The 60,948-nt window shown below is 39.5% G+C and overlaps 12 protein-coding genes across 15 annotated transcripts in view; 5 read left to right on the plus strand and 7 right to left on the minus strand.

The window, feature by feature from the left end:
• The window catches only part of LOC140319266 (uncharacterized), a 5,504-nt gene extending 2,590 nt beyond the window's left edge, over positions 1-2,914 (plus strand). Inside the window, exons 3-4 of the mRNA XM_072396856.1 lie at positions 427-714; positions 2,378-2,914. Of these exons, the coding sequence (XP_072252957.1) occupies positions 427-714; positions 2,378-2,650 (561 nt within the window). The 3' untranslated portion in view covers positions 2,651-2,914. The remainder of the gene's footprint in view (positions 1-426; positions 715-2,377) is intronic.
• A 2,304-nt stretch (positions 2,915-5,218) lies between these two features.
• On the plus strand, positions 5,219-7,238 carry LOC140319749 (gamma-crystallin S-1-like). 2 transcript variants are annotated; one of them, XM_072397518.1, is made up of 3 exons: positions 5,219-5,227; positions 5,317-5,559; positions 6,966-7,238. In XM_072397518.1, the coding sequence occupies exons 1-3, from the start codon at positions 5,219-5,221 to the stop codon at positions 7,236-7,238; spliced, it is 525 nt and encodes a 174-aa protein (XP_072253619.1). The 2 variants fall into 2 exon arrangements, with proteins under 2 accessions (XP_072253619.1, XP_072253620.1); XM_072397519.1 differs by having other exon boundaries at positions 6,969-7,238.
• A 1,388-nt stretch (positions 7,239-8,626) lies between these two features.
• LOC140319748 (gamma-crystallin M2-like) lies at positions 8,627-9,413 on the plus strand. The gene is made up of 3 exons (XM_072397517.1): positions 8,627-8,685; positions 8,783-9,025; positions 9,138-9,413. Exons 1-3 carry the CDS (start codon positions 8,677-8,679, stop codon positions 9,411-9,413), a joined length of 528 nt encoding a protein of 175 aa, XP_072253618.1. The 5' UTR covers positions 8,627-8,676.
• A 1,603-nt stretch (positions 9,414-11,016) lies between these two features.
• Positions 11,017-11,757, plus strand: LOC140319751 (gamma-crystallin M2-like). Of its 3 annotated transcripts, none has more exons than XM_072397523.1 (3): positions 11,017-11,037; positions 11,149-11,391; positions 11,485-11,757. In XM_072397523.1, exons 1-3 carry the CDS (start codon positions 11,029-11,031, stop codon positions 11,755-11,757), a joined length of 525 nt encoding a protein of 174 aa, XP_072253624.1. In that variant the 5' UTR covers positions 11,017-11,028. The 3 variants fall into 3 exon arrangements, with proteins under 3 accessions (XP_072253624.1, XP_072253622.1, XP_072253623.1); XM_072397521.1 differs by having other exon boundaries at positions 11,029-11,046; XM_072397522.1 differs by having other exon boundaries at positions 11,029-11,037; positions 11,149-11,388.
• A 7,709-nt stretch (positions 11,758-19,466) lies between these two features.
• Positions 19,467-20,191, plus strand: crygm1 (crystallin, gamma M1). The gene is made up of 3 exons (XM_072397520.1): positions 19,467-19,475; positions 19,566-19,817; positions 19,916-20,191. The coding sequence occupies exons 1-3, from the start codon at positions 19,467-19,469 to the stop codon at positions 20,189-20,191; spliced, it is 537 nt and encodes a 178-aa protein (XP_072253621.1).
• Positions 20,192-24,711: 4,520 nt separating this feature from the next.
• LOC140319787 (gamma-crystallin M3-like) lies at positions 24,712-25,438 on the minus strand. The gene is made up of 3 exons (XM_072397572.1): positions 25,424-25,438; positions 25,076-25,315; positions 24,712-24,987 (listed from the first exon to the last, which is right to left on the minus strand). Exons 1-3 carry the CDS (start codon positions 25,436-25,438, stop codon positions 24,712-24,714), a joined length of 531 nt encoding a protein of 176 aa, XP_072253673.1.
• A 2,439-nt stretch (positions 25,439-27,877) lies between these two features.
• LOC140319754 (gamma-crystallin M3-like) lies at positions 27,878-28,644 on the minus strand. Its single transcript, XM_072397525.1, has 3 exons — positions 28,633-28,644; positions 28,243-28,485; positions 27,878-28,153 (listed from the first exon to the last, which is right to left on the minus strand). The coding sequence occupies exons 1-3, from the start codon at positions 28,642-28,644 to the stop codon at positions 27,878-27,880; spliced, it is 531 nt and encodes a 176-aa protein (XP_072253626.1).
• Positions 28,645-32,003: 3,359 nt separating this feature from the next.
• On the minus strand, positions 32,004-32,752 carry LOC140319752 (gamma-crystallin M3-like). Its single transcript, XM_072397524.1, has 3 exons — positions 32,723-32,752; positions 32,370-32,612; positions 32,004-32,279 (listed from the first exon to the last, which is right to left on the minus strand). The coding sequence occupies exons 1-3, from the start codon at positions 32,750-32,752 to the stop codon at positions 32,004-32,006; spliced, it is 549 nt and encodes a 182-aa protein (XP_072253625.1).
• Positions 32,753-35,252: 2,500 nt separating this feature from the next.
• On the minus strand, positions 35,253-35,979 carry LOC140319755 (gamma-crystallin M3-like). Its single transcript, XM_072397526.1, has 3 exons — positions 35,947-35,979; positions 35,616-35,858; positions 35,253-35,531 (listed from the first exon to the last, which is right to left on the minus strand). Exons 1-3 carry the CDS (start codon positions 35,977-35,979, stop codon positions 35,253-35,255), a joined length of 555 nt encoding a protein of 184 aa, XP_072253627.1.
• Positions 35,980-40,093: 4,114 nt separating this feature from the next.
• LOC140319756 (gamma-crystallin M3-like) lies at positions 40,094-40,826 on the minus strand. The gene is made up of 3 exons (XM_072397527.1): positions 40,778-40,826; positions 40,450-40,689; positions 40,094-40,366 (listed from the first exon to the last, which is right to left on the minus strand). The coding sequence occupies exons 1-3, from the start codon at positions 40,790-40,792 to the stop codon at positions 40,094-40,096; spliced, it is 528 nt and encodes a 175-aa protein (XP_072253628.1). The 5' UTR covers positions 40,793-40,826.
• A 7,423-nt stretch (positions 40,827-48,249) lies between these two features.
• On the minus strand, positions 48,250-48,957 carry LOC140319757 (gamma-crystallin M3-like). Its single transcript, XM_072397528.1, has 3 exons — positions 48,949-48,957; positions 48,609-48,848; positions 48,250-48,525 (listed from the first exon to the last, which is right to left on the minus strand). The coding sequence occupies exons 1-3, from the start codon at positions 48,955-48,957 to the stop codon at positions 48,250-48,252; spliced, it is 525 nt and encodes a 174-aa protein (XP_072253629.1).
• Positions 48,958-52,225: 3,268 nt separating this feature from the next.
• On the minus strand, positions 52,226-52,933 carry LOC140319758 (gamma-crystallin M3-like). Its single transcript, XM_072397529.1, has 3 exons — positions 52,925-52,933; positions 52,589-52,831; positions 52,226-52,504 (listed from the first exon to the last, which is right to left on the minus strand). Exons 1-3 carry the CDS (start codon positions 52,931-52,933, stop codon positions 52,226-52,228), a joined length of 531 nt encoding a protein of 176 aa, XP_072253630.1.
• Between the last annotated feature and the right edge of the window lie 8,015 nt (positions 52,934-60,948).

Raw genomic sequence — 60,948 nt, forward strand, 5'->3', positions numbered from 1 at the left:
GTTTGGGGGGGTTAAGAGGAGATAAACTAGATAAACACGCTCGTCTCTTTCTGATATTTCACTTAATCGTCTCCAAACCAAACGCCATCAGCCAAACACACAGAACTTGCTTGTCTGGTCGGTGTTTGCTGTGGAACCAGCTGAAGTGGAACCAGCTGAAGATGGGTGAATGGGCTCAGTAGTAGTGACTGTTCCAGCGCCCCAAATGCTGTGGCTCTTGCTGGAAGCTGCTCAGTGTGACTCCTGTAGAGTCTCTGCTGACAGCGGGACTCATTTGACTAACAACACACAGCAGCACCGACTCCCACAGGGTTAAAGTATATAAGCTCGGACTCCACCTTCAGAGGAAAAGGTGCTTTGGCCATCAGCGGCAGCCAAAATGGGAAAGGTTTGTGCTCAGATTACGCCGCAGCTTCTCTGTGATGAAACTCACGCTGCGGGCTGACGGGTTTCTTCATTCTTCTCCATCAGATCATCTTCTACGAGGACAGAAACTTTGGAGGTCAGTACTATGAGTGCATCAGCGACTGCGCTGACCTGCACTCCATGTTTGACCACTGCCGCTCCATCAGGGTGGAAAGCGGCGCGTTCGTGGTCTACGACCGGCCGGGCTACGTGGGAAACCAGCACCTCATGAGGAGGGGCGATTACTCGGACTACATGGGCATGACGGGCATGAATGACTGCGTCAGATCCTGCCGGGTGATCCCCGCGGTGAGTCTTTGGGTAAAATAACCCACACCTCATATATCAAACCCGACCGGCTCTTCAGTTGATAATTAAAGAATATTCAAGCGAAGAAGACTCAAAGAAGCTCGTTGGCTCTTCATAAAACCAGGAACACGAGATGCTAAAGATGTAAAAGCCTTTAAAAACTTTACTTTTTACTGTAATTTATTGCTTTTTGCCCTTATGTGATCAAATCTTTTGTCATTTGTCTTGAAAGCAGTGACTTAATCTGAAGGAGGAAGAGAAAAGGAGGCACGTGCACACAAACATGCACTGTACCTGGTGTCTATGGGTTTAGTTCATAATATTTCTGTAAAACAAAGAAATTTCAGTATTAATGTGACGGTACACCAGAATAAGGCCCAATAGTGAAAATAACAAAGATTTGTAGATTTTAAAAGACTTTAAATCGTGCCCCAAACCCAGATCTTAGCTTTAGCACTTGGCCTTATCTCTCTGTTTTAACATGGATAAGGTCCCTTTTCTTTTGGGGATCACGACGTAGATCATCTTGGCCTTCATTTGGGGCACCGGGGGCCAGAAAAGGTCATTTTATCCCTGCGAAACGAAGGGGAGGAAGTGGGATTGGGCTGATGTGAAGCGATAGGAGGAGCCTGATCAGGCCACTGGAGCGGGCCAATCAGAGCAGTCTGGGCTTTTCACAGCAAATTCACGAATATATCGCGACGGCTGCTGATTCACAGGAACTTCCAATGACAAATAATCAGATTCTTTTTGTACACTTTTATTTAGTTATTCTTATTATCTTTGCAAATATAGGGATTAAACTGAGGCGCCACATTGTTTTATTACTCCTACAACAACCAATAAGCTTATAGTTTTTTCACTAAAACTTAACTAATAGATGGATTTATAACGACCTCTTTTATCTCTTTCAAGTCTGCAGCTTCTGAAAACTGTATTTCATGTATTTATTGTGACATTTTGTGTATATTATACACACATATTCGGTTATTTATGACTTCTCATCTCATTTCAACCACCCAAACTCCAGCGGATGCTTAAAAGTAGAGACCCTCTGTTTATCTCCATTTTGAAGCTGCACATTTCAAACATTTTACGCTAATTTGAGTTTGTTTTTGCCATTTTTGGAATATAGTTTATTGAACTCAGACGCATGAAAACGGCTTTTATCGATAAGTTTTTACTCAGTGAACATGTTACTCTGATAACTGATCACATGATCATCAGCTGTTAAAAAAGCTGGTTTTGTTTTGTCTTCTTCTTCCAAATTTTGCGACTCTGTTTATGACAGCCATGTGAAGCGTGGCCTACAGCGCCCCCTGCTGGCCACACCACTTTATTCACTCTAAACCAGGTCATGAAGCAGCAATATTTGAAAAAATTGTTCATTCTAAGACAACAAAACCCCAACAAGTGTTATTTTCATTCATAATGATGACAATATTAATATCGCGTTGTATTTCTGCCTAAAATCACAATAACTGCGTTGAGTTTTCAGAGAAATGTGAAGATTTCCTGCTTTTGGACACAGGCAGGGCAGCTGTAGCCATCTTGTTCCCAGACTTTATGTGAAGCTTCAACAGATGTGTGACTCTGCCCATCAGAAATACTAATCTACGGCATTAAAGAGCGCATCACGAGGTCCTCTTTTGTGCTCTTCCAGCACAGCGGCAGCTTCAGGATGAGGCTGTTCCAGCACTTCGACATGGGAGGTGAGATGGTGGAGCTGATGGAGGACTGCCCCAACCTCATGGACCGCTTCCGCCTCTCCAACTTCAACTCCTGCAACGTTATGGATGGCCACTGGCTGCTGTATGAGCACCCCAACTACAGGGGGCGCCACTACTACCTGAGGCCCGGCCAGTACCGCAGCTTCAGCCAGTGGAACGCCATGAGCTCCAGGATCGGCTCCATCAGGCGTCTCACGCATCTCTAAAGACAGCAGGACGGTTCTTGTAAAATTTCTGCTTTTTGCGTTGTCTCATACGCTGAATAAAATGGCGTCAGTGCTTGAGTATCTTCAGTTTTGTTCTTGCTCTCTGCATCTGGAGGGCATGTTCTCCCAGCAGGACGTGACGTGGTCTGACACCCCGAGTCTCATCAGAGGACTGAATAAAATACTCAAAGCGCTGACACTCATCACACCTGGACTCAAGCGTTGTCTGTTGTACAGCTGCAGCTTTTTACCGACACACTGATGATTTAAAGGTGGCAAATTCTGCCCTCTGAACAGTCTGATCCAAATTCAGTTGGTTTAAACACACCTGGGGTTGGTAAAGGTGACTCTGTCTGACAGAACCGAGCAACTAAATCAGTCAGAACCGGAGTCAAGAAGCTAATTTAATGTAGTAACACAGACATAATGAATCTGTTCCTCCAGTCAGAAACACTCCAGCTCTATAGATACAGATAGTTACTGTATTGATCCCAGAGGGAAACAGGTCAGCAGTTAGCTGTAAGTTAGCAATTAGCTGTAAGTTAGCAGTTAGTTGTAAGTGAGCAGTTAGCTGTAAATGAGCAGTTAGCTGTAAGTTGGAAGTTAGCTGTAAGTTAGCAGTTAGCTGTAAATGAGCAGTTAGCTGTAAATTAGCAGTTAGCTGTAAATTGGCAGTTAGCTGTAAGTTGGCAGTTAGCTGTAAGTTGGCAGTTAGCTGTAAGTTGGAAGTTAGCTGTAAGTTAGCAGTTAGCTGTAAATGAGCAGTTAGCTGTAAGTTGGAAGTTAGCTGTAAGTTATCAGTTAGCTGTAAGTTAGCAGTTAGCTGTAAATGAGCAGTTAGCTATAAGTTGGCAGTTAGCTGTAAGTTGGCAGTTAGCTGTAAGTTAGCAGCAGATGCTAGCAAACGATGCTTTCTCATCAGCAGTAATGGACCAAGCCGGAGATGTACACAGCGTAACTCGTAGTAATGCATGTGTTCCGTTAATTACTGCGTTTAAACATTTTGGATATATTAACCTCATTAAACAGTTGTACCTGGAGACCTCCATCTTTATCAGAAACATGCCGATAATGTAACGTTAACACCGAGAGTGAGGAGAGGACCGGTGTTGTGTTGGAAACACACCTTAAACACAGCTGCAGGTTGTCTGAGTTACAGAACGGAACCGTTCAGCTAGAAAGCTTCAGCTAACAAAGTAATGTGGGAACAATAATGTTCATCTTTCAGAAAGGAGCAGCAGTAACTCCTTAGAAGTTGGTGTACGTCATCTTCATTAGCTAAACTGTTAGCGTTAGCTGCTGCTAAAGGAAGAAATAAATCAGTAAATAAACCATGAGGAATTATTTCTTAGATTTTTCCCAGAAGCTGGCTTCATCCGTCCAGCAGGGTGGATGTGAGTGGGCGGGGCTTACCAGAGGAGGCGGAGCCAACTTAAAGAGTGACGTACTTTAGAAATGAAAATCAGAACGACTCGTTAAATGAGGAACTTTCAGACAAAGGGGAACTAAATAAATACCAGGGTTGTGTTTTTGGGGAGTTTTACACCTGCTGGTGACTTCAGACGCCCTGATATATGCTCCCAGGAGCAGGAAGAAGGGATTTCTACACAATATGTCACCTTCATAGAATAAAACAAATTCAAAAGCTTATCTTTACTCTTTTTCTTAAAGACTGTCAATTTTTTTTACCAAAAGTCCATCTTTCCATCACACCGTATGATCTTCATCAGCAGATAGAGAGAATAAGGCAAGTATAAAGTAATATAAACTCCATATAAGGTGCCAACTGGGATCTGCTGAGGAAGATCATGTTCATATTTATCACTTAAACCTCTGGAACAATCACTGGCTGAATCTTAAGACTGTTTTCTATATCTTTAAATTTGTTTTAGACAAATTACCTCTAGTAATATGCTCCATCCATCCATTTCCTATACCTGCTTATTCCAATTTAGGGTTGCAGGGGGGGGGCTGGGGACTATCCCAGCTGTCATTGGGTGAGAGGCAGGGTACACCTGGACAGGTTGAGGGCATTTAATTAGCAGTTTAATCAGTTTCTTTACACCACGTGTTTGTTTGGAGGTTCTCCACCAGAGGGCAGTGTTCTCACTGAAATTAGTGACATGACATGACAGACAAACATGTTTTTAGAATAAAAATGGCAAATATTCTTTTAAACATCTCCATTCTGTGCAGTAAAATCAAATAAGTTGTATTTATATCGATGATAATTATACAAAACAACACAAAAACAATAAGAATGAGCTCCATGGATGCTACAAATGACTCCGAGTGTCTTTTATAAGAGTAAAAACTCGAGAATAAAGCCCAGAGGTCACTTTTAGGAGTAAAATATCAAACATCACACCTGTCAGCTCCCTCATACACAAACACCCACAACTCCAAAACGCCTCTTCAGGACAGCACAGCAGCACAAACACCAAAGATTCCTGACAATTACAATATGAATGACACATGCAGAGTCTGCATTTCACATTCACTATATATGTGACAGGTGTGAGTCTTCAAAGAGCTGGATGGATCCAGGCGGCAGGTGAAGCCGCCAACATGGGGAAGGTAAACATCATGCTCACACGCTGCAGGCCTGCTTTCTTTCTCCAGTTTTAGAATATATTAAAAGAAAAACTAAACGTCTCTATGTTCAGATCATCTTCTACGAGGATAAGAATTTCTCTGGGCGCCATTTTGAATGTTACGAGGACTGTGGGGACCTGCTGAGCCGCCTCAGCTGCTGCAACTCCATCAGGGTGGAGAGCGGCTGCTTCATGATCTACGAGAAACCGAACTACACCGGGAACCAGTTCTACCTGAGGAGAGGCGACTATCCTGACTTCCATCAATGGACAGGTGTCGATGGTTCGATCAGCTCCTGCCGCCACATCCACACGGTGAGCTCCTGTTCGTGGGCAAAGTCATTCTGAGCTTACACCAGAGCATTCATGCTAACGTGTGCTCACCATCAAATACTCTTTTAACCTCACGGATGGAAAGACATCCCAACAAATTAACCATTCAGTCCAGTTCAGTTCATTCAAACAGCACCAAATAACAACAAAAATCAGCTCAGGTCACTTTAATCCAAACGAAAAGTTAAACTGATTTGTTTCTCACCTGAAAGATCGCTTTAAAAAGCATTTTAGGATGAAAACATTTCCTTTGGAAAAACAATACTGTCAAGAAATCAAGAAATACTTCTATGATCTGGGTGAGAACTGGGACAAAAAGTCACTGTAAAATAGTTTATTCAAGCTATTATTCTCCATTTAGTGCAAAATATTCCAGGTTAATTCTGACCACTCAAAGCCACATTCGCCCACTCATACAGCTTCTCTTTGTCAGTACGAATACTTTTCCTCCTGAGCTACAGCCTCCCCTAATCTTTTATCACAGCATTTAATCTGAAAGTGTTCAAATCAAATCAAATCTGATTTTTAACCGAGTTAAAAAGCTGCTCGTGATCACTTGAAATCCAACTTCTGCCCCAAAAATTACAAAAAATGTCTTTGCAGGCATTCTTAATGGTATTTTAGTCCCTTTCTGCATCCAGGAGCCTGTATTACATTTTATTAAGATTAAAAACTCGATGAGTCGTCTAAATTTAATCAGAGCTGATATCGTAGGCAGAGCCTGATCAGGCCTCTGAAGCTGACCAATCAGAGCTTAGTGGGCTTTTAAGGCGGGAAACCTGACCTTTAAGGAAGTGCTAAGTGTTTGAATTTAATGAAAACAAAGCTACTTCCATCCCAACTCTTTACTGAAATGATTCAATCAACTTTTTCCAATGTGCAGCCATTTCATGATGTTTAAGGGACTTTTAAGGGACCTAATCCCTGAAGCTACGCTGGTAGCTAAAACTAAAACTAAAACTAGCTAAAACTAAGGCTCTCGAGCTCCAGATATAGTGCAAAAAGTGATTTTGATATAATTTAAGTGGTATTCAAATACTAAATTAAATCATTAGTCAACATCTAATCATGGTTTAGTCTCTTTCTAAGGTCATGAATATTAAAGGAACACCAGGGAAGTTTGTGAACCTTAAACCTTCTGACTCTTTTTGAAGTAAACTGACCTATTTTATGCTCATTCTTGGATCTGAAACTGCACCGTTTAGCTTTATGGTCACTTGATGTTTTTGTGGGCTTTTGATGGTGTCTTTGTGGCCTCTTTAAACAGGGCAGAAAAATGAATGTGTGTGGTTTACACTCCACACCTGCAGGGGGAGCCAAAGAGCTAAACTATCTGCCAAATTCTCTGGTGTTACTTTAACTGACCCCGCTGTCCGATTCAAATCCAGGAGGCCGGGTCATTCAACATGCGCCTGTACCAGCGGATCGAGTTTGGCGGCCAGATGATGGACCTGATCGATGACTGTCCTTGCGTCATGGACCGCTTCCACGTAAACGACATCTTCTCCTGCAACGTTGCCAATGGCAACTGGGTGTTCTACGAGCATCCGAACTACCGCGGCAGGATGTACCTGATCAGGCCGGGAGAGTACAAACGGTTCAGCGAGTGGGGCGGCCGCAGCGCCACGGTCGGCTCCATCAGACGCATCATGGACTACTGACCTGCTGCAGGATCAATAATAGGCTCAAAACACTGAAAATACCCACCTGTTTTTTGGTAATATTTAGAAAGATGATCATTTTTAAGTGTGAGAGGTTTAGATGCATTAAACCGGTTCTGATTTGATCTGAAGCAGATCGTTTGCAGAGATTCAAACCTTTGGGTGTACAGCAGACTCCGACCCCCAGAGCAGGTGGGTCTCCCGCTGCTTCAAAATAAACTGCTGCGGTTCAGTTGAGACGTAAATGCAGCGCATTGCATTTTTGTGAGTTTGATGGCATCTTTGTGGCCTCTACTCATGTGTATGGCTGCACATGTGCAGGGCTCACACAGAAATGGGTTTTTATGCCGGTGGTCGTACATCCCGCAACTGTAGGGGGCGCCAACGAGCAGAATATTAGCCAATTAGCCAAATTTCGTTAACTTCCCGTTTGGTTTGGACCAGAGAGCCAAACTGCAGGTGTGAACTCATCTTAAGTGTCCTGAAAAGGGAAACAAATATTCCCTGATGTTCAGATGGACTCGTAATTGATTTATTTAGCAGCCATAAAGATAATTATATCCATCAAATCCAACATACAATGTAGATTAAGATCAAAAACAGCCTATTTACTTAAATTCCCCTAAATAATTAGAATAAAAGTGCTTCGGATCCACAAATAAGTACATGTAAAAGAGCAAAAAACAGTCGAAAATATCGATAAAGATTTCAAATAACCTCTTGAATTGAACCAGAATAGGACCAATTTATGGACTTAAATCAAAGAAAAGATGTAAATAGCTTCAGCTTGTTCAATTCAGTGATATAGCAGCAGGAGGAAAGCAGTTCTGTCGCATTTTGTCCTACATTTTGGGACTTAAAAAGCTCCATCCAGAGGGAAGAACCTGAGATAAAACATGAAGTCCTGGCCTCTAAAGATGAATGATACCATTAAAGCTTGATAAAACATGGTCATTATGGTGTCCTTTGACAACACAAACGGTCTCGTTGTTAAACACTCATAATTCTAACAGAAATATAGCGGAATGGGTCTTGGTTTAGAACAGCATGAGTCTTGAATGCGGTTGAAAGAGATTGGATGAATTTACAGTGGTGCCCTGATCTGAGTGAGAAAGCAGCAGCTGGATTACACAGATTGTCTCGTCATCTCAATTAAACGATGCCGCTCTTTATCTGTTTATTGTTCGGAAGCATTTTCGGGAGGAAATTGTGATGAACGTGGTGGAAAAAACAATGACACCAAACACCAGAGTAGAGTCATCTGTACATAAACAGATTTCTGCCCCACTCGGATCCATCATCGCTCTGTGGGAAGCATTTGAATGACAATGCTTTATGCTGTGCAATCACACAGCTGCCCTTTCTTTCTTTTTTTTTATAAAGCCCAGTGGCTTGGCTCGGGAACAGAGTTGATCGGTGATACAGTCAGACCTTAACCATGGGAAAGGTAAAGAAAACCATCTCTTCGGGTGTTTTTTATTCGCTCTTTTTCTGCCACAATCTCGCAGCGCTGTGTGAAAAATCTTCATGTGTTGCTTTCGTAGATCATTTTCTACGAAGACAGAAACTTCCAAGGACACTCTCACGAGTGCAGCAGCGACTGTGCCGACCTGCATGCCTTCTTCAACAGATGCAACTCCATCAGGGTGGAGAGCGGCTGCTTTATGGTCTATGAGAGGCCCAACTACATGGGAAACCAGTTCTACCTGAAGCGGGGGGAGTACTCCGACAACCAGGGTGTGATCGGCATGAATGACTGCGTCAGCTCTTGCCGCATGATCCCGCAGGTAGGAAAGCTCAGAAAGCTGTTTTTTAAAACCACACAGTGGCATATTTACAGCTTGTTTTCTGTAAAGTCAGTTGAGAAGTACCTGAAAAAGTATTTCCCCCCGGTGTCAGTATCAAGGCTCCTACAGGATGAGGCTCTACGAGCGCTTCGACATGTCCGGCAAGGCGCACGAGCTCCTGGAGGACTGTCCAAACCTCCAGGAACACATCAGCATGTCCGACTTCAACTCCTGCAGCGTGACAGACGGCCACTGGCTGCTGTACGACCAGCCCAACTACCAAGGCCGGGTGTACTACCTGAGGCCCGGCGAGTACCGCAGATACAGCGAATGGGGAGGCGTCAGTCCCACGATCGGCTCCATTAGAAGAATCACAGATTTCAACTGAAATCCATGCATATTTCCCTCATTTTAACTGTCTGTCTTTCAAATAAACTCTAAAACTCACCTTCGGCTCTGTGTCTTTGCTACTTCGGCTGTTGTTTGTTCACCAAAACACTCCTCAAACGTGATCTTCCTCCAGTTAAAGTTACAGAAAGGAAAATACAAACTCCCTACAGTAGCTTCTGGCCAGCTTGCTCAGTGCGACTGAATCGCCTCTTTGCTCAGACGAGCCATCCCAAACAATGCCAGAGCTACCCTCTCCTGGCTTGTGCCCCCGGTGGGATTAGCGGGCCTTATCCACACTGTCAGTGGCAGCAGGCGCCGTGCAAAGAGTCCGAGAGGTAATAATTACAACTATAAATCAGAAACGTTGACCCCAAACGAGCCACCGGGCAGCCTCAGATCCTCGGGAGGGGCTCAAATCTAAAGGTGAGCTGCCCGAGGAAATAAGGCTCACAGAATCGGACACTTCCTTTAAATCACTCCTTACAACCCATTTAAATGTCCTTAAATGAGGCTTTAAACTTTTATTCCCTGTTGTTTCTTGCCTTCTCATTAACTTGCAGTTGTTTGGCTCCCCTGTCTGCTCTGTAAACTATATTAATAAAATTATAATAACACTAATTATCATTAATATTATAGCAGAATATGACAGGTGAAGAAGCAGCAGTCATGTGGGTCTGTAATGAACTGATGAGTCGCATATGAACCTATAAACCATTACAGATGAGAGTGTTTCCCACAACATGATGCTTTCCACCAGTTTATGATTAAAAACATGCAAAAGTCGGTCATAGCTGCCTTTACATTATTGAAGAGCAAATATATAAGAATATTTTTGACAAAAATAACAAAAAGGCTTCAGGGAAACATTGACATTAAACAATTAAATCAAACATAAGTGACAATATGAATATCAAAGATTATATTTGAATATTTTCTTGTTACAGAGTATATAAAAGGGTGGATGTTCACACAGGAGAGTTTGCTGTGGCTCCCGTAGACTCTGAATCAAACTGGTCTTTATAATCCTTACTGCGACTCCCTGAGATAGTTTCCAGGATGTATCAATAATTATAAGTGAGGCCATGAAATGAAAGAATAAGTCAGTTTATGACAGATCAAAGGAGACAAAACAGGTGAACAAAAAAGACAGAATGTTGGAGGTAAATGTTAATAAAGAGAAGAGTTTGTAAAAAACTGATAGATTATAATAATCCTGACCGGCAGGACATATACACTTACTTATCTGCATGCATAGGGGTTGCTCAGGTGGAGCAGCAGGGACAGTGAATGGCTTCCTGCCCCGTTACGCAACATCTTTAATGCTAAAGAGCTGTTCCATATTGTTCTGCAGCCATTGTCCACTGGATGTGTGGATACCATACTAGTCCTTTCCTTTGTCCATGCATGTCAAAACACCAAACCAGTTAATTATTTATCCTTTTTTTCAAATACAAATCCATATTTTTGACCCAATGTTGTGCTCTAACAAAAAGGTAAACATGTGCCAGTAGCCTTCAGTTATAACTAAGAGAGAATTTGAATGACAATGCTTTGTTTGTGGAGAGCTGGTATAAAAAGCCCTGAAAACATGGGGAATCTCTCCAACGGAGACCATGGGTAAGGTGAGTGCTGTTTCTCCTCTCTGCTCACAGAAAGTTGTTGGGTTTTTTTAGTTTTGACGGGGCTTTCAGCTCGCTTTTTTGCTGAGAAAAACTCTGACATTTTTCCGCCAGATTATCTTTTACGAGGACAAGAACTTCCTGGGTCGGAGCTATGAGTGCAGCAACGACTGCACGGACCTTCACTCGTACTTCAGCCGCTGTAACTCCATCCGGGTGGAGAGCGGCTGCTTCATGATCTATGAGCGACCCAACTTCATGGGCCACCAGTACTTCATGAGGAGGGGGGAGTATCCCGACTACCAGAGGTGGATGGGCTTCAGCAGCTGCATCCGCTCCTGCCGGATGATTCCAGCGGTGAGACAAACAACACGCTGACAGATGAGTATCGGCGCCCCTCTTCAGCATATAAATGTGTAATCCCCTCTTGGTCCTGCTTTGGTCCCACAGTATCGAGGCTCCTACAGATTGCGCATCTATGAGAAGCCCGACTTCGGCGGGCACATGATGGAGTTCATGGATGACTGTCCCTGTGTGTCTGATCGTTTCCATCACCGCCATATCTACTCCTGTAATGTCATGAACGGCAACTGGATCTTCTACGAATACCCGAACTACAGAGGCAGACAGTACTTCCTGAGATCTGGGGAGTACAGGAGGTACCGCGACTGGTGCGCCACCTGCGCCATCATCGGATCTTTCAGGAGGGTCACCGACTTTTAGCCATCAACAGAAACCTTGCTGTAAATATCAAACACTTTGTTTATTAAAGATTTTGAATTTTTACCTCCTTTGTGAAGGTGTTTTTATTGATTCGTTCACATTGATAGATTTGCTTTGAATAGCATCAGGAGGTATGATGGAGGTAAAAGGAGCCATGTAGCTGTTATGGATATCTTGTATTTACTCTGTAAATAATGTGAATAGCAGGTAAATAAGCACTTTTTATGAAATATATACTCATCTGGATGGGAGAGGATCCTGCTTAAATTGTGCTCTAACAAAGCAAATAAAGCATCCCTCTTCTCCAATTGTTCTGCTGGTGTGTTTGTATTTTACCTTGTGGACATCTGTACATTGTAAATTGTAAGTATTGCACTTTCCTGTAGCTTCTTTTGCTTTTTCATTTGGCAATCAAAACCGTTTAAAACCAAATTAACTCTGGTTGGTTTTCTTTCATTTTAAAGTAGAAAATGGTCCTTTAAAGACACACAAACACGCTAAACTCTTCTTTATTGAAGTTCCAAACCAGGACAAAAACAGTTCCACGTCACACCTGTACGTCTTTAGAAACAGTCCCACCCTCACACCTGTACGTCTTTAAAAACAGTCCCACCCTCACACCTGTACGTCTTTAAAAACAGTCCCACCTTCACACCTGTACGTCTTTAAAAACAGTCCCACCTTCACACCTGTACGTCTTTAAAAACAGTCCCACCTTCACACCTGTACGTCTTTAAAAACAGTCCCACCCTCACACCTGTACGTCTTTAGAAACAGTCCCACCCTCACACCTGTACGTCTTTAAAAACAGTCCCACCTTCACACCTGTACGTCTTTAAAAACAGTCCCACCCTCACACCTGTACGTCTTTAAAAACAGTCCCACCCTCACACCTGTACGTCTTTAAAAACAGTCCCACCCTCACACCTGTACGTCTTTAGAAACAGTCCCACCCTCACACCTGTACGTCTTTAAAAACAGTCCCACCTTCACACCTGTACGTCTTTATAAACAGTCCCACCCTCACACCTGTACGTCTTTAGAAACAGTCCCACCCTCACACCTGTACGTCTTTAGAAACAGTCCCACCCTCACACCTGTACGTCTTTAGAAACAGTCCCACCCTCACACCTGTACGTCTTTAGAAACAGTCCCACCCTCACACCTGTACGTCTTTAGAAACAGTCCCACCGTCACACCTGTACGTCTTTAGAAACAGTCCCACCGTCACACCTGTACGTCTTTAGAAACAGTCCCACCGTCACACCTGTACGTCTTTAGAAACAGTCCCACCGTCACACCTGTACGTCTTTAGAAACAGTCCCACCCTCACACCTGTACGTCTTTAGAAACAGTCCCACCCTCACACCTGTACGTCTTTAGAAACAGTCCCACCCTCACACCTGTACGTCTTTAGAAACAGTCCCACCGTCACACCTGTACGTCTTTAGAAACAGTCCCACCTTCACACCTGTACGTCTTTAGAAACAGTCCCACCCTCACACCTGTACGTCTTTAGAAACAGTCCCACCCTCACACCTGTACGTCTTTAGAAACAGTCCCACCTTCACACCTGTACGTCTTTAGAAACAGTCCCACCCTCACACCTGTACGTCTTTAAAAACAGTCCCACCTTCACACCTGTACGTCTTTATAAACAGTCCCACCCTCACACCTGTACGTCTTTAAAAACAGTCCCACCTTCACACCTGTACGTCTTTAGAAACAGTCCCACCGTCACACCTGTACGTCTTTAGAAACAGTCCCACCCTCACACCTGTACGTCTTTAAAAACAGTCCCACCTTCACACCTGTACGTCTTTAAAAACAGTCCCACCTTCACACCTGTACGTCTTTAAAAACAGTCCCACCCTCACACCTGTACGTCTTTAAAAACAGTCCCACCCTCACACCTGTACGTCTTTAAAAACAGTCCCACCCTCACACCTGTACGTCTTTAAAAACAGTCCCACCTTCACACCTGTACGTCTTTAGAAACAGTCCCACCGTCACACCTGTACGTCTTTAAAAACAGTCCCACCTTCACACCTGTACGTCTTTAAAAACAGTCCCACCTTCACACCTGTACGTCTTTAAAAACAGTCCCACCCTCACACCTGTACGTCTTTAAAAACAGTCCCACCTTCACACCTGTACGTCTTTAGAAACAGTCCCACCGTCACACCTGTACGTCTTTAGAAACAGTCCCACCGTCACACCTGTACGTCTTTAAAAACAGTTCCACCCTCACACCTGTACGTCTTTAGAAACAGTCCCACCTTCACACCTGTACGTCTTTAGAAACAGTCCCACCCTCACACCTGTACGTCTTTAAAAACAGTCCCACCTTCACACCTGTACGTCTTTATAAACAGTCCCACCCTCACACCTGTACGTCTTTAGAAACAGTCCCACCCTCACACCTGTACGTCTTTAAAAACAGTCCCACCCTCACACCTGTACGTCTTTAGAAACAGTCCCACTCTCACACCTGTACGTCTTTAGAAGCAGTCCCACCGTCACACCTGTACGTCTTTAGAAACAGTCCCACCCTCACACCTGTACGTCTTTAGAAACAGTCCCACTCTCACACCTGTACGTCTTTAAAAACAGTTCCACCTTCACACCTGTACGTCTTTAGAAACAGTCCCACCGTCACACCTGTACGTCTTTAGAAGCAGTCCCACCGTCACACCTGTACGTCTTTAAAAACAGTCCCACCCTCACACCTGTACGTCTTTAAAAACAGTCCCACCCTCACACCTGTACGTCTTTAGAAACAGTCCCACCCTCACACCTGTACGTCTTTAGAAACAGTCCCACCCTCACACCTGTACGTCTTTAAAAACAGTCCCACCTTCACACCTGTACGTCTTTAGAAACAGTCCCACCGTCACACCTGTACGTCTTTAAAAACAGTCCCACCCTCACACCTGTACGTCTTTAGAAACAGTCCCACCGTCACACCTGTACGTCTTTAGAAACAGTCCCACGTCACACCTGTACGTCTTTAGAAACAGTCCCATCCTCACACCTGTACGTCTTTAAAAACAGTCCCACTCTCACACCTGTACGTCTTTAGAAACAGTCCCACCCTCACACCTGTACGTCTTTAGAAACAGTCCCACCGTCACACCTGTACGTCTTTAGAAACAGTCCCACCCTCACACCTGTACGTCTTTAAAAACAGTCCCACCCTCACACCTGTACGTCTTTAGAAACAGTCCCACCCTCACACCTGTACGTCTTTAAAAACAGTCCCACTCTCACACCTGTACGTCTTTAGAAGCAGTCCCACCATTGTGGGGGGGGGCCTGGGTGATGGTGGGTCTCAGGCCCGGGCTGCTGCGACTGGTGTGACTGCGTGGTTTGTTTGTTTGTTTGGGGTTTTTATTGTTGTTTGTTTATTTTGTGTAGAGGTCCTCTGGGGCGAGTGGTTGCCTTCTGGTGGCACACTAGCTCCCCAAATACGGTCGCTGCAGGCCCCAAGCCTGGTGGACATCAGGCCCTCCTGTCCTGTGGCAGATCAAAGGAAACAGGGGTGCCTATTGCAGCCAGTCTCTAGCTGCCCTCTCCGGGGGAGAGTAGCTGCCTGGTTGCTGCCTGGGGCGGGAGGGGCCAAGAGGATGAGTTATTCTGCTGGTTTGGGGTCTGTGGTGGCTGGGGGGGTCTGCTGCGCCACACCCCAGTGGAGTTGAGGGAGGGGGGACATGTGCGGAAGTATGGGATGTATGGGATGTGCAAGTGTGTGTGGTGATGACTGGGCCTTGCTGTCCTCTGGCCTGCTTGGGCAGTTCCCGATGAGGGGGGGGGGGGGGGGTTGCCTCTCCCCGCTGCTTCACCCTGTCACAGTCTGTTCTATCAGTTTGTCATGTCACAGTTTATGTTTAACCATGTGTTGTTCTGGTCACGTTCAGTTCACTCACGTCACCTGGCTCATTGTTCTCAGCTGCACCTCATGTCACTGATCACTCCCTCCACAGTATTTAGCTTCCTGGTTTCCTTTCAGTCACTGCAGAATCCTCACTATCCCTCCATGCTTTGCACAAAGATGAGGCTGGTTGTCCTGCCGCATAGCTTTGTTAAGATAATCATAGCCATAGTGTTTATTCATAGCCTTGTTTTGTTTGTCATAGTCCTTTTTTCATAGTTAAGTCATTTTGATGATCCGGCTCTGTCTTGTTTGAGGAATAAACCTTGTTTTGTGAACCAAGAGAGCTGCATCTGGGTCCGACCTTTCCACCAGTTCCTGACACACCCACCTGTGGACATGTCTTGACTCCCGGGGCACTTGGCCAGGGGCGCTGGGGCAGGCGCTGGCCCACTGTGTGGCTGTCTGGGGCGCTTGGCCCTCTCGGGTATTGGGTGGGGCCTCTGCCAGGGGGTTTGGGGGCGCTCGGCCTCCTGGGACCCGGGTCCAGGGCACAAATCATGTCTGAGCGGTTGGGGCCTGGCGGGGTCGGTGGGCTGTTGCCCCTGGTTCCCAGAGGGCCTCTGCCCTATGCTTATGGGGGCTCTTTCCGGGGGCTTCCTCTGCAGTCCTCTGGGTGGATGCATGGTTGTCCCTGCGGTGGACTTCCTGGGTTCTGTGCTCTGTGGGGGCTGCTGGTGGCCTGGGTCTTGTGGCCCTCTCTGCCTGCTTCTGATTGGTTGGGGGGTGGGTTATCATGTAGGTCCTGTGCATGTTCTCACACACACACACACACATTCATTAGCCCATTAGCATGCTCGCTAAGCAGTTGATGTATTATCCTGTGGTTTCAGGTCATCTATATCCACAGTTGTGTTGTATGTGATGCTTTCAGGTGCTCCTGGTGGCTCTAAGGCTGGATTCCCCACAGAGGCCGTGGATTGTCGTCTGTTTTGTTTTTACAGGTGTAGCAGCTGGTTGTCTGGTTTTTCTTTCTATTTCTGTTCTGTTTCCTCTTCTTTGCTCTTCTTCTTCCGGTTCGGCTCTATTACATGTGAAATATTGTAAACAAAAATAAATAAATGGGCAGTCGATGGGCATCAAGGGGAGCTTTACATCTATAAAGCTTCCCTTGGCAAAGCAAATCTGTTTGGCATAAAAGGTATTCACACTATAATTCTGCTGCCATAATGCTGGACAGGACAAGGGGAAGAAAAGAAACAGTCCCACCATCACACCTGTACGTCTTTAAACAGTCCTGAGGGAGTATGGAATCCCCTCAAAGACTAACTCCCTCATTTTCCTGGCCTCGCACTACCACAAAGAGGACGGATAGATGGACCATTGGATACGAACCCGACTCTTGAAGGGATGGTTTCCAGGATCTATGTGAATATCCAGAAGGTGGCTTCCCCATCCCTTGATTACAGAAAAAGGAAATTGAAGGAAGAGTTAGAGTTGGACCTACCACAGGTTGAGTGAGGATGGGCAGTAGAACTGATACACTCTGCCTCAGTATGTTAGACACGGATTGGTACAGTTTAAGGTGTTACACCTTATTTATCAGGGGGCTGAGCAGACTTGCCCTGGATGTAAACAGGTGCCAGCCATCATGTTCTGGTCTCCTCCCAGGCGGAAAGACTTTTGGACCAAAATTTTTAAAACCTTCTCATTCATTTATAACAAAAATATAGAGTCCAGCCCTTTGGCAGCCATCTTTGGTGTGGCACCAGGGGAAGCTCAATTAACAACTGCTCAAAGGAAAGCAATAGCATTCTCCTCATTGTTGGCCAGGAGATGTAACTGGATAAAGGCAACTCTGCCGTCTGGAGGTGATGGCCCACCTTAAATTAGAGCACCTTAGAGTTATGTTGCAGGGTCTCTATGGTCTGGCAGCCTTTTATTCCTCATCTTGAACAGGAGCTTTCATCTGCTCCAACATAACAGCTCCTGACAGGTTTTTCTTCACTTAGTCTCAGCCCCCTTCCTTCAGGTGCTGGATCACGATTCCTCTCTGGATGTTCAGTTGAAAAGATTTGCCACTGAACTTTGCTCTCACAAAGGCTTCTGTCCCAACTGGGTCCCTCCGTTGGTCCCAGGATTGTCGTCTAGCAGCTCCTACACCACGCCTAAGACAATCCAAACTCTGTTCATGTGTCGTCCCACGATGGTGGAATGACCTACCGAGCGCTACCAGAACAGGGGCGTCCCTGTCTATCTTCAAGAAGCTCCTGAAAACCCAGCTCTTCAGAGAGCATCTCCTATCCCAGCACTTACCTTGTACTTCCCTACCCCCTCTATCTCTGCTCTTTATCTTTCTGCACTTCCTTCTATGCCTGCACCCTATCTCTACTCTGTCCCCTCTGACAGAGTCGGACTCCTGGGTTCCTTCTATGTAGCTTATTGTTAGCTTTTTGTAAAGCTGTTATATCTTCATTTGTAAGTCGCTTTGGATAAAAGCGTCTGATAAATACAGAAACAGAAACATAACTTGCTACTGTTGGTGATTTCAGTTTGATAACGAAGCTTTTCCCCTAAACCTTCCTGTCAACGCTGCTGAACGTCCTCTTTATCTTCTCTGTTTGTGAAAGCTGTACGAGTTTTCAACTAACGCTACGCTGCAACATGTCGGTGACCAATAGGAGGTGTGTAAGGCTTGTTTTTGATGTTTTTCATCATTAATTTCTGTCATTGGCAGAACGAGCGAGACATACAGGCCACTGTTGTGGCGTGACATGGTTCAGGGGCCTCACCTTCTCCCTGGTTTAATCCTGCGGTAACAAACGTACAGCAGTGAGCAGCTGTGAACGGAGACGGTTGCCACAGCAACTGTATTTCCAGCTTTAACCAAGTCTCATTTTACAGTAAACTTTGAGCAAATTTCTTGTAAATGAACATTTTATTTGACTTTATTTCTGTATTTACGGAAACCAGACGGACGTGGAAAAGATGGTTAAAAGTTTCACCATTTCTATGTTGTTTTTATGTAAAGAGGAACAGCAAAGAAAATAAAGCCTGACAGACAACAAATGGTCATCGGTCTGACTGAATCCCTGGCAGCTGCAGCAGGACTTTAGCCTTCTGTATGTGGGGTCCATGCTTTATTCATAGCACTATGGAGGCCCCCCCCCCCTCCCCGACCTGATTTTTGAACAGTTAACAGGTTGCATTAGTGGCCATTGATGTGTTTACTGTATGTTTTCCTCACATACTGACCGTTTTTTACATGTTTATCAAAGAAGACCAAATGTTTTCCTCTCATTTCTCTTTTCACTTGTTAGATATATTTGTGTCACCTTAGTTAGAATAAAACTCAAACTAAATTAGGAACCTTTAAAGAATGAATTTATCTCTAATCATGGCTCATTGAATTTTATAACAGCTTTTAAAATTAAACCAGTTGAAATGAAACATGTTTTAATTCATGAAACAGGATTTGTTAACAGCAGGGGAAGGGGTTTCTACAGGTTCTGGGTTTGTCTGAGATGATGTCACGTTCTTTCCATCGCTGATGATCTGACCATATGTGGAGAACCTTCTCACTGGGAATGAAATACACACAAAGCTTATGCTTATAATGGACAATGCTGATATCTGCTGCCAGAAATGTATGGACAGACAGCCATTGTTACACATTTATAGACCCCGTTCAGCAAAAGTCATACTGCTAATTCATCAGCTTTGCACATTTGAATAACAACACATCATGGCACCTGGGATTTTGTATAAAAAGGCTGTGGAATCATGGAGTTGGCAGAGCAAGTTTAACCATCCACAGGGAGCAATCTAAACAACCATCATGGGCAAGGTAATTCACGAACATATTCAGCACGTTTTCCAAAGGAAAATAGATTTAAACTTATTCTCAAACTGTGTTCTTTCCTCTGCTGTGTTTCAGATCGTCTTCTACGAGGAAAGGAACTTCCAGGGTCGCTCCTATGAGAGCATGACCGACTGCTCTGACCTGACCTCCTTCCTGAGCAGGTGCCAGTCCTGCAGGGTGGAGAGCGGCTGCTTCATGATCTACGAGCGTCCCAACTACATGGGAAACCAGTTCTTCTTGAGGAGGGGCGAGTACCACGACATGCAGCGCATGATGAGCTCTGAAATGATGCTCGACTCCATCAGATCCTGCAGAATGATCCCACATGTAAGCATCCCTGCACGGAGCTTTAATTGAATCCTCACTTCAGTTCGAGTTTCAGCTTGTTAAAATGTTCTGCTCTCCATATTTTCCATGCCTCACAGCACAGGGGCCAGTTCAGGATGAGGATCTACGAGAGGGAGAACTTCGGTGGTCAGATGCATGAGATGATGGAGGACTGCGACAACATGATGGAGCGTTACCGCATGAACGACTGCCAGTCTGCCAACGTGATGGACGGCCACTGGCTGATGTACGAACAGCCCCACTTCAGAGGCAGGATGATGTACATGAGGCCCGGCGAGTACAGGAGCTTCAGGGACATGGGCTTCGGCGGCCAGAGGTTCATGAGCATGAGGCGCATCATGGACACATGCTAGACTTCTATATTTGACTTGAGTAAATAAAAATAATCTGTCATTCATAACCACATTTGTCAAATCTTTGTTTTTAATGTGGTCTGTTCTTAATTACAACATTGGATATTCAAATATAGTAAATTTGTTGGGGGTTGCCAGTTATGGATGATTGTGGAGGACCCAAACACAGAGACTTATAGAGGTTAGAATTTAAGTTTTTATTTGGAAGAAGTCGCAGCCGAGCCAGGAAAACATAAACTAAATAACAGACCAAACCAGGCAGGGAAGAACCAGACAAAGGGGAACAGAACAACAGAAAATGAATAATGCGAGTAACGGTGAGGATCTAACTAATTGCATTATGGGTCATAGATATTTTACAATCCTTTAAGAATACATTTGTCACCAAACTGAGGTCTTATCTTTGTATCTTAAGCCATAATTTAACCTCAACTCAATTATTCACCACTGGAAACAGTTGCAGACTTATCAGTATATTTCTTTCCTTGATTCAACATAAGTAAAGTAAAGGTAGACCGCTTGTTAGCATATATTAGCTAGTTAGCTTTAGCTAACCACATTTGTCAAGTTAGCTTTAGCTAACTAGCTAACATGAGCTGGTTAAAAGCAAACTATAGTCACTTTTTCTTTGAAGTTTAAAGAAGTTTTCAATTAAATTTTTAATTAGATAATGACATTGTGAAAGGGCTTAAGATCAGGCTGTTTATACGGAGGCATCAGGCTGTTTTTGCCCTTCTTTACTTGAGCTAATTCAGTCACTAACACAAAAAATGACTATTGGCCATGTTTATTTCCACCATCAACAAAAGGCTGCCTTGTATCGGTCACATAATGTGGCTTTGGGACTATTTTTAGGTGAACTTCTTAAAACTCAACATATGTGGTCAGTTTAAGGCTGAGCCTACATAAAAATTTGAGTTTCGATGCCCAACCTGCTGTTCGGTCAGCTGATAGCTTCCCAGGCATCAGCGATAATTTTACCCACTAAAAACCAGCTTTACTTCTGCAAGTTGTTTTCTAAATTCATGCTAGTTTTTATGTGCTTGAAAGGCTGAACGTAGATGTTTGCACCTTCTCTGTTTTAGCCTCACAAACACATCTACAAGTCGTAGCCTCCTGTTGCCACATGGGGGCAGTCTCATATAATGTGGAACAATCTGAGCTGTGGGCTGCTCTTTGTTGTGTTTGTGCTGCTGTTGGTCCTTTTGTTTTTTTCTGCTGTAAAGAAGACAAAGGTCAAAATGAACAAAGATCTTGCACCTAGTTGGTAAACACTTCTTTTTAGAGTTATTATTTTAGAGTTAAATTAAGTTAAATTAACAGTTTTTCTGACAGTTTGCTGTATGTGCATTTATATTTATTTATTTATATATATATATATGTGTGTATACACTTGAAACTTCTACACACCAAGTCCTTATTTGATGTTATTTCTCCTTCTAAAGGAAATATACACCGTGTTGCATTATATCTGTCATTTTTACACATCAATTTCAGTTTTTCCTTCAACTGGTTGGATTTTTTTTAATATAATTTTTTTATTTTACAGAAAAAAAATGCCTTTTGATACTTCTACACCCAATCTGACAAACTTTGCTTCCAGTACCTGAACTTTCTGCCACTGCTAATAAAACAGTTTTAATTAATTCTCTTTGATGAACCCAAACACATTCTTTGTGGTGTCGAAAATGTTTAAGCAAGTTGCTTAAACTCAAATGTTCATCTGGTGTTTGTGAAATAAAGAAATAACAACAACAACAAAAACTATGATTAATAAATCATGAAACTTATGACAAACAAATCCATAACTAACACTAGATCCTTGGCTGTGGGACTCCATAGACAAATTAACTAAATCATTATTTATACACAAAACATTCACATAAATTCATCAATAATGTTGATATATGCTGAAATGTTCCTATTTCCTACATGTAAGGGCCCTCTGAAAACATCCCCCGACTGACCCATGGTTCATCCTGTGACTGTTCAGGTAACAGACTGATCAATAAATACCTTTAAGTTAAACTGTCATTGTTGCTGTTTCTGGAAATCAGCAGCAACTTCCACCACATTGTGTGGCAGAATCTGTCACGATTTACGTTCCGTTTCATGTCATTTCCTGTTTTATTTTGAAATCACTGACTTTCCCTTCTCGTTTCAGGTATCTTGCCCTCGTCTGATTGTCTTCCCTGATTCCCAAAGTGTTTCCACCTGTTCCCTTGGTCCCTCATGTGTTTAAATACTCTGCATTTCCCTTTATCTTATGCCAGTTTGTTGCCTCTCCACCATAGTATCCACGGCCATAGTTTCCTCGAGCCTGAAGTCGAGCGATCCTCCTTCAGAGCTGTCTTTGTTCTAAGTTTTCCATAGTCATAGTTTATGTATTTATTAAAACGGTAAGTTTCTCAGCTTTGTTTTGTTCCTCTGTTTTTTTTGGAGTGTTTTCTGCAACCTTTCATATCTCCGTTAGCGGAGCTTTTGCGTTCGTTTAGGTTAATGTTCATAGTTCCTCCGCCGGCGGAGTGATTTTGTGTTTTGGTTCTTGAAAGACATTTGTGCCTCACTTAAAGATGTGCTTTAAGTTTATTAAGTTTCATAGCGCCTCTGTTTTCCTGCTGAGATGGAGAGATTTGTTTTATAACTTTTATAGCTCGTCCATAGCTGCTGAGGAGAAGGATTAAGACTTTCACAGCCTGTTCCTCCTCTGAGAGGAGATCCTCATCCTGCTTTGCTGTCTTCACCCATAAACCCTCTTTATGTTCTGTGTCCTGAGGCCCTGAGGCCCCTGACAGATTCAGATTAAATGGATCTCTTAAAATGATTGTTAAATTCATCCATCTGAATCAGGTGTGTTGGCGAAGGGAAACATCTAAAACCTGCAGGGCAGCGGCCCTCGGGGGCCAGAGTTTGAGATCCCTGCTTTAAAGGACTCTTTAAACTCTTTAAAACTGTTTATTTTTATTGGTTTCTTCCAGGTTGTTTTCTGTGGCATCAAGCTTTCAACCCTCCTGCTGTGCATGTTAATGTTTTTATGTGATTAATGGTTCCAAGATAAAATCATACAAAGATGACTCAGCAGTGGCTTCATTACTGAGTTAAACAGCAACTTAATTATTCCCCCCCCCATCCTCTGTAAAAGAATAAATGCACAAGGAGGAGCATCGAGATATTTTCTGCCGTATGTTTGAGGCTGTGTGTTCCAGACTGCTGCCTCTAACCTCCCAGCCCATGTAATCCAGCTGAATTCACTGCTCAGACGCTGTCTTTCAGCTACTTTAACGCTGATTCTGTGGTTATAAAATCAGGATTTTATTAGAGCAGAGCGACAGCCTGGAAATGCTTTCAGTGAGTCTTAATGGGCTGATTTCAGTCCCAGTTTCTGACAAAAGAATCTAGAAAATATGTGAATGAGAGCAGCTTTATGGGGATTCAGCTGGATTAATAAACTGTTACTGAAAGAAGCAGAAAGATGGAAGTTTGGAGCCTGAACTGAGCAGCTGGGTGTTCAGACCCAACTGTATTATCTGCTTGTTTGTCTTGTTTTATACGATTTTCGAACAAAATAACATGTTTACATGCATTTCAGAGGAAGAAGAAATTTCTACTGCGGCTCATTCAACTGAAAAGAAGAATATGGAAAAGTGTTGTTGCTGTTTTTACTGAACTCTGCGGGAACAAAAGACGAGAAGCCACACAAAACGCTGTCCTCCTCCCATTGTAGCACACAATGCCCTATTATATACGATCAGAACAGACACCGTAACATCAATCGTTTTTGACTGTCAGCTTTTTCCGATGGAAGATGCTGGTGTGGCCTCCAGATCACAAAATATTGATGTGCATTTTGCTGTGATGGAGCACGTGTTTGTGGTGATAAAGCTGGAGAATAATTAAAGTATATACATGGAAAGGTTGTTACTCTACCCTTCTGCTGCTTTTTATTCACATATTTATGTGTTGATGCAGTAACTTATTTGTTCTGTGTTTTGCAGATTTTAAGCTGACTAATATTATAGAATAAACCATATAATATACTTTAAAACGTACTTAATAAATCAACACGTAAATGGGTGATATATTATTAACATAAGGCTTTTTATGTCAAGCATTCATGGACATTTATGTGAGATATTTCTTAGAAAGGACACTGATCAGTGGTAAAGTTTGCTGTAATATGATTTGGTTTTTTCTTTAGTATTGATATTTTTTTTTAGTTTGTATTTTCTGCTTTGATGGTACAGATTAACTCTTATTTTAAAGTGGTGAAATGCTGCCATCTAGAGGTGTGTAGCGTCATTACACTAAAACTGATTAGTTGTGTTTGATATGCTTCAATTAATTATCTTAAACATGGAATTAATGTTTTCTCTCATGTTTGCCGCTTCAGAACATGGCTTTACAGTTGGTTTATACTAATATATCTAATAAACTAATATATCACACTATTAACAGAGCAAAAGAGGAATTCACTTGAAAGGGATTTTATTTAATAGCTTGATTTTAAACACTGATGCTCTTTAGCATGTGTCCATGATGCGCCTCATGCTCATGAACCTCTGGCCGCTGAAGCCCATGTCCCTGAAGCTCCTGTACTCGCCGGGCCTCATGTACATCATCCTGCCTCTGAAGTGGGGCTGTTCGTACATCAGCCAGTGGCCGTCCATCACGTGGCAGGACTGGCAGTCGCTCATGCGGTAACGCTCCATCATGTTGTCGCAGTCCTCCATCAGCTCATGCATCTGACCTCCGAAGTTCTCCCTCTCGTAGATCCTCATCCTGAACTGGCCCCTGTGCTGCAGAATGAAAAGAGTAAAAGTTAATCACAGAGATCTCTCTTTCAGGGTTAAGTTGTTTTGATCAGGTTCTCTGGAGACTCCTCACCATGGGGATCATACGGGAAGACCTGATGCAGTCGCTCATGCCCATGCGCTGGTAGTCAGAGTACTCTCCCCTCCTGACGAAGAACTGGTTCCCCATGAAGTTGGGCCGGTCGTAGACCATGAAGCAGCCGCTCTCCACCCTGCAGGAGTAGCACCTGTTCAGGTAGGAGGACATGTCGGAACAGTCGCTGCTGGTCTCATAGGAGCGACCCTGGAAGTTCCTTTCCTCGTAGAAGATGATCTGCGAAAACAAAACCAAAGCAAAGAACCTTTAAGACGCCACACAGAACCGTTTAAGCTCGTATTTCCCTCGCTGTTCGAGGAGAGGAACGTGTTCGCGGACACACACCTTGCCCATGGTCATGGTTACAGATTGGTTCAACTGTTTGGCTCAAATTGACTGCACACTTTTCTCCATGTCCTCCGGTTTTTATACCTGACCTCGCACCCAAAGAATACATGACCCCATTGTTGAAATTCCTGACAGAGCAACATGAAGCAGAGGCCCCCACGTACAGTTCAATTCAAAGGGACCTTTAATGGATCCAGATCTGCGGTGGTTGCATTTGTTAGACGAGGCCCCGCTTCGCATTGTCTTTGCTGCTGAATAATATTGTGTTTTCCACAGATGTCAATCAAATGTATAAAGGAAAACCAATAAAACTGACTTATGTTTCCTTTTTTACATCAAAAGAAGTGCACGTGATCAAGCTGCTGGCTGGAACCGAACTCTGGTATCAACGCTGGACCGAGCAAATAAATACAGAATAATCAGTAAAAGAAATACTGATTTTAGCTTAAAACTGTGATTTATAATGATTTATAATAAAGAAATGGATTTAATTTCCACATTTATTGGAAAATATATTGCTTTTTGATCATGTTTCGGATTAAATATTACGTTAGATTTTATTTTAAACTTTCTTAGTGAGACTCCTTCCATGGGACCAATATTCCTAATTATGGAAAACTTCTGTCTGAATAACTTTTTTCTTAGTTTATGGCTGGAACCGAACGCTGGACTGAGCAAATAAATACAGAATAATCAGTGAAAGAAATACTGATTTTAGCTTAAAACTGTTGCTGCATCAGAGAATGTTTTATAATACAAAAATGGATTTAATTTCCACATTTATTGGAAAATATATTGCTTTTTGATAATGTTTTGGATTAAATATTACGTTAGATTTTAGTTTAAACTTTCTTAGACTGCTTCCATGGGACCAATATTCCTAATTATTGAAAACTTCTGTATGAATAACTTTTTTCTTAGTTTATTAACCTCAAAATGTTGTAATTTCAATAATTATTTCTCGTCTAAAAGCTTCTTAATCTCTGATTTTTGTAAATTACGTGTTTGTGTACATACATACACTTATATATTCTCTGTCTTTTATATTCTAAGAGCTCTTTTTACACATATTCACTCTTTTGCTGCCCTGTTCTGCCATTAAATTTCCCCGTCGTGGGATAAATAAAATGTTTCTCAGCTTTCAGACGAGTCTGTAAAGTTCTTGTTCATATATCTTCCTCTCAGTGTCGGACCCCTGCAGGCTGATGATTTATTTAGTATATATCGTTATATATATATATATCGTTTAGATTAATTGATTTATTTCACGTCTGGTTCTGTGAAAGGTTTCAGCCTGTAGATAAAAGATGGACGTTTCTGTTTTAGTTTCTTCAGCGTTTTGCTGAGTCATGTTATTGGTTTTAATATTCTCGTTTATTCTTTGCTCTTTTTCTGTCTTTATTTGCACATCTTCCACTTTTTCTCTCATAGTCTGGCACTTTTATGATTTGCCTTACTTGTTGTTCTTGCTTTTGTTTCATATGGACCTGATACAGCCTCGGTTCTGATGCTCATCTTTTAGTTCAGGTCTCAGTTTTTCACATCCCAGCAGGAGTTGTCCCCGGTTCCCTTGGTTTGGGTTTCAGCTCTCCTGCACACCTGTCTCCAGTTTATCAGCCTCAGCTGCTGTCACTTGTCTCATCAGTAACTTCAGTTTATAAGCACCAGGTTTCCCTCAGTCTTTGTCAAGTTCTCGCTCTTACTGCTGCTTTTGTTCCTGGTTTCAAACTAACCAAAAGTTCTCTTATGCAGCCTGGCTGCACCTTTGGTTTCTGTCTTAAATAAAACCTACTGTAACCTGCTTGGCTCCTCAACAATCCACCAATTCTCAACAGCAGCCATAAGTAAATCTGTGGCGCAGCCTCCAAAAGATCTCCGTTTGCAACAGACTTCCCTTTATTCAGCCTCAGGTGGAGAGTGTGTAAAATGTCCCAGAATAAAGAAAAAGGCAAGTAAGAACGTGGACTGTAGGGCCTGATAACTGCTTTAAAACATGTAAAAGTCCACTGACCCCCTGATGTTTGAAGATCATGACAACCCGCATGTTTTAATCTATAATGTAGTGACCTGCAAACTGTTCAAAGTAACATGAGACTGGACTGATGCTGCACGCTAAATACGCCAACAGAGGTCTGCAGCCCGTGGGATATTAGGAGTTATAGGTGAAATATGAACCATTTTTAAAAGGATTTTCTAACTTTTTCGGTTTATTTTGTTCTAATTGCTTGTCATGGGTTCACTGGAGATGATTCCATAGCTAAAGGTGCAGGTGTTCAAAGTAAAACCTGCTGTTCTCAACCACAAACTGTAACATCAGTGATGTGTTTTTACTGTGAAAATAACACAAGATAAAATCAAATCACATTGGTAAAAACTGCATGTGCCTTGTTGAATTTGGAAATTGCTTTATTTGCAGGGATAGAACAAATAGAAGCAGCTGAGCCGGTGAAGTTAACAGGCGTCAGTGATGCGTCTGAGGGAGCTGAATCTCATCCGGTCGAAGCCCATGTCCCTGAAGCTCCTGTACTCGCCGGGCCTCAGGTACATCATCCTGCCCCTGAAGAGCGGCTGCTCGTACATCAGCCAGTGGCCGTCCATCACGTTGCAGGACTGGCAGTCGCTCATTTGGTAACGGTCCTGGATGTTGTCGCAGTCCTCCATCAGCTCGTTCATCTGACCTCCGAAGTTCTCCATCTCGTAGATCCGTATTCTGTAGGATCCTTTGTGCTGTTAGGAAACAACGAACAGATTAGCTGCTCTGAGGAGAATGCTGTGCTTTGCTTTTCTTTACTTGGGAATGTTTTGCTGTCTCATACCATGGGGATCATACGGGAAGACCTGATGCAGTCACTGAAACCCATCATGCGCTGGTAGTCGGAGTAATCGCCCCTCCTCATGAAGAACTGGTTCCCCATGTAGTTGGGCCGGTCGTAGACCATGAACATGCCGCTCTCCACCCTGCAGGACTGGCACCTGCTCAGGTGGGAGGACATGTCGGCGCAGTCGCTGCTGGTCTCATAGGAGCGACCCTGGAAGTTCCTGTCCTCGTAGAAGATGATCTGAGATCCCAGCAGAGCAGACGCAGGACAGAACAAACTCACTGTAATTATTCCTCATCACATAGTTTTAGTAATCATCAGAGTGTCAAATTAATAAAACAGTGAGAAGAAGTGAATGTGGGTGATGTCCTGTTGCAGAAAACCTACCTTGCCGTGCATGGTGGCTGATAGACTGAGTGATGATATGGCAATCCTATCCTGGATTTAAGCCTTTTTTATACCGAACGTGACATCCAAACAAGCAATGGCACTATTGTATGGTATCCATGAGTCAGCAGCATGCAATGCTGGTCCCTCTGCATGTGAATGCTGATGAGATGGGGTTATTATGCATTCACTCTATGGCTCTATCATTCCAGATCAAAAAGACCCCGTCATCGAGTTTTGTGATTACGTCTGATGTGGTTTAACTTACTGACTTTATGTTCACATACTGGACAGATGAGAAAGAAATGTGAATCCTCTTCAAGTTCATTTAATTTCTGCTGTTCTGACAAATGTTGCTGGAGTGACTTTAGAACAAACATGTAGTTTAAGAAGCTGCATTTTCTAAAAGCACAAGGTTGTTGAACCACAGATGAAAGCGTGATGTAGTTCGTATAATTACAGGAGCAAATGTTTATTAGTGCAATGCTTCAGGATCAGTTTCCTTCTTTTCTGCAGTTACATAACAATGTGGAATAAGTTCAGTGTGACGACTGAATGATTCTGTGTTGATAGCACAGCAATAAAGTGTGTGAAGCCTAAAACTATGTGCTTGTGACTTTGTTGTGCTCATTCCTGGACCTGGTGTGTTGTCTTTAATAAAACCAAGTCTGTGTTTCATAGGATTGAGACGGGGATTCCTCCGGGACTGCCTTCGTTTTTTCAGTTTATAAATCAATGACCTCCCAGAAACTCGCTTCAGATGCTGAGGTCACAGTTGTTCGTGTAGCTGGTAAAACCTGTGATGCTGCTGCTGAAATTCTAACCCAAAACTTATCAGGTTGGCATGACAACTGCTGTCTGCTGCTCCCAGACCAACAGTCGACAACGAGATCAACTGAGTGTCTTTAAATGTAAAGGGTCAAAGGTCACAAATTAGCATTCGCCACAAACACTATACTTGCATGAGGTTGGTGTTTTCATCTTATTCAGTTAGATTAAATTCTAATTTAATTATTATTAAAGATCAGCTGCTGTTACAGATAGATAACTAAATAAGATAAAAACCAGTTGAGAAACATGTAGAAAGCTGAAGTGCAGCAGAGAGGAAGGTGTGGTAGGAACCTTCAGAGGTCTCCATCAGTGGGTTGGGCTGCTGTTTCTGTAGCTTAGCAACAACTCAGCTGATGATGTCACACACAGCGTCAGCAGGTAACTCAGGTGAACTCTCTCAGTATCGTCTAGTACAGTCTCAAAGCTGAGCAGAGAGCTGTTAGAGCTGTTCCTGCAGCCAGGTCCAGGATTCCACCATCTGTTGCTAACCAGCTCTGTGATCCTCCTCCTTTACTGTTAGCGCTCTGTCTGCAGTCTCTGTCTGCCCGGATAGTCTTAAAGCTGAGCAGAGAGCTGTTAGAGTTGTTCCTGCAGCCAGGTCCCTGCCTGATATTCCTGCTGTGTCCTCATCAGGGCTCCGAGCTCGTCCATTTTATCCACCAGAGATCTCACATTTCCCCTGATGATTAAAGGAAGAAATACTTTAAACTTCCTCCTTTCTCTCCATTTTGTTCCTGCTCTGCATCGCAGACGTCGCCTCTTCAACTCACCTGGATTTGGGGTCTTTTGAAAGCTCAGTTAGCTGCTCCAGGAGGTTAGCAAATGTCCCGTTGCCATGGTTACAGATCATAACAGATGTAAGTGTAAAATGTAAAGTGGATAAAACAAACTGTATTACAGATTAACTGTACATTTTATTTGATGTCTGTGTTGTTGTTATCATTTCTTATTCGTGTCAGGTCCTATAACATCACCGTACATTGTCTTTTAACATTTTTGGTGGCCTCTGGAAGTGTCTGTTGTCAGCCTCTGAAGCACATTTAATGCATGTGTACAGCTGACTGTGCACATACAGGGTTCAGAGAGAGGTTTAGTGTTATATCCCACAGCCGTAGGGGGAGCCACAGAGCAAGAAATAGCTTTATACTCTAATCCACATGAAAAGTCTATTTAAATGTACATTCTTTTTTTTAATATAATCGAGAGCTTAAGATAGTCACATTCATTAATGTATCTAAACAGTTTATTGGATGTATTGGCTGCTTTTTTTAATCATTCCTTTGACATATGTCTTCATTTGATTTTAATCAGAACTGGATTTTAATTAAAATAATTATAGTAAACATCAATCCCAGGGCAAAGGATGATAAGAATCTACAATAGATGGGGGCACCATTAAAAATCTAACCAACTTTGATTTTATTCAATATTCAGTTAAATTTAGTTTATTCAAGTAGCAGGTTCAGAGAAATTGATAGAAATCAAATCATTCAGACAAATTTAATACAATTGTATTCTATTTAAAGCCATTTACATATATATTTCACATTTATGAAATGCCAACTTTCAAAACTTCTCTTGTTCATAAAATTGATGGATAAACACAGAACATTTACTTTAATTCAATATGCATTATGCAGCGTATGCTCAGGTGTATTTTACAGCATGGAAATCTGTTGTAGAATTGTAGAAAGTTTTTTTTTTCTGCACCATCCATGAATTCATCCATTAATCTCTTATCTTCCAGTCATCTGAAGTCGGGTCGCAGAGGTAAAAGGTCCAGCAGGGAAGCCTCTCCAGCTCTTCCTGCAGGATCCTGAGGTGTTCCCAGGCCAGATGGGATATATAATCCCTCCAGTGAGCTCTGGATCTGCCCCGACTCCCCTCCTCGGTGGACGTGCTCGAATAACTTGCAAAGGTAGGCGACCAGGAGGCATCCTAATCAGATGCTGAAACTACCTCAGCTCAGTCCTTGATTTTTGCGGCCTTTGTTTTATTGTGGCGACACCAGAAAAAGGCAGACAGCCTCAGGCCTGAACTTGAACCTCAGCCTCTGCACACAGGGTGATCCCTGAATCATTTGAGCTACTGGGCATCTTCACAAAGTTTTTCATAGATAAAAATAGCTCCTCAGTAATTTGTTGAGAACATGTTTTTGCACCGAGTCGCTTCTTTGAAGTCAACACATTCGTAAAATGTGACAAAATAAGGATTCTCCTGCAAAACCAGGAATAACCCTTATTTATAACACTGATAATAACCAGTGAGCAAAACTGTGAGCAGTGAGTGTTATCCACTCATTATGAGCATTAGCTGCTCTTACTTCATTTTTATAGTTGTAGTTGTATGCCTCTTTTATAGTTTTATCTTTATATGTAGTATAAGTCTGTCAATTCATTCTATTTTCTCTATTTTACTGTGTTTTTGAATGTGTGCGGTGACAATAAGCCTGTAATAGTGTGTGTTGCAGCAGAGCAGAACAAAAGCAGAAGGTTCATGTTTATGTTTCTTCTTCTTTTTTTATTTCAAAATGAAAATGTTTAATACATGTCCATGATGCGCCTCATGCTCATGAACCTCTGGCCGCTGAAGCCCATGTCCCTGAAGCTCCTGTACTCGCCGGGCCTCATGTACATCATCCTGCCTCTGAAGTGGGGCTGTTCGTACATCAGCCAGTGGCCGTCCATCACGTGGCAGGACTGGCAGTCGCTCATACGGTAACGCTCCATGATGTTGTCACAGTCCTCCATCATCTCATGCATCTGACCACCGAAGTTCTCCCTCTCGTAGATCCTCATCCTGAACTGGCCCCTGTACTGTTTGGAAGGAATAAAAAAATAGAATGAATGTCTAATGTTTTGGTTGGGATCCATTAGGACCTGAAGGTGTGCAGCTTTTATACCTACCATGGGGATCATACGGCAAGACCTGATGCCACCGCTCATTCCCATCATGCTGGAGTAGTCGGCGTACTCGCCCCTCCTCAGGAAGTACTGGTTTCCCATGTAGTTGGGACGGTCGTACACCATGAACATGCCGCTCTCCACCCTGCAGGACTGGCACCTGCTCAGGTAGGTGGACATATCGGCACAGTCGCTCATGCACTCATAGTGACGGCCCTGGAAGTTCCTGTCCTCGTAGAAGATGATCTGAGAAACGTGGCGTACATTCGATTAGAGTCAAAGCTGAAATAATTTTCATACATACTGTTTACAGTTTACAACATCTAATTTGGGACAGAAAGAGAACTAAAGCTTACCTTCCCCATGCCCATGTCGGTGGTAGACATATTTGTAGGTTGTAGGTGAGCTGCTGCTGCTGCTGCTGCTGTTGCTGTTGCTGTTGCTGCTGTTGCACTGCTGTCCTGTTTGGTTTAAACCTTTGCTTTTATACCTGACCAAACCCTACAGAGTCAGTGGGCCCCCATTGTTAAAACCCCTGACCCAGCAACATGGTATGGAGCCCTGTAGCGGTTGGTGATTCTGTGTTGTAAAATCACATGACTGTGCCCTAGAAGACTTCAGAAAATGCATCCTTTAGAAAAGGTATCAGCCTATTTTCTATATTCTATGGTTGTTGTACTTTTATGCAACACCAATAAGCTAAAAACAGTTAAAGTTACAATAAATATCTGAGTATTTTGTAGTTTCATGACAAACGGCCTTTAAAATCTGATATTTAAGCAGTTTATGTAGGATTTGACTATTATCAGAAAAAAACTAGGGAACTGAAACAATAGAGAGGCCTATGATATATGATTAAACAATACAATTAATTACCATGGATGGGTCTTTTTGTTTACAATTCTTTGTTTTACGTACTTTATTTATGCATTTGCAGGTCTATATACACTGATAGTAAAACTGATAGTGTTTTGTTGGTATAATTATATTATAACAATATGCAGCATTTTAAAAAAAAGATGGTTTTATGCCAACAAACCAGAAACGTTTTCTAAATTGAGTTAAAAAAAACTAAGAATTGTAAATTTGTGTGCATAGCAGAGGTAAGAATAATTGATTATGCATATCAAGAGGTAAACAGGTGACAATAAAATATGATATATTAAAATATGATACACTATGATATGATATAATGATATGATATAATGATATGATATAATGATATGATTTTATATGATATGATATGATATAATGATGTGATTTTATATGATATGATATAATGATATGATATGATATGATATGATATGATATGATATGATATGATATGATACGATATGATATAATATGATTTCATATGATTTCATATGATATGATATAATATGATATCATGTGTTCATGTTTTTAAAATAAAATAAAATTCTGAAACTTTGCTTTTCCAAAAACCTAAAATGGATTAAAAGTAAATTACTGTCATAAAGTTACACACAAAAAAAAGGTTTTTTCATTGTCTCGCTAGCTCATAACTCTAGAAACAAACATATAATTCACCATTACTCAAGACTTTCTTTGTTTTTGGTCATGTTGTGGATTTAAAAATAAATTAGTATAAGTTTGATAAAATAGCCCCTCATATTCTGATGAATTAAAATATTAACAATGATATAGGTTTCTTTGGTGGGAAGCTATTTACTTGATTTCAAATGAGAATAGCTAAAAGCTTAAATTATGTTGATATGAGTCCTAAACTAAATTCCAACAGAAAAGATGACAGAAGCTTAAAATGAATTTAGAGGGCTTTAATACTATAGTTTGGAACAAAATGCACACCAGTAGTTGCTGCTTTAATCTAATAAACAGTAAATAAAAGTGCAATTTGTTTAATGAGGGAGTTTTTAACATTCATCGTTAGCTTTAGCTAGCTGTTAGCGATGATCAACTTCTCTAACGGCTAGCTGAAACTAACAGCCAACTGATCCACAGATACATTAGTACACAGTATACATTGTAATACATTAGTACTTGTGTTTTGTGGCTACATTCCTCTTTATATATAAACTGCCTTAGAGGTTTAATGAGAGTAATGTCAAACATTTTTCTGTTCACAAAATCGTCAGTTAGCATCTGTTAGCTTATCATGAGGTGCTACTGTTAGCAATGTCTCAACTGAGCACAGCTCCATTTCTGTCTGTAAACCAAACATTTAATGTTTGAAATATGCAAAACAAGTGTACTGTTAGTCAATGAAGGTGTAGCAGACCTGCAAAAGCTCTTTTTAAAATGCTTTTCAGCATTAAAGAGCTGCAGAATTATCCCAAATTATTCTAAAAATCTACTTATTATTGTGTAATTTAGATGCCTGTTTGTAAGGGTAAAATGTTTTTAACTTTAACTTAAAAGCATTCATATCATCCCTCAGTTTTTGATTATTTTTAGCCTTTTTAAGTCCCAATGAAACATAAGTTAATGATGATTTACACATGATTAGTCTTGCTCTCATAGGCTTATCGTTTTGCTGCCTGATGAAATGCTTTTTTCAAAGCTCTACTGGAGCAGACTTGGCTTTTTGGGAGCGCATATCGGGGAGCCGTTTCTCTTTTTGTTTTCAATAGGACAAACTTATGTGGTAAACTTTGAGTTTTATAACTTTTTAAAAGAACAGCGGCTATGTTTGTCATCGTTTTTCAGGATGAAGTGCGATGGGTTCATAGTTTTTCCATCAGATGAAACCATTTTAAATGTTTATGTCATGTCCCATCATATATTTTGGCATAATATGCTGTGTGACACTCTTTTATTTAGATAGCTGATCAATAAGCTGACAAAAAATTGAGGTAGTTTAGAATTATTTTATTAATTGCTATTGAACATTTAATATCAGGGCAGTATTCAATAGTAAGAGTCCATGATGCGCCTCATGCTCATGAACCTCTGGCCGCTGAAGCCCATGTCCCTGAAGCTCCTGTACTCGCCGGGCCTCATGTACATCATCCTGCCTCTGTAGTGGGGCTGTTCGTACATCAGCCAGTGGCCGTCCATCACGTGGGCAGACATGCAGTCGCTCATACGGTAACGGTCCTGGATGTTATCGCAGTCGTCCATCATCTCATGCATCTGACCTCCGAAGTTCTCCCTCTCGTAGATCCTCATCCTGAACTGGCCTCTGTGCTGTAAAATCATTAGAAAAGTGAATTTAAAGGTTTATTCATACACTGGTTCTGTTCAGATCTCTGTAAAGAGTCGGTAACCTACCATGGGGATCATACGGGAAGACCTGATGCAGTCTCTCATTCCCATCATGCTCATGTAGTCGGCGTACTCGCCCCTCTTCATGAAGTACTGGTTTCCCATGTAGTTGGGACGGTCGTAGACCATGAAGCAGCCGCTCTCCACCCTGCAGGAGTGGCACTTGTTCAGGTAGGAGGACATGTCGGCGCAGTCGCTGGTGGTCTCATAGTGACGGCCCTGAAAGTTCCTGTCCTCGTAGAAGATGATCTGAAAAACAGTGAATAGTACCGGTTAAAAATAATTGAATCATTTAAATTACAAAAGAAATTCTGTTTATCACAGAAAGATTTTGTACCTTTCCTCTCATGTTCATGCCGGAGTTGCTCATGATTGCTGCTGGTGAGTTGCTGCTCTTGGCTGCTCTTGCTCTGATGCTTTCCTACCTCGTTTAACCCTTTCCTTTTATACCTGACCAAACATAAAGAACCAGTGACTCCACCCTATCCGCCCCCCTTCACAAAACCCCCAACTCAGCAACTTACCTTTGAGCTCCACAGAATGCAGAGGTTACGTTAATTTTTCTGAAAGCCTTTTCTCTCATTAGAAACTGCTTTTTCAACTGTGATTGTGGAATATGAATAGCCTGGCCCCTGTGACTGTTAGGAGCTGTGTGTGAATGACCTGTATGGTACATCATGTGTCCTCACTGACTCTCTAAAGTGAGGTACACTTAATGCTGTACATATATATCGATCACTATGACACTCAACTTTACATTTGTGAGCACATAAGGATTTTAGGTTTGAGAACATTAAGTAAACACATCTATTCACAACAATTATAGCATGTTGGGAGGGATTTATTGGATGGTTTTAAATGCTGAAAGGGGTGAGGGGTTAAAGAATAAAGGCGATTTATTCACAGTGATAAACAAGGAGATTTATTTATATAGTCATATTTAGCTAATTATGTTGATTTTCTATTACTTTTGTGAAAGGTAATGAATAAAATAATGTGCTGTTGTGTAATAAACAGCTAAATATACTTTTTTTTACCATAAAAAAACAAAAACAATTCAGAAACTACAGACTGAGACTCAAATTAAAAAGTTTGGCTGGAATATTTAATCAAACCTAACAATAGTTGAAGATGAAAATATAACTATGCGCAACATACATCAAGGATCATTTATGTGTGTTTTGTGAATAAAAAAAGCTAACAAGCTGTTAAAAAACTCAAGATAATAACATTTAATTTAAAAATGACAACTGGGTAATAGAATCAAAGTGCTTGAAATGCTTTTAGCATTTACTCTTAGAAAATAAATGTGACGTTGTTGTGCTGATAAAGACAAAGTCTGCATGTAATTATGTTATTATTATTATTATTATTTAAATCGACTCTCTTAACACAAATAAGTAAACAGATTAGGTGTTTTTATTGATGATAAGCAACAATTTGTACCAAAAACCAACATACATTCACCTTCAGTTTATGTAAACAGCATAAAGGTTTTTCACCACAAGTGGGCAGAGTTTTACCAGCTGAGTGCACTTTTCTTCACTACCAGCTCTTCTAATTTGAACTGAAAAAATCCTCACAATGATGAGGAACAAGTTACCTTCACAGGGGTTTACATTATAAAATTAGCTTGGTAGCAAACATTTATAACACTGTAGCGCTCATCACAAATGTGTTCAGCCTTATGGGTGCAAAATAATATGTCCTCATTCACCCACCAATGTTCCTCCTTCTTTGGTAATTCAAACGTACCAAACAGAAGCGCCTCAGCATCGCATCAAAGTGTGTTGACATGAGCTGCATCTACAAAATTTACAAAATAAGCCAATAAAACAAATAAAAACGACATGTTTTGCATCAGATTTCAGTCTTTTATTGCGCTAAAGCTGCCTTCAGTGAAGAAAAGATAATAATACTCTAAATAATTACTCTCGTTCTGGCTCTCCATTTTTTGGTGGTGAATGCGGTTTCTCTGTGGAGGCGATATAATAATATAATACTAACTTCTGAGCTTCTGCTGTTGTTAGTTTTGTCCTTTTGTTTTACTAACTTCTACTTGACTGTGTGCTACAGAGTGGTACTAAGGTCTCTTTTATATAACGTCATATGTATAGTTTTTCCTATCGTGTTGATGAGTTTTTAATGTTTTTAAACATTTTTTTTCCACAAAGAGCAGCTTTAAAGACACAAATTCAGTATTAAAGCCTTTAGGGTCCATTTAATACTTTGCTGATATGAAATTGATCTGCACTACGAAGCAAATTTCAGCCTTATTGGTTCAAAAAACATACTTCCTCAGTATTTTGCTGCTGTTCCTCTCTGATAACTCCAAACAGGGGAGACTCAGCGCCGCATCAATGTGTGCTGATATGCAGCAACCCGGCAGCAACGTGGGTTCAATCAAGCGAAATGTCTTTCAATGTCCACTTTATTCTAAATTGTAAAACCTGATATTACCTGAGATCATCTAAAACCAGCCACGTTCCAAATTGCTCAACTGTTTCATGCATCATTTTGCACGTTGAGCCATTTCAGAGAAAGCTATTGTACTTTTATCCCATTTATCAATCTGACAGTTATAGTTGGAAAATAATACGGATTTAATAAACCATCATCATAAGATAAATTATGAGTAATTGTAATGAATTGTTGTGCAGTGGAGAAAGTTCAGTTCAGATACAACATTTACGATAGTTTAGCTGTTGTTTCAGAACTAATGATGATAATTCAACGAGAAATTTTGCACTCGATCAGCAAAGGTGCACAGAAAATATTTGGCTAAATACCGACCACAACCAGAACCACAAGAACGAAGCCATGAACCATTAGAACCACGAAACGTGTTGTTAATGTTAAAGAGCTTAAAGGTAAGAAAAGACAATCTGTCATTGAGTTTCCAACCAAATTTAGCATTAATTGTAACCAAATTATACTGAAATTAGTTAGATAAAGGCTAAATCAGGTACAGTTCATCCAACAGGTTTGTATTTATTGAAATTTGATTGAGATAATTGAGATGAGCAGTGGGTTCAAGTGGGTTCAAGGGTTCATTATCGCCTCAAGGAGCTAATGACAAGCTCTTTGGACGCCTCAAATTAAGAAAACAAACCAAGAACTCCTTCTTCTTCTTCTTCTTCTTTTTCTTCTTCTTCTTTCCGCCTCTCCCTTAATCAGGGGTTGCCACAGCGAATCGGATCATTAATTTGGCACATGCTAACTTATGTTAACAACCAACTGATATAAAGGAAAACTGCTGATGAGGGAACAACTAATATCGCATTTCATTCATATTATTCGTACAATTTAGAACTTTTCTTTTTACATTATTTACTGAGTTTGGTGGCTTTAACATGTTGCCTGTGGTACAGTTTTTATTAGTTAAAACACAGAAAAATTGTGCTAAAAGCAGATAATACAGAACAGAAAATTACAGCATTAACTTGTCTTACTATGTTGCCAACATTTAGTAACATAAATGTTGAAAAGGTGGTGAAATGTGAATAAACACCAACATAATACCTCTGGATGGTACCTTTCAAGGGTGGACTTCTATATATATCCAAGTTTCCCTGAAGGCAACAAAAGAGGACAAGGACTTGTCTCATAAGATATATATATATTGTATATATCGTGATATATATATGAGTTCAACTTAAACGCTAAATTGGAACAAGGTCGTCTGTAGGAGCTCTGAACTGACAGTAGTATTAGACCTAGGGTCAAAAGGTCGGCAAAGTCACTGGGTTCTTCTTTCTGGAATCATGAATATTTGTTCTGAATCTCTGCAGTGTGGTTGGTTAAGGACCAACGCTTTGCCGAGGCCGGGGTAAGGCTGTTATCACCATGCTGATAGGTTTGTAAGGACATTGATCTTTTATTTATGATGTATTTGTATCAGAACAGTGGCCATAGTCATTTTAAGAGGTGAATATTCTAAATGTTATGAATGTGCCAAAAGGATTGTTAATGCAGTCGTTGCAAGTACTTTTCTCTTGATTGAGATAGTTTGAATAACTTTTATATTATAGAGATATATAGAATATAGAATATAGAATATTATAGATTCATTTGTATGTATTAGATCGGTGTAATTTCATGGCCTAACATCGCTATCAGCCAATATTTGGCTTGTTGACTGCATTTGCAGTAGCCGATGCTTATCAGATGCAGTTCCAGCAAATGGCCAGTAGGTGGCTTTTTTCAGGCTTTATGATTCATATTTCATTGTTTTCCTGATACTAAAGGAAGAAAAAACCCCAGAAAAACCAATTGGTGTCAGCAGTTGGCCAAATGATCGTTTTTAACATGCTTATCGGTATCTAAAGTGCACGAAACATGCACAGTTGCAGTATGTGGTACAAACATGATACAGGATTATAAAGGCCTCTGAATTAAAATGCATCGACTCAACACGTAGAAAACTTGTGTCAAAAAGTTTTATTAGCTGTTAGTGACTTTAGACATAATTTACACAACTGTTTTTACATGTCCATGATGCGCCTCATGCTCATGAACCTCATGCCGCTGAAGCCCATGTCCCTGAAGCTCCTGTACTCGCCGGGCCTCATGTACATCATCCTGCCTCTGAAGTGGGGCTGTTCGTACATCAGCCAGTGGCCGTCCATCACGTGGGCAGACTGGCAGTCGTTCATGCGGTAACGCTCCATCATGTTGTCGCAGTCGTCCATCAGCTCATGCATCTGACCTCCGAAGTTCTCCCTCTCGTAGATCCTCATCCTGAACTGGCCCCTGTGCTGTTTTAAAGAAACAGAACCAAGTTCATTACATTTCTTTGATTCATACGAAGGAGCACTGATTATAGGTGTTTTATACCTACCATGGGGATCATACGGCAAGACCTGACGCCGCTCATTCCCATCATGCTGGAGTAGTCGCCGTACTCGCCCCTCCTCATGAAGAACTGGTTTCCCATGTAGTTGGGACGGTCGTAGACCATGAACATGCCGCTCTCCACCCTGCAGGACTGGCACCTGCTCAGGTAGGAGGACATGTCGGCGCAGTCGCTCATGCACTCATAGTGACGGCCCTGGAAATTCCTTTCCTCGTAGAAGACGATCTGAGGAAGGACAAAATGAAATGGATGAGCTGTAGAGCAGCATAGATATGAGTGATACTGAAAAATAAGCCCAGGTGAGAGTGCTTACCTTGCCCATGGTCATTGCAAGTGGTGTTAGTTGGTGTTATGGAAGTGGTGCTGGAGAACAGTGTTGTGCTTCACTGATGCTGGTCCTGTTTTAACCGTTACTTTTATACCTGACCAAACCCAAAGCATCTGTGGCTCCCATTGTGTGAAGCCCTGACACAGCAACATGGTATAGAGGTCTATAGAGCACCCGGGTATTTTTCACAGTTGCACGTGATTACGTCCCCTAGAAGTCTTTAGAATAGATTTTTCCATATGTTAGTCAGTACAGTGAATTGTCTCTTTAACACAATTGTACACTGTATGACCTCTGAATGGCAGGTGGACGATTCATAGAGGAGAGTTTCCCTTTGTGTGACCTCAATAGTGCGACGTGTCAGTATAAAATGCACATCCGTATGAATATGAAACTTGTTTATCCAACAGAAGCATAGACTGCATGTTGTAGAGAAAGCAGCTATTAAATTCAAACCAAATGTACAAGCAAATAGGCCAGTTAAACACATTTCTGGTTATCTTTCCCATCCTGTGAAGACAGTTTTGTTTATTTAAAGTGAGTCTGTTTTAATATATGTTTAATAAATGCATATCATGTGTGTTTCAGGCCTAAAATGCAAAAAACTGGTGAACACTAACGAATGAAATGAAGCAGAAGAGATAAAAACAACAAGAAACATTCTCTGAACTCAGTGCAGCACACAGAATTACACATAATGTGACAAGTCTCCAGATCACGGCTGCGATAATGAACGATGAAACGGGAAATTTACACCTTAACAGCTCATTTTCAAGCCACTATAATCGCCACGGTAACATGTTGTGATCCTGAGAAAACAAAAGGCAGATTTCCTATAAAAATGAGATGAATTAAGATGTTATTGCACAAAAACAGGCAACAGAATAATCAACTCCTGATGAAAAGCTGCAGACAAGGTCGCTTTTTGTTTCCAAAATACATCCCATCCAGACTTTTTCTGATTTAAGGTTGTATATGTTTGTATATAACTTAAGACGTGATGATATCTAAAAATGCAACTTGGTGAAAAGGCTTATGTGCACAAACATAAAGGTAGAAAGGACCTGATAACTCGGATTAGATTGATGATATCAACACTATAAATAATATATTTAGTTTCCTTTTAACCTTAAAAGGGAACTCCGGTGTTTTTAAACCTTATTTCTGGCATGAAATACGTTCTCACATCTACTCACAGAGAACAGTTTGGTGAAAGCCGGCGTCCTTCAGAAGATATTTAGATAACTGGAGATCCATATAACGGAGTGAACGGGGCTTAGAGGATGCAGCCTCTAAATAAGGCATTATCTGTCTTTATTTCACCAATACTTTAAGAAGAATGAATGAATGAACGTGTGCTATAGCTCTGTTAGCTCATAGCTGCTGTTATGTGGCTACTTGCAGCTATAGGAGAGCTAACGGAGGGATTTCTACACAGGCACTCTACTGGGACCACTTCATCCACACGCCCCCCTGCAGCACAGTTTATTCACTCCGTGCTCTGTGACAGTCGGCTAACTTCACACAAAGTTTGCTGCTGATAGTTTTGTGCAACATGGCAGGATATTTATCAGATTTTGACAAGTGAACGACGACTTTGAGTGACCTTTTAGTTCTCTTTCACCCAATGTGACTGTCATTGAGCTTGGCCTCACAGATGCAAAACTCATTTTAAAACTGCCATAATAAAGGAGCCACGGGGGGTAGAAGAATAAAAACACCACTGGCTTCCCTCGTCCCTTCTGGCGCTCACGGTGAAAGAATTATTCGGATCCGACTTCTACTTTTCGAATAGCGAAAGTCTGTTCCAGACTTGTGCCTCAATATGAAAACCCCATGATTTTAAGGGGACAAAGTGAGGTGCAGATTTGGCAGTTGGCAGGTGCAGCTGTTGCCCATAGCAACTAATGCTGACCACACCCAAGATGGCTGCCCTGTTCTATCACAGCTGATGAAGCCAGAGCCAAGATGGCGGATGAGGGCAGAGTAAACATAGCAGCAGAAGGGCAGCAGCAGGGCAGCAGCAGGGCAGCAGAAGGGCAGCAGAAGGGCAGCAGAAGGGCAGCAGAAGGGCAGCAGCAGGGCAGCAGCAGGGCAGCAGAAGGGCAGGAGCAGGGCAGCAGCAGGGCAGCAGCAGGGCAGCAGAAGGGCAGCAGAAGGGCAGCAGAAGGGCAGCAGCAGGGCAGCAGAAGGGCAGCAGCAGGGCAGGAGCAGGGCAGGAGCAGGGCAGGAGCAGAAGGGCAGCAGAAGGGCAGGAGCAGGGCAGCAGAAGGGCAGCAGCAGAAGGGCAGCAGGAGGGCAGCAGAAGGGCAGCAGCAGGGCAGCAGCAGGGCAGCAGAAGGGCAGGAGCAGGGCAGCAGAAGGGCAGCAGCAGGGCAGCAGCAGGGCAGCAGAAGGGCAGGAGCAGGGCAGCAGAAGGGCAGCAGCAGGGCAGCAGCAGGGCAGCAGAAGGGCAGGAGCAGAAGGGCAGCAGCAGGGCAGCAGAAGGGCAGCAGCAGGGCAGCAGAAGGGCAGGAGCAGGGCAGCAGCAGGGCAGCCAACATGGTTAAACAGCTTCATGCCAGCTGATCATGAGACAAATGCGCGCGATAGCGCGCACTAACTCATATGTTTCCATTACTCTCAACACATCAGTTATGATAACAGCTTCATGGCAGCCCCTGACGACACAAATTCACTCATATGTTTTCCATTATTCTGAACAGATCAACCGGGCCTTATGTGTCTAAAGCAGGCAGATTTCACCAGAACAAGCCACAATCTCATATTTCAGACTGGATTATATTATCATATAATGGTTGACCTTCAATTTGACCTTCAACTCTCAGCACATTAACTCATATGTCTCTGTGTGGACGGGCAGCAGCTTGGCACCCATCAAAATTTCTTCAGAAATTTTCTAGTTCTTCTTAAAGTATTGGTGAAATAAAGACAGATAATGCCTTATTTAGAGGCTGCATCCTCTAAGCCCCGTTCACTCCGTTATATGGATCTCAAGTTATCTAAATATCTTCTGAAGGACGCCGACTTTCACCAAACTGTTCTCGGTGAGTAGATGAACGTATTTCATGCCAGAAATAAGGTTTAAAAACACCGGAGTTCCCCTTTAACTCCCATCCTCCTTGTGTCTATGACATCATCTCAAACTCCAACCTGCACACAATATCGTGAAGTCATGAAGCTTCAAAACGCAGAACATCCACAATCAGGCAAGTTATCATTAACATCACTGATTCTTTTGGGAGAAAAGACTTCAGTCAGTCATTTTCTACACACACTTCACCCGACTCCGGGTCACGGGGGGCTGGAGCCGATCACAGCTGCCATTGGGCGAGAGGCAGGATGCATCCTGAGCAGACGGTCCATCACAGGGCATTACATTCATAAAGAAAGCACGTTTTTTTGTTTACATCCTCTTCCAGAAAGTCTGCTCACAGCCACGAACATCTCCGGTTGAATTTAAACTTCACTTATAGCCCAGTGACATGTAAATGAAAACAGTGCAATAATTAGCATATATTTTATTCTCAGTGGAGCATAGAAAGGAAATAAAATGTTGAAGGTGAGACATTTTATTATTCCAGCTCATGTTGAATCTGAGGCAGCAACACGTCTGCGACAGGAGCAACGAAAGGCTGGAAAAGTAAGTGACACTAAAAGAAATCTGTGAAACTAATCAGGTTGATTGACAACAGACCAGAAGAATAAAAGAATAAAAAAAGAGCACCTTAGAGAGGCAGAGTCTACAAATTGTGGAGGAGTTTCAGTAAAATGTTGGTCAGACTTTTGAGTATTCCATCGTCTACAGAACATAAAATCATCCAAAGATTCAGGAGACGTCTTTGTGACCTTCAGTCCTGGATGTCTGTGACCTTCAGGCCTGGATGTCTGTGACCTTCAGGCCTGGATGTCTGTGACCTTCAGGCCTGGATGTCTGTGACCTTCAGGCCTGCATGTCTGTGACCTTCAGTCCTGGATGTCTGTGACCTTCAGGCCTGCATGTCTGTGACCTTCAGTCCTGGATGTCTGTGACCTTCAGTCCTGGATGTCTGTGACCTTCAGGCCTGGATGTCTGTGACCTTCAGGCCTGGATGTCTGTGACCTTCAGGCCTGGATGTCTGTGACCTTCAGGCCTGCATGTCTGTGACCTTCAGTCCTGGATGTCTGTGACCTTCAGGCCTGGATGTCTGTGACCTTCAGGCAGCTCTGCACTAAAAACAGACCTGATTCTTTCCTGGAAATCACTGCCTGGGCTCAGGAACACTTCCAGGAGTCTGTGAACACAGCTCACCGTCCACAGTTAAAGCTCCATCAGACAGAGAAGAAGCCACATGTGAACATCTGGACCAAAGCTCATTTAAAACTCTTGTGTGATCCTGGATCTCAGTCCAGCCTTTGTGCAGCAACAATAAATGAGGAATGAATTAACTGCATGGAAATGTTGGCCATTTTTATGAGGGTTGCATTCTTATCAGAAACATTACAGGAACTTATATAAAACAGAATCACACACATATATGTGTCACAGCTCATGTTTTGTTAAATCTTGTTTCAGGTCTTTTCAGGTTTCTGGTCATGTTTTTCCCCCCTGGTCACTTAGTCTCACTCATGTCACCTGATTCATTGTCCTCAGCTGCAGTCACTCACTAATCACCCTCCTCAGTATTTAGTCTCCCAGTTGGTTCACCTTCATGGCAGAATCCTCACTTTCCCTTCATGCCACAGTCGTCAAACTTAAGCCTTGTGCCACAGTCCTGTTTACCCACAGCCAGTGTTAATCACAGTCTTGTTTATTTTTCATTGTCTTGTTAATTCACAGTTTGAGTGTTTTTGAGATCCGGCACTGCTGCACCTTTTTGTTAATAAAACTTGTTATTTTGAAAGAGCTGCATCTGGTTCCTACCTCTTCCACCGTTTCCGTGTCAGAAGGATTCTGCCGTGAACCAGGAAACTAAATGCTGCTGATCATAATGAACGCAGGTCACATGAGTGACGCTGATGGCAGGAGATAAACATGACAAAGAACCTCAAAACATGAAAAGACCTGAAACAAGATTGAACAAAACATAAACTGTGACAATATTGGCAGAAGTGACATACTGAGGACCATATTCTCACGTTGCAGGCACTGGTTAAGATCTATTTTTCCTCCTGGGACGTCCAATCGAGACCAAGACTCAAGAACAAATATCCTGAAGAAATCAAAGCAAATATGGGCAGACATTTTTCTTTCAAACGTATCACTGTCTGAATGTTAGCTTCAAACAGATTTTAAGATATTAACCACAGTAAAAGTGTTTTAAAGTGATTTTCTTTAGCACATCTGATAACTGTATAATCCTCTCGCTGAACTCATTGAACTGAAAACAAATCAAGGAACCTGGAATGATCATTGAAATTATTTTTTAACTGTAGGAACACAGAAATGACTTCAGGTCACACCTTAAAAATGAATGAAAACTTTTTTATTCTTTGTTGTTGTGTGTAAAACACAAAAGTTTGACCTTGTGATGCCACATGGAAAACATGAGATTGTACATGAGTTAATGTAGGATTATGCTTTACTCCATCTTTTAAATATTTAGGTTATTATAAAGCAAATTATGTTAACTGTCACTGGATTATTAAAACTTATATTTGACCTGTTTGTACGAACATTGAGGTTAAAACTATCCAGGATCACAGCTTGCATATATCAGTTGGATAACATAATAACATGAGTCAGCATATATGGATCTGCTTCACATAATTCGTATAGATATCTAAAACTGTTAAAGTGTTACTCTGCTGACTTTGGAGCCAAACAGCTTGAAAAAGTTAGCAATAATTACCCATGAGGTCAAATATTTGGCTCAAATGTTAATTTTAGCTTGAAAAAGTTAGCAATAATTACACATGAGGTCAAATATTTGGCTCAAATGCTCATTTTATCTTGAAAAAGTTAGCAATAATTACCCGTGAGGTCAAATGCTCATTTTATCTTGAAAAAGTTAGCAATAATTACCCATGAGGTCAAATATTTGGCTCAAAGGTTAATTTTAGCTTGAAAAGGTTAGCAATAATAACACCAGAGGTCAAATATTTGGCTCAAATGTTCATTTTAGCTTGAAAAGGTTGGCAATAATTACCCGTGAGGTCAAATAATTGGCTCAAATGTTAATTTTAGCTTGAAAAAGTTAGCAATAATTACCCAGGAGGTCACATATTTGGGTCAAATGTTAATTTTAGCTTGAAAAAGTTAGCAATAATTACCCGTGAGGTCAAATATTTGTCGCAAATGTTCATTTTAGCTTGAGAAAGTTAGCAATAATTATCCATGAGGTCAAATATTTGGCTCAAATGTTCAGTTTAGCTTGAAAGTTAGCAATAATTACTCATGAGGTCAAATGTTCATTTTAGCTTGAAAAAGTTAGCAATAATTACCCATGAGGTCAAATATTTTGCTCAAATGTTCAGTTTAGCTTGAAAGTTAGCAATAAATACTCATGAGGTCAAATATTCATTTTAGCTTGAAAAAGTTAGCAATAATTACTCACGAGGTAAAATGTTAATTTTAGCTTGAAGAAGTTAGCAATTATTACACATGAGGCCAAATATTTGGCTCAAATGTTCAGTTTAGCTTGAAAGTTAGCAATAATTACCCATGAGGTCAAATGTTCATTTTAGCTTGAAGAAGTTAGCAATAATTACACATGAGGTCAAATATTTGGCTCAAATGTTCAGTTTAGCTTGAAAGTTAGCAATAAATACTCATGAGGTCAAATGTTCATTTTAGCTTGAAGAAGTTAGCAATAATTACACATGAGGTCAAATATTTGGCTCAAATGTTCAGTTTAGCTTGAAAGTTAGCAATAATTACCCATGAGGTAAAATGTTAATTTTAGCTTGAAGAAGTTAGCAATTATTACACATGAGGTCAAATATTTGGCTCAAATATTCAGTTTAGCTTGAAAAAGTTAGCAATAATTACTCATGAGGTCAAATGTTCATTTTAGCTTGAAGAAGTTAGCAATAATTACCCATGAGGTTAAATATTTGGCTCAAATGTTCAGTTTAGCTTGAAAGTTAGCAATAATTACCCATGAGGTCAAATATTCATTTTAGCTTGAGAAAGTTAGCAATAATTACACATGAGGTCAAATATTTGGCTCAAATGTTCAGTTTAGCTTGAAAGTTAGCAATAATTACCCATGAGGTCAAATGTTCATTTTAGCTTGAAAAAGTTAGCAATAATTACTCATGAGGTCAAATGTTCATTTTAGCTTGAAGAAGTTAGCAATAATTACCCACGAGGTCAAATATTTGACACAAATTTAATCTAAATGTCTTTAGATTTTACACAGCAGTTGTGTTCAGTGTGAATGAGATTTTCTAAAAAGATAATAGTGATGAGAATAAAAAGCGTGACACCATAATTAGTAAAAAGTTCTGTCATTTATTGATGTCGCTGATGCTCTTTAGCACATGTCCATGATGCGCCTCATGCTCATGAACCTCATGCCGCTGAAGCCCATGTCCCTGAAGCTCCTGTACTCGCCGGGCCTCATGTACATCATCCTGCCTCTGAAGTGGGGCTGTTCGTACATCAGCCAGTGGCCGTCCATCACGTTGCAGGACATGCAGTCACTCATACGGTAACGGTCCTGGATGTTGTCACAGTCCTCCATCATCTCATGCATCTGACCCCCGAAGCTCTCCCTCTCGTAGATCCTCATCCTGAACTGGCCTCTGTGCTGTTTTAAAGAAACAGAACCAAGTTCATTCCATTTCTTTGATTCAGACGCAGGAGCACTGATTATAGGTGTTTTATACCTACCATGGGGATCATACGGCAAGACCTGACGCCGCTCATTCCCATCATGCTGGAGTAGTCGGCGTACTCGCCCCTCCTCATGAAGAACTGGTTTCCCATGAAGTTGGGACGGTCGTAGACCATGAAGCAGCCGCTCTCCACCCTGCAGGACTGGCACCTGCTCAGGTAGGAGGACATGTCGGCGCAGTCGCTGCTGGTCTCATAGTGACGGCCCTGGAAGTTCCTTTCCTCGTAGAAGATGATCTGGGGAAATAAAGAAAGGGTTTAGATGACCAGAGGAACAATGACGCTGATCATATGTTTGTGGGTAACTTTGATGACAGTCGGTGTCTCGCTTTCCTACCTTGCCCATGTTGGCGGTTTGTTTGATCCCTCAGATAACTGCTTCTGAACTGATGCCCTGCCTGTTTGAACACCTTACTTTTATACCTGCAGAGACAAAGACTGTTTCGCCAGCCATTGTTCATTGGCCTGACCCAGCAACCTGCTATAGAAGCCTATAGAGTTTGCGTTGCTTACTCATATACCAACAGGGTCATGGCAGCAGAATTTTCCTTCGTCTTTATTTGCTCACAGATGAGTCTTTTATGAATGGTTTTGAAATTCTTTCTGAAAGCTGGACATTACAGCTACTGAAGCTACCAGTAAGTCAACAGACAGTTTATTCATGTTAAAACAGCAGCTAACCAGGTAAACATTAAAATTAGCTTAGAAATAGTCTTGTATTAAACCTAGAGAAGGCTGGAGAAACAAACCCACCACTGAGTTGTTAAAAAACGCACTAAAATAACCCAAAGAAGTTAAATTAAATGAATAAAATGACTGAGGTTCCACAAGTCAGGACATATATATAAAAAGGTCAGCCAATATCATCAAATGAATAATCTCTAAAATCATAGAAACAGAATAAAACCGGACTCCAAACTGAATAAAATGCCTTAAAGATGGGTCAAAGTGTTCAGATCAGCTGCAGCTCATTCAGGGCACTGATAGCAGCAGGAATTAATACTATTTTTGGGTTCCAGACTGAAAAAGTAGCTTAAAATCACCAAACAAAGGATGGAAGTGATTCCATTTACAATGGATGCAGCTGTCTCTGGTACAGAGACGCCGTGTGTCACCAATGAGATGATCAGACCCTTCAAGTTTAAGGACTTCTAGTCTTTTAAAGATGTTTGACCAAACCATGACACCAAAGAAAAAGATAAAAGCAGGAAAAACATGGTCATCGTGAAAGTGTGAAATGTGGATGAAGTGAAGGCTCACAGTGACTTTCTGATCATTCTTTTGTCCAATTAGTGTAGTTTTCAACTGAATACAACATAGTGTTTAGTGCATTTTGTGGAGACTCCAAGCAGAGTTCAGGAAAGACAGCTCGAATGAGAGGTTGACTAAAATTTATTGGTGTTCAAACAATCACAACACAGTCTGTTGTAGACGTTTGGTGGTTGCTACATAAAGATGGAACTGCTGCTGGGCTTCTGTTGAGGCTCCATCTTGGGGAAGTGGAGAAAGTCTGGAAGGAGAATGACGGCAGAAATGCGACAGATTGACTGAACAGACTGATTGACACAGAATCAAAGCAGGGAAATCATGATTAATGTGAAAGGTCTGACAGCAGGAAAGCAGAGGAAAGTAGGAAAGTGGCAAGAGAAAATGGATCAGACCTCAAAATCCCTTCTTCCTGTTCCTGGGAGCATATATCAGGGCGTCTGAAGTCACCAGCAGGTGTAAAACCCTCCAAAAACACAGCTCTGGTATTTATTTAGTTCCTCTTTGTGTGAAAGTTCCTGATTTAAGGAGCCGTTCTGATTTTCATTTCTAAAGTATGTCACTCCTTAAATTGGCTCCGCCCCCTATGCTAAGCCCCGCCCACTCACATCCACCCTGCTGGACGGATGAAGCCAGCTTCTGGTGGAAATGTTCTGCTGTCAGCTGCACTGAGGAGCATGCATCTTCCATCCAGCAGCAGCCTCAGAGGATATAAGAGCCCAGTGGATAAACTATATCTGAGGCTAATGTTCCAGCAGAGTTAGCTAAAGACTGTGAATGTGCAGCAAACACTTTTCATCCCACTGGTTTAACAACTTGGTCCAGTTCAACGCTGGACTGAAGGAACTGAGCCACAAAGAGGATCAGTTCCTCTCCAAAAGAGTGGAGTTGAGCTCTTGCTAAATCTCCACCCTGAAAACAGATCGTAAACAGATAAAACAGGACTGAGAGACAGAGCCGCTTAGCTTAAACCAACAGGTGTTTTAACCAAAGTCCGGCTCATAGATCTCAATAAGAAAATGCATAAAAAGGCATTAATTGTCACCTTTTAAACACGCAAAGTTGAAAAACAAGAGGAAGTAAAAGTTTGGTGTTGGATTGAACACTTTAAATTGAACAAAATAGTGTTTTTTAGCCAAAATGAACCAAAATGACCCAATTGTTGTGTTAGTTTGTAAAGTGCATGTAAACCTTTCAGTCCCAGATAAATTGTACAAAACTGAGCTTCTCAAACCCAGACACCCTCCAGCTGGGTCTGAATCCGTCCTGCATGGAAACTGCTCTGTTCAGGCTCCAAACCTCCATCTTTCTGCATCTTTCTGCAGTAAAAACAGTTTATTAATCCAGCATAAAGCTGCTCTCATTCACACATTTTTCTGTTTCTTTAGTCAGAAACTGGGACTGAAATCAGCCCATTATGGCTCACTGAAAGCATTTCCAGACTGTCGCTCTGCTCTAATAAAATCCTGATTTTATAACCACAGAATCACCGTTAAAGTAGCTTAAAGACAGCGTCTGAGCAGTGATTTCAGCTGGATTACATGGAGCAGGACCTCCCACAGAGGAGGTTAGAGGCAGCAGGAGGTCTGGACTCACTCCTTGTGTATCCACTTATAAACTCAGTCTGATGTGCATCGCTTTCAGCATTCGGTGCATTTTATTCAAGAAAGGTGAATATTTCATGATGATGATTTATTCCTAAAGTCAAAAACGCATGCATCTGAGTTATTTTGTACCATTTACTTGACGACTGGATGGGAACTCGGGTCGTGTTGGTACTGTTAAAGCAGGGTTGTGGCACACTAAGAATAAACATCCAATGATATAAGTAGTGACTTTAGGATTTATTTTTAGTGTTTTATGGGTTGTTTGGTGCTTTTGAATATTAACTATGAAAATAAAACTGTTTTCATGCTGCTTTTTGCACTGGTTTCTTTTACATTAACCCAATATATTTCATGTTATATCTCTCTTCATTTGTTAATACATAGTTAAACATAAACTTAGAATTTCAGAGCATAAGTATCTCAACCAACAGATTGTTATAGATGAAAAAAGTTGTTTAAAAAGTCAAAGTCCTGTACAGATAGTTACAGATAGTTGCTGTAAATGTTTAAATGTGTGCATTTGGGTTTTCTTTATCATAATTTGAGAACTTTTTAAAGCTTTATTTACCCTGTTCTTTGATAACAGCAGTCAGAAAACCACCTTTGATGCAGCTCTAACACCCCTGAAAGATCGAATATCATCATTTATGTCCATCTCCCACCACCTGCACCCCCCATCAAGCCTTAAATACACTAGAACCAAGTCAGAGTAGAGAATTGAATGACTTTATTTAGTTAAATTCAATAGTAGGAGTCCATGATGCGCCTCATGCTCATGAACCTCTGGCCGCTGAAGCCCATGTCCCTGAAGCTCCTGTACTCGCCGGGCCTCATGTACATCATCCTGCCTCTGTAGTGGGGCTGTTCGTACATCAGCCAGTGGCCGTCCATCACGTGGGCAGACTGGCAGTCGGACATGCGGTAACGCTCCATCATGTTGTCGCAGTCGTCCATCATCTCATGCATCTGACCTCCGAAGTTCTCCCTCTCGTAGATCCTCATCCTGAACTGGCCCCTGTGCTGTAAAATCATTAGAAAAGTGAATTTAAAGGTTTATTCACACACTGGTTCTGTTCAGATCTCTGTAAAGAGTCGGTAACCTACCATGGGGATCATACGGGAAGACCTGATGCAGTCTCTCATTCCCATCATGCTCATGTAGTCGGCGTACTCGCCCCTCTTCATGAAGTACTGGTTTCCCATGTAGTTGGGACGGTCGTAGACCATGAAGCAGCCGCTCTCCACCCTGCAGGAGTGGCACCTGCTCAGGTAGGAGGACATGTCGGCGCAGTCGCTGCTGGTCTCATAGTGACGACCCTGGAAGTTCCTGTCCTCGTAGAAGATGATCTGAAAGGAGAGCAGTTTTAATCAGAGCGTGAAGCTGAAGCGGCCCTCTTCAGGTGACCTTTCCCTGATGGATAGAGCCCATATTTTACCCACCTTGCCCATGTTCACGGTGCTTTGCTGGCTTCTCAGGACTGAGCTGGGAGTTGTGGCTGCTGTTCATTCCCTCTGGTTCCCGCCACCTTTATACCTGCTCAGCGTGAAAAGGTACCATGGCTTCCATTGTGCAAAGCCCTGACCCAGCAGCATGCTATAGAAAGCTACCGAGCAGTCAGGACACTAAAGGGTTATTATCCCGCTCTAAACCACACTGGTGAAAAAGCTTGTTCTCCATACTTGCAGTATTGTTGTGGAGCATAAAGAAACCAAAGAGAGGCTTTCAAAACATGACAGCCATCTCTGACTTCCACTTTGGATGCAAAATATACCAAAGAAACTAATAGAAAATGTTTATTTTCAACATATCTTTATGCACAATTTGAAAATGATTCCAGGTGAAGTTATGATTATATAAACTAAATATAAAATAACAGAAGATGTGCATAGAAATAAAGAAAATCCATCAAAGTGAGATGTATAGAGCTCTGAAATGACTTAGTTTTTAATAATTTATCATGAAGCTTTAGTTTAGATGTAATCTCATTTAACTGATCAGTTTTATCCATTATGAGGAAGCAGATATTGTCAAATATATGTGATCATCTGGTTTCTTCCAACATTTTCAGGATACATTATTATCAGGAAAGAGCTGTGAGTCGGAGCAAAGGTTTGAAAAAAGGGAACTGATGAAGATTATACCGAATGTTAGACTGAAACTTTCAACATTTATTAAATATTTAGTTTGTAAGATAAGTTTTACTCATGAAATTACTCTTTTCTTCAGTGATTTTCTCTAAAGTGAAACATGATCCGAGTTATTTTGAGCGTTTGTTACGTCTGTTGTTGTGTTTGGGTTGAAGCTGTGATTATAACTCCTGTTTTATGATTAATAGAGAGTTTAATTTGATTATAACTTCTGTTTTATGATTAACAGACAGTTTAATTTGATTATAACTTCTGTTTTCTGATTAACAGACAGTTTAATTTGATTATAACTTCTGTTTTATGATTAACAGACAGTTTAATTTGATTATAACTTCTGTTTTATGATTAACAGACAGTTTAATTTGATTATAACTTCAGTTTTATGATTAACAGAGAGTTTAATTTGATTATAACTTCTGTTTTATGATTAACAAACAGTTTAATGTGATTATAACTCCTGTTTTATGATTAACAGACAGTTTAATTTGATTATAACTCCTGTTTTATGATTGATAGAGAGTTTAATTTGATTATAACTCCTGTTTTATGATTAACAGAGAGTTTAATTTGATTATAACTTCAGTTTTATGATTAACAGAGAGTTTAATTTGATTATAACTTCTGTTTTATGATTAACAAACAGTTTAATGTGATTATAACTCCTGTTTTATGATTAACAGACAGTTTAATTTGATTATAACTCCTGTTTTATGATTGATAGAGAGTTTAATTTGATTATAACTTCTGTTTTATGATTAACAGACAGTTTAATTTGATTATAACTTCTGTTTTATGATTAACAGACAGTTTAATTTGATTATAACTTCTGTTTTATGATTAACAGACAGTTTAATTTGATTATAACTTCTGTTTTATGATTAACAGACAGTTTAATTTGATTATAACTTCTGTTTTATGATTAACAGACAGTTTAATTTGATTATAACTTCAGTTTTATGATTAACAGACAGTTTAATTTGATTATAACTTCAGTTTTATGATTAACAGAGAGTTTAATTTGATTATAACTTCTGTTTTATGATTAACAGACAGTTTGATTTGATTATAACTTCTGTTTTATGATTAACAGACAGTTTAATTTGATTATAACTTCTGTTTTATGATTAACGGAGAGTTTAATTTGATTATAACTTCTGTTTTCTGATTAACAGACAGTTTAATTTGATTATAACTTCTGTTTTCTGATTAACAGAGAGTTTAATTTGATTATAACTTCTGTTTTATGATTAACGGAGAGTTTAATTTGATTATAACTTCTGTTTTATGATTAACAGACAGTTTAATTTGATTATAACTTCTGTTTTATGATTAACAGAGAGTTTAATTTGATTATAACTTCTGTTTTGTGATTAACAGAGAGTTTAATTTGATTATAACTTCTGTTTTGTGATTAACAGAGAGTTTAATTTGATTATAACTTCTGTTTTATGATTAACAGAGAGTTTAATTTGATTATAACTTCTGTTTTATGATTAACAGACAGTTTAATTTGATTATAACTTCTGTTTTATGATTAATAGAGAGTTTAATTTGATTATAACTCCTGTTTTATGATTAATAGAGAGTTTAATTTGATTATAACTTCTGTTTTATGATTAATAGAGAGTTTAATTTGATTATAACTTCTGTTTTATGATTAACGGAGAGTTTAATTTGATTATAACTTCTGTTTTATGATTAACAGAGAGTTTAATTTGATTATAACTTCTGTTTTGTGATTAACAGAGAGTTTAATTTGATTATAACTTCTGTTTTATGATTAACAGAGAGTTTAATTTGATTATAACTTCTGTTTTGTGATTAACAGAGAGTTTAATTTGATTATAACTTCTGTTTTATGATTAACAGACAGTTTAATTTGATTATAACTTCTGTTTTATGATTAACAGACAGTTTAATTTGATTATAACTTCTGTTTTATGATTAACAGACAGTTTAATTTGATTATAACTTCTGTTTTGTGATTAACAGAGAGTTTAATTTGATTATAACTTCTGTTTTCTGATTAACAGACAGTTTAATGTGATTATAACTTCTGTTTTATGATTAACGGACAGTTTAATTTGATTATAACTTCTGTTTTATGATTAACAGACAGTTTAATTTGATTATAACTTCTGTTTTATGATTAACAGAGAGTTTAATTTGATTATAACTTCTGTTTTGTGATTAACAGAGAGTTTAATTTGATTATAACTTCTGTTTTCTGATTAACAGAGAGTTTAATTTGATTATAACTCCTGTTTTCTGATTAACAGACAGTTTAATTTGATTATAACTTCTGTTTTATGATTAACAGACAGTTTAATTTGATTATAACTTCTGTTTTATGATTAATAGAGAGTTTAATTTGATTATAACTCCTGTTTTATGATTAATAGAGAGTTTAATTTGATTATAACTTCTGTTTTATGATTAATAGAGAGTTTAATTTGATTATAACTTCTGTTTTATGATTAACGGAGAGTTTAATTTGATTATAACTTCTGTTTTCTGATTAACAGACAGTTTAATTTGATTATAACTTCTGTTTTATGATTAATAGAGAGTTTAATTTGATTATAACTCCTGTTTTATGATTAATAGAGAGTTTAATTTGATTATAACTTCTGTTTTATGATTAATAGAGAGTTTAATTTGATTATAACTTCTGTTTTATGATTAACGGAGAGTTTAATTTGATTATAACTCCTGTTTTCTGATTAACAGACAGTTTAATTTGATTATAACTTCTGTTTTATGATTAATAGAGAGTTTAATTTGATTATAACTCCTGTTTTATGATTAATAGAGAGTTTAATTTGATTATAACTTCTGTTTTATGATTAATAGAGAGTTTAATTTGATTATAACTTCTGTTTTATGATTAACGGAGAGTTTAATTTGATTATAACTTCTGTTTTATGATTAACAGAGAGTTTAATTTGATTATAACTTCTGTTTTATGATTAACGGAGAGTTTAATTTGATTATAACTTCTGTTTTATGATTAACAGACAGTTTAATTTGATTATAACTTCTGTTTTATGATTAATAGAGAGTTTAATTTGATTATAACTCCTGTTTTATGATTAATAGAGAGTTTAATTTGATTATAACTTCTGTTTTATGATTAATAGAGAGTTTAATTTGATTATAACTTCTGTTTTATGATTAACGGAGAGTTTAATTTGATTATAACTTCTGTTTTATGATTAACAGAGAGTTTAATTTGATTATAACTTCTGTTTTGTGATTAACAGAGAGTTTAATTTGATTATAACTTCTGTTTTATGATTAACAGAGAGTTTAATTTGATTATAACTTCTGTTTTGTGATTAACAGAGAGTTTAATTTGATTATAACTTCTGTTTTATGATTAACAGAGAGTTTAATTTGATTATAACTTCTGTTTTATGATTAACAGACAGTTTAATTTGATTATAACTTCTGTTTTATGATTAACAGACAGTTTAATTTGATTATAACTTCTGTTTTATGATTAACAGACAGTTTAATTTGATTATAACTTCTGTTTTATGATTAACAGACAGTTTAATTTGATTATAACTTCTGTTTTCTGATTAACAGAGAGTTTAATTTGATTATAACTTCTGTTTTATGATTAACAGACAGTTTAATTTGATTATAACTTCTGTTTTATGATTAACGGAGAGTTTAATTTGATTATAACTCCTGTTTTATGATTAACAGACAGTTTAATTTGATTATAACTTCTGTTTTATGATTAACAGACAGTTTAATTTGATTATAACTTCTGTTTTATGATTAACAGACAGTTTAATTTGATTATAACTTCTGTTTTATGATTAACAGACAGTTTAATTTGATTATAACTTCTGTTTTATGATTAACAGAGAGTTTAATTTGATTATAACTTCTGTTTTCTGATTAACAGACAGTTTAATTTTATTATAACTTCTGTTTTATGATTAACAGAGAGTTTAATTTGATTATAACTTCTGTTTTCTGATTAACAGACAGTTTAATTTGATTATAACTTCAGTTTTATGATTAACAAACAGTTTAATTTGATTATAACTTCTGTTTTATGATTAACAGACAGTTTAATTTGATTATAACTCCTGTTTTATGATTAACAGACAGTTTAATTTGATTATAACTTCTGTTTTATGATTAACAGACAGTTTAATTTGATTATAACTTCAGTTTTATGACTAACAGACAGTTTAATTTGATTATAACTTCAGTTTTATGATTAACAGAGAGTTTAATTTGATTATAACTCCTGTTTTATGATTAACAGACAGTTTAATTTGATTATAACTTCTGTTTTATGATTAACAGAGAGTTTAATTTGATTATAACTTCTGTTTTATGATTAACAGACAGTTTAATTTGATTATAACTTCCGTTTTATGATTAACGGAGAGTTTAATTTGATTATAACTCCTGTTTTGTGATTAACAGACAGTTTAATTTGATTATAACTTCTGTTTTATGATTAACAGACAGTTTAATTTGATTATAACTTCTGTTTTATGATTAACAGACAGTTTAATTTGATTATAACTTCTGTTTTATGATTAACAGAGAGTTTAATTTGATTATAACTTCTGTTTTATGATTAACAGAGAGTTTAATTTGATTATAACTTCTGTTTTATGATTAACAGAGAGTTTAATTTGATTATAACTTCTGTTTTATGATTAACAGAGAGTTTAATTTGATTATAACTTCTGTTTTGTGATTAACAGAGATTTTAATTTGATTATAACTTCTGTTTTATGATTAACAGACAGTTTAATTTGATTATAACTTCAGTTTTATGATTAACAGACAGTTTAATTTGATTATAACTTCTGTTTTATGATTAACAGACAGTTTAATTTGAGTAAAACTTCTGTTTTATGATTAACAGAGAGTTTAATTTGATTATAACTTCTGTTTTATGATTAACAGAGAGTTTAATTTGATTATAACTTCTGTTTTATGATTAACAGGGAGTTTAATTTGATTATAATTTCTGTTTTATGATTAACAGAGAGTTTAATTTGATTATAACTTCAGTTTTATGATTAACAGAGAGTTTAATTTGATTATAACTTCTGTTTTATGATTAACAGAGAGTTTAATTTGATTATAACTTCTGTTTTATGATTAACAAACAGTTTAATTTGATTATAACTCCTGTTTTATGATTAACAGAGAGTTTAATTTGATTATAACTTCTGTTTTGTGATTAACAGACAGTTTAATTTTATTATAACTTCTGTTTTATGATTAACAGACAGTTTAATTTGATTATAACTTCTGTTTTATGATTAACAGACAGTTTAATTTGATTATAACTCCTGTTTTATGATTAACAGAGAGTTTAATTTGATTATAACTTCTGTTTTATGATTAACAGACAGTTTAATTTGATTATAACTTCTGTTTTATGATTAACAGACAGTTTAATTTGATTATAACTTCTGTTTTATGATTAACAGAGAGTTTAATTTGATTATAACTTCTGTTTTCTGATTAACAGAGAGTTTAATTTGATTATAACTTCTGTTTTATGATTAACAGACAGTTTAATTTGATTATAACTTCTGTTTTATGATTAACAGACAGTTTAATTTGATTATAACTTCTGTTTTCTGATTAACAGAGAGTTTAATTTGATTATAACTTCTGTTTTCTGATTAACAGAGAGTTTAATTTGATTATAACTTCTGTTTTGTGATTAACAGACAGTTTAATTTTATTATAACTTCTGTTTTATGATTAACAGACAGTTTAATTTGATTATAACTTCTGTTTTATGATTAACAGAGAGTTTAATTTGATTATAACTTCTGTTTTATGATTAACAGAGAGTTTAATTTGATTATAACTTCTGTTTTATGATTAACAGACAGTTTAATTTGATTATAACTTCTGTTTTATGATTAACAGACAGTTTAATTTGATTATAACTTCTGTTTTATGATTAACAGAGAGTTTAATTTGATTATAACTTCTGTTTTATGATTAATAGAGAGTTTAATTTGATTATAACTTCTGCTTTATGATTAACAGACAGTTTAATTTGATTATAACTTCTGTTTTATGATTAACAGACAGTTTAATTTGATTATAACTTCTGTTTTCTGATTAACAGAGAGTTTAATTTGATTATAACTTTTGTTTTCTGATTAACAGAGAGTTTAATTTGATTATAACTTCTGTTTTATGATTAACAGACAGTTTAATTTGATTATAACTTCTGTTTTATGATTAACAGAGAGTTTAATTTGATTATAACTTCTGTTTTATGATTAACGGAGAGTTTAATTTGATTATAACTTCTGTTTTATGACTAACAGAGAGTTTAATTTGATTATAACTTCTGTTTTATGATTAACAGAGAGTTTAATTTGATTATAACTTCTGTTTTATGATTAACAGACAGTTTAATTTGATTATAACTTCAGTTTTATGATTAACAGACAGTTTAATTTGATTATAACTTCTGTTTTATGATTAACAGACAGTTTAATTTGATTATAACTTCTGTTTTATGATTAACAGAGAGTTTAATTTGAGTAAAACTTCTGTTTTATGATTAACAGAGAGTTTAATTTGATTATAACTTCTGTTTTATGATTAACAGAGAGTTTAATTTGATTATAACTTCTGTTTTATGATTAACAAACAGTTTAATTTTATTATAACTTCTGTTTTATGATTAACAGAGAGTTTAATTTGATTATAACTTCTGTTTTATGATTAACAGACAGTTTGATTTGATTATAACTTCTGTTTTGTGATTAATAGAGAGTTTAATTTGATTATAACTTCTGTTTTATGATTAACAGACAGTTTAATTTGATTATAACTTCTGTTTTATGATTAACAGAGAGTTTAATTTGATTATAACTTCTGTTTTATGATTAACAGACAGTTTGATTTGATTATAACTTCTGTTTTGTGATTAATAGAGAGTTTAATTTGATTATAACTTCTGTTTTATGATTAACAGAGAGTTTAATTTGATTATAACTTCTGTTTTATGATTAACAGACAGTTTAATTTGAGTAAAACTTCTGTTTTATGATTAACAGAGAGTTTAATTTGATTATAACTTCTGTTTTATGATTAACAGACAGTTTAATTCTTTATTATATCTTGGTTTGCATCTGTAGATACTGTTTTATCATTATGTTATTAAAATTTCAGTTTTCATGTCAGCAAATCTTTATCAGTGTTGTCCTGATAAATGACCATTCAAAGGACCAGCCACAGCAGTGCGGATTTACTGGTTTAATAAAGAGTTCTGGGTAGATGGTGAAGTAGATGCACTG

The sequence above is a fragment of the Leuresthes tenuis genome, unplaced genomic scaffold (assembly GCF_036924035.1).
Source record: "Leuresthes tenuis unplaced genomic scaffold, fLeuTen1.0.hap1 SCAF_12, whole genome shotgun sequence".
Taxonomy (NCBI): domain Eukaryota; kingdom Metazoa; phylum Chordata; class Actinopteri; order Atheriniformes; family Atherinopsidae; genus Leuresthes; species Leuresthes tenuis.

What these genes read in the sequence shown, in the direction of transcription:
- LOC140319755 (XM_072397526.1), bottom strand. Translation starts at nt 35,979, where the DNA reads ATGAGCAACTCCGGCATGAACATGAGAGGAAAG. An exon ending in GCATGAACATGAGAGGAAAG is followed by an intron (nt 35,859 to 35,946) that starts GTACAAAATCTT and finishes ACTGTTTTTCAG; the next exon opens with ATCATCTTCTACGAGGACAG. An exon ending in CTTCCCGTATGATCCCCATG is followed by an intron (nt 35,532 to 35,615) that starts GTAGGTTACCGA and finishes ATGATTTTACAG; the next exon opens with CACAGAGGCCAGTTCAGGAT.
- LOC140319749 (XM_072397518.1), top strand. An exon ending in CCTGCCGCCACATCCACACG is followed by an intron (nt 5,560 to 6,965) that starts GTGAGCTCCTGT and finishes ATTCAAATCCAG; the next exon opens with GAGGCCGGGTCATTCAACAT.
- crygm1 (XM_072397520.1), top strand. An exon ending in CCTGCAGAATGATCCCACAT is followed by an intron (nt 19,818 to 19,915) that starts GTAAGCATCCCT and finishes CATGCCTCACAG; the next exon opens with CACAGGGGCCAGTTCAGGAT.
- LOC140319752 (XM_072397524.1), bottom strand. Translation starts at nt 32,752, where the DNA reads ATGTCTACCACCGACATGGGCATGGGGAAG. An exon ending in CCGACATGGGCATGGGGAAG is followed by an intron (nt 32,613 to 32,722) that starts GTAAGCTTTAGT and finishes CACGTTTCTCAG; the next exon opens with ATCATCTTCTACGAGGACAG. An exon ending in CTTGCCGTATGATCCCCATG is followed by an intron (nt 32,280 to 32,369) that starts GTAGGTATAAAA and finishes CCTTCCAAACAG; the next exon opens with TACAGGGGCCAGTTCAGGAT.
- LOC140319756 (XM_072397527.1), bottom strand. An exon ending in CTTGCCGTATGATCCCCATG is followed by an intron (nt 40,367 to 40,449) that starts GTAGGTATAAAA and finishes TCTTTAAAACAG; the next exon opens with CACAGGGGCCAGTTCAGGAT.
- LOC140319757 (XM_072397528.1), bottom strand. An exon ending in CTTGCCGTATGATCCCCATG is followed by an intron (nt 48,526 to 48,608) that starts GTAGGTATAAAA and finishes TCTTTAAAACAG; the next exon opens with CACAGAGGCCAGTTCAGGAT.
- LOC140319754 (XM_072397525.1), bottom strand. An exon ending in CTTCCCGTATGATCCCCATG is followed by an intron (nt 28,154 to 28,242) that starts GTATGAGACAGC and finishes GTTTCCTAACAG; the next exon opens with CACAAAGGATCCTACAGAAT.
- LOC140319748 (XM_072397517.1), top strand. An exon ending in CTTGCCGCATGATCCCGCAG is followed by an intron (nt 9,026 to 9,137) that starts GTAGGAAAGCTC and finishes CCCCGGTGTCAG; the next exon opens with TATCAAGGCTCCTACAGGAT.
- LOC140319758 (XM_072397529.1), bottom strand. An exon ending in CTTCCCGTATGATCCCCATG is followed by an intron (nt 52,505 to 52,588) that starts GTAGGTTACCGA and finishes ATGATTTTACAG; the next exon opens with CACAGGGGCCAGTTCAGGAT.
- LOC140319787 (XM_072397572.1), bottom strand. An exon ending in CTTCCCGTATGATCCCCATG is followed by an intron (nt 24,988 to 25,075) that starts GTGAGGAGTCTC and finishes TTCATTCTGCAG; the next exon opens with CACAGGGGCCAGTTCAGGAT.
- LOC140319751 (XM_072397521.1), top strand. An exon ending in CCTGCCGGATGATTCCAGCG is followed by an intron (nt 11,392 to 11,484) that starts GTGAGACAAACA and finishes TTGGTCCCACAG; the next exon opens with TATCGAGGCTCCTACAGATT.